The following is a 72,089-nucleotide window of genomic DNA, read 5'->3' as shown; positions in this document are numbered from 1 at the left end:
ACAATCAGACACGGTATCCCCAACCACACAGTCAACAAGAACAAGTATATCACAGAGGCCAACAAGCACACAGACACGGCGAAAGATACGAAGAGGTAGACACACAAAAAAGAAGGAATTATCACAATCCACCGAGGAAACATCAAACATAATTAATATCAGTTCGATTACACTCACAGAAACACAGATATGTCTTCTTAATAAAGGTTTCAAGTTTTCTCCGACCAGGGCCCTGGATAAATTTTCCACATACGTGGGAATTGAAAAGTTTATGCGTAGGCTCTGTTTGAAGAAATATTTTCTTAAAAATTCAGTCGCTGGGATAGTCCCGGATGTGCCATATGTTGGGGAATACTCTCATACTGACTGTAAAGTCAGATCCAAAAAATACCCTAGACAGGAAATGAGTGGAGAAATGATTACATTTAAAACGAATATAGAAAAAGAATTAAGAACACTAAAGGGTCGCACTCAGAATCCGAATTTAACAAAAAAGGAACGGGATGCGATCCAAGAATTCCAAAACACTGGGGAGATTACCATTAGACCTGCCGACAAGGGAGGAGCGGTGGTTATTTTAGATACGGAAGCATATAGAAAAGAGTGTCTAAGACAATTAGAGGATGGGACTACCTATCAGAAATTAAAAGGAGATCCAACAGAGGAATACTACAAAGAGTTAAAAAATCTGTGTGATAAGGGATTAAAGGCGGGATTCCTTCAGGACCATGAATTTAGATTTATTATGGAAACGCAAAAAAGGATTCCCGTTTTTATTGTCTCCCCAAAGTCCACAAAGATTTGAAATGTCCACCAGGGAGACCGATAGTTTCAGGAATTGATTCTATCTCGTCGAATCTGTCACGGTATATTGATCGCTGGCTCCAACCATTAGTTAAGACCAGGGCCTCCTACATTAAAGATACGACGGATATTGTCAAATTGCTAGAATCCTTAGAATGTAAGGAGGGGTGGCTACTTGGCACACTTGATGTCAGCTCTCTCTATACCGTGATCGAACACGAGATGGGAATTGATGCGCTGTTGAAGCAATTTCAGAAGGTGAGCACTCTCAAAAACAAACAGTTAATGTTCATTCTGGAGGGAGTAAGATATATTCTTTCACATAATTATTTCGCCTTTGAACAGGATTTTTTTCTTCAGCTTACAGGTACCGCCATGGGCACCAGATTCGCCCCCAGCTATGCCAATCTCTTCCTTGCCCAATGGGAATGTGAGACCATCAGGCATAGGCTGGGGGGGAGTCTGGTGCTGTGGCGTAGGTACATTGATGACGTGCTATTTATTTGGGAGGGCACGAGGGAAACCCTTGAAGAATTTTTGATAGAGATTAATATGAATGATAGAAACCTAGTGTTTACTCCAAAAATTAGCCATAAAGAGATTGAATTTCTGGATATCAAAGTGGCAATAGAAGGAACTACGATTAAATGCTGTACTTTCGTGAAAGAGGTAGCTAGGAATAGCTTCATTCGCTTTTCTAGCTGCCACTTACCAAAATGGCTACTTAACATACCAGTCAGCCAATTTAGACGATTGAAGCGAAACTGTACTGACCAGAAACAATTTGAGGAAGAAGCCACTACTCTCAGTCAGCAGTTTCTAGAGAGGGAATATCCAGATCAGACAGTAAAAAAAGCTCTAGAAAAAGTTAGAAATATGCACAGACAAGATTTTTTCGTCCCGAAAGGCGTGACCCCAACAGACGAGATTTTGAGGATGGCCTTGCCCTACAATTCCCAATACCGACAGGTAGAAAAAATAATTAGAAAATATTGGCATTTTCTCCTGGATGATAAGATCATAGGTCCATCTCTGACTAGAGACCCAAGGATCACATATACTAAAGCGGTCACATTAGCATCGAAGATAGCACCCACATTGAAAAGGAATAAAAAAAGGTGTTTCTGAAGGACAGAACTGGTTGACAATGGGCGGTTTCCATAGATGTGGGCGGTGTGGTAACTGCAAGATGACAAATTTTGCAAGGAAAACCACAAGTGTCACCTCGACTCAAAACTCTTTCAGGTTTGACATTAAAGAATGTCTGACCTGTGATTCGACGGATGTAATCTACCTTTTACAATGCAGTTGTCAGAAACAGTATATAGGAAGGACTAAGAGGACTTTAAAAAAGAGAGTGGCAGAACATCTGGCAAATATTAAAAAGGGCTATCTGCTACATTCCCTCTCAAAACATTTTAAAGATGTCCACGACTGTGACCCCTCGTCCCTGACATTCACTGCATTAGAACGAGTGAAAAAACCATGGAGAGGTGGCAACCATGTGGCCGCCATGTCCAGACAGGAATCTCGCCGTATTTTCGAATTTGAATCCCTTATTCCCAGGGGTCTGAATGCGGAATGGGAATTGTTTGGATTCCTCTGAGGGTCGGGGGGTGAGCTGGGTGGTGATGCAGATTCAGAGTTTGGCTGTTTCCCCAGCACTCTGTTCCTGCCTCCCTGCCCAGCTCCCCTCCCTTATCTACATACAAATGGACATTTCCACCCTCTTCTTGAACTAGACACTATGCCTCTTTGAAGGGATTTTCTTCAGGTCTTTATTATGAAGAAAGCGATGGTTTAATGCTTCGTATATTTTATAATATTGGTACAAATTTATGATGTAATAGTTTATAGATTATATAGAAGGTGATTTTAGAGCAATTTATAGTTTTTTTTTATAGAAAACGCATCAGAAACGCATTGAAGACGCATATGCGTTTTCTGTGCGTTTTATCTGTAAACGGTATGAGAGTCATTGGCAGTGTCATTTTTTATATATTTTTATTATAATTTGATATAGTATGTAAATATGGGAAGCTATTAAGTTTGTGGGATGAATCCATGTATACCTGCTGTCTGTCTTCTAACACTTGACTGCAGATGCTGTATGTTGAAAAACTGTGGGATAACACTACTTCACTAGTTGTTATCCGGATATAGATACCATGTTGTCCAGATATTTTATATTTATATTTTTAGGTCTATAGTATTAATAATATGAATGTTGCAGGATTTGATATGGAACACAATTAGGTTCCGTTGCCGTGTTTTCCGGATGTTTCAATTAAAGCAGGTTCACCTGAGCTGGACTTCTTGGAGGATATAAAAGGCTGCTCAGAGCTCACTGTCTCCACCACTGAGGAAGAGGTGTATACCTCGAAACGCGTTTGGGCAAGTCGAGACAGTGAGCCTTTTTTCCCCCAAATACTACGAGTGACCGTTGAGTGATTGCTCCGGTCGGGGTCATCTGTTTAACCAGGCTAACACAGAGCTGGTGAGCGTCATAGGAATACGCTACTACAATCCAAGCTGGTGAGTCACGTGAGACGTCGCGTCAGACTCTACACCACGTGGGACGCCGCGTTAGCTACATTCAGCCGCTACCTCGAGCCTCCAAGCGGAGTGGATACAGAGGGTAAGAGACTTCGGCTGCTACTGTGTTATTTACAAGAAGAGCACCCTTGCTCAGAACTTCACCTAAGTATCGCTGATCTCGGTGGTTACACATTGGACACTGATGAGAATTTGCACCTCTTTGTGCTATATTCAATAGATACATCTTGGAAACGGCCATTTGCCTTTACCATCTGTTGTGATTGAGTTGGCGTTTCATGGACTTTTGAATTAGCGCGATTCAATCAGGATCCTGCCTGTATGTTGATACAGATTTTATTTGATTATATTTTTAAGGGTGGTTTTTATGTATAATGATCTGATGTGACATTAAATTTGTACTGTTAACCATTGTCTCCTGTTCCCTTATACGGAGTGCCCCTCATTATTTTCCAATATACTTTTTCCTTCCGTGCGGTCTGGGTGGACGAGAGGTGAGCACCCTATCCATTCAGTACATAGGGTGAGCCGCTGATTTTGACATTTTACAGCATAGCATTTTGTTCATACAGCTGGGGTGGAGGTGTGTGGTTGAGCGGTGTTAGTGCACTCCCGCCTACCCCTCATTTACAGCATCTCTCGTGGGGCACAGTGCTTTTAATCCTTTAGGTAGCTCACAAAATATTGTTTCACCATTTTTTAAAGAGGAAAAAAGTAAAAGTTATGTTTTATTAGTCTGGGACAAGAGTGGTTAGTAGCCGTTTAGGCAATAGTGTTTCAGCTTACCCTGATGTACGGGAGTTTCAATCCCCTCCTCTTACATGCTATAAACATCCACGAAATATCAGAGACCATCTGATTGGAGCTGACATTGGCCACCTATCTAGGATCCCTAAACCAAAGATTCCTAGGGACTCCCAAAACCGGCATCTTCCCTGCGCAGTGTTCTAGCGTTATCAAAGGAGATGTTAATGCACAGGGGATATTTCACTTGTAATTTCTCTCATGTTGTATATCTGATTAAATGCCCCTGCGGACTGATCTACGTTGGCGAGACCACCCAGCACATTAGAGATAGACTCTCCAAACATAAATCTACAATCAGAACTGATCAATAACTCTTACCAATTCCGGCACATTTCAAGCAATTTAACCATCAAATCTCCACAATGCGTTTTCAAGTTCTGGAACAGATACTGATACCACAACGAGGAGGAAACCGGACCTTGTTACTGAAGCGACGGGAATCATATTGGATACACCGCTTAGATACTTTGTCTCCAAAGGGACTAAATAGAGAATGTGACTTTTACTATAATGTGTAAAATGGCATAATATGTTTCATAATTTCTGACATTCTATTTTTGTTCACAGATTCACTAAATTGGAAGACTTCCTTTCATCCATCTACTCATATACTCCTAGGGGTGAGATTGGTTCCCTTCTCTCCTCCCCCTTTTCCCCTCCCCTTTCCCCTCGACCCTTTTTCCCCCTACATTCCTCCCCTCCCCCTCTTCTTTCCCCCTTCTCACCCTAGTCAGTCAGCATAATTGTATAATTACATATTATTCATCGATATTGCTATTTAATTTATTTTATTTTATCCCACTGTCAATTTATTTTTCCTCTCATCTTCCATGTCTATCCCAATACATTTATATATGCATCTATACCATCACCTTCTCCCTTTCTTACATTTTCTTTTTATCTCCTTATATACCAAACACACGCTTCGCTATACAGGTCCCAATTTTATTTCAAGACATGGAGGCTCATATTGCTTAACTCTTTCTTTACTGAATCAACAGCAGCAAAGAAGATAATCAGAAAAAACATTCCACCAATGAGGATAGTAGTCCCTCCCCCTTAGTCCCCAATATAGGGACCTCCTTCATATCACAACTTCCTCTTTCTTTGCTGCTGTTGCTGTTGCTCAGTTAAGTATCTTGGGCTGCGGGTGGGGATTTGTCAGAATATATTGTATTGTTGCATATATATATACCTATTATTGTTAATTTTGTACTATTGTCCCTCCCAACAGGGATTGTACTTTTATTGGGATTTTTCCTTTCCCCTTAATGTTTTCCACCCCTTCTTTTTCCTTGCCTTCTGTGCCCCTACCTACCGGTATTATCCTGCACGCGTTACCTTACTACCTCTTTTCCTGGGGGGGGAGTCTTCTTGGCTTTCGCAAGGTGCCCGCCACTTATCTTGATCCCGCGCCCGTTCCCGCGGGATCGCAGGAGCTCTCACTCTGCGCTCCGGCCACCATCGGCGTCCGAGATCTCGCGAGATTTCGGACGCCATAGTGCCTGCAGCCAACGGCCACCTTGTACTTGCCGCGCTCCTTCCCACTGGTTTTTCTTAGGAATTCTTGCGACCACATCTATATTCTACCCACGCAGGTTCCCATAGAGGTTTTCCCTATACTGCAGCAGACTGGTTCATTAACCCCTCTTCTGCCTGAACCCCCTCTAGTGGGATATTAACCGCCAATATGTCTCAAAAATCAGCTACACCTGCATTACTCCAAGGTAGCCCCACTCAGGAGGCTAACCCCTCTTCCGCTGTGCCTCAAGCGATGCTCCCTTCCGCAGGAGCTATACCTCCTTTGGCGGATGCCCAGACTAGGGCTTTACAGCAGTCCATTTCGGACGCCATATTTTCTGCAATGGGCTCCGTTTCCTCAGCCCTAACCAGCTCCCTATCTCAGGTTCTCTGCGCCAAAACCTTGGCTATGACAATACCACGGTATCACTTCCCAATACCTCCAGAAACTCCTTGACTGATGGCCTAGTTCCATCCTCTGACAGCGCGCTCCGTTTGCGCAAAAGAGCCTGTCCGCGCCAGGCAGAACGTGCACGGAATTGGAAGTCGGCTAGATCCCAGCCGGAACCGGAATCTGACTCTCAGGAGTCTGAGGAGGAGGAGGTTACTTTGCAATCCCCAGTTAACTCAGACAGGGAAGAGCTGAATTTTGATGAGGACCAACCTGGACCGGACTCTGGGTCAGCCCAGTTATCCCGCCCGGCTGCGGCTAAGTCGTCTTCGACGACCGATGTGCAGTCATCCCTTACGGATCCATCCGGTACCCCTTTATTTGACCCGGACTCTCTCCATCACCCCAGGTCATCTGAGTGGCTGCCGGCCCCCCATGTCACAAGCTACCTAGAGTCCATGGCACGCAAGCCCCTTAGTAAGGAGGCCAGAAACAAACTACGGGCCGAATGCCCCCGTCCAGCAATACCGAACAAGGGGTGCGAAACACCTACGGTCAACCCCAAGGTCGTACAATTTTTGGCCAAATCAGGATTTAGCCCCCATAGGGGCCTGGACTAAGCCCTACGGGCCTGCCAGGGCAAATTATTGGAAATCATGGGTCTGCTTGCCAAGAATTTCGACATGGCGGAATCGGCAAAAGCCGAAGGCCGACTAGTGGACCCCGATGAGCTTAGAGGATGGGTTCAGAGAGCCATATGCATGGCTGGCAATGCCAACACCTCTATTGCCATTGAGCGCAGAAAGGCCATCCTAATCAAGATGGAACCTAAATTGGCCAACATGGCCCTCACTGAGTCTGGCAAAGATGCCCAGGGACTCCTCTTCGGTGAAAATTTGTAGGGACATTTACCGCCCTCGATAAGGCGCAAACATCAATGCGCAAAGTATTCAATAATCGGGTTTCCTCCAGGGCCAGCAGTACAAGGGGCCGTCTGGCCGGCCGCTCGTCTTTCCAGTCCCGAGGCTCGGGTCGAGGCCCCTTATCATCTTTCCGGTCCTTCAGTCAGGACCCGAGGCAACCCCCATCCTTCTTCCCGTAGAGAGGCTCCTTTGGAAGGGGTAGATCCTATAGAGGACAACCGAACCTACGACGCCCCTTTAGTAAGTCAACCAGTTTTTCTCCCTTCTTCGGATCAGGGCGTAGGGGGCAGACTCCGGTTCTTTTCGCATGTGTGGGCCACCATCACCTTGGACCCATGGATTTTATCCACGATCCCGGGTTTTCACATAGAACTGGTGTCAACCCCGTATTCCATTGTTCCTCCACCTCTCACATGGACGACACTGACTTCACAATCCCTCATAGAAGAGGAATTAAACGAGTTGCTCCTAAAGGAGGCTATAGAGCCAGCTTCCCAGGTCCCGCTGGGGCTGATCAGCAACATGTTCCTCGTAGAGAAAAAAGGAGGTCAATTCAAACCAGTGATAAATCTCAAGGCCTTAAATTCCTTTGTGAGATACCGTCACTTCAAAATGGAGGGCATCCACCTCCTCCGGGATATGCTCCTCACACACGACTGGCTAGTGAAACTAGACCTGAAGGACGCGTACCTCATAGTACCGATTGCCCCATCCTCAAGGGACCTATTACAGTTCCGTTGGCAGGACACCCTGTGGCGCTTCACGTGCCTCCCTTTTAGCCTGTCGTCCGACCCGTGGTGCCCCATTGAGAATCTATGGGATGTGCTGGAGAAGGCTTTGCGCAGCGGTCAGAATCTGCCATCATGAATGCAAGATCTTGGTGAAAAATTAATGCCACACAAGATGGAAATAAATCTTGTGACATTGCAGAAGCTTATTGAAACAATGCCACAGTGAATGCGTGCCGTAATCAAAGCTAAAGGCGGTCCAACAAAATATTAGAGTGTGTGACCTTTTTTTTTCGGACAGGCAGTGTATCATTTATACTAATACAAGATAAGTTAATGTATTTTTGTCTACACAATGGTTCTGATAAAAGGAACCTATCTGCTGGTTCCCATGCCCTAATGGCCAACAGGATTCTGTAAGGTCGGAATCACAAGGTGTATTTGTGGAATATAAGTGCACCAGCCTGGTCGCCTGCAGAACATCTTGAACTTAAAGGGAACCTGTCACCAGTTTTATGGTGTCCTAACTAAGGGCAACATAAATAAGTGACTGATTCACTTAGCAAAATGCTGGGTCACTTTCTTTAATTGGCCGAGTCAATCTGCCAACATCTTGTATTGTAAAGCTCCAGCTGATAATGATAAGTCATGAATATTCATGAGCTCCTGACTCTCCCCGCCCACCTGCTGCTGAATGACAGTTTGTTTCCATATGAACCAGCAGCAGGTGGGCAGGGGAGTGGCTATAGCTCTGAATTAAATATACGCTGGACTCACTGACATCCCGCTGGACTCAAATCAGCCCATTAGCATGTGGCATCTTTGTGTGTATATTATGAGGTAACCATCTGTCACACCAGTAAGTGAATACATCTAAGGTACTTTTTAGTAGTTAATGATTGTATATAATTAGTTAGATTATAATCAAATATCCACATGACCGGTTCCCTTTAAGCGGTCATAGAGATCTGAGAGATTTATGAAACCGTCTGCTGCCTAGAGCAACCAATCACAGAGCAGATTTCATTTTTAAAGAGCAGAAAACAAAATTTTATCTGCTATGTGATTGGTTGCTATAGGCAACAGACGGTTTCATAAATCTGAAATACAATTTTGTCAAACGCAGCAGCATCTCAAGGTTATACTTTCTATTATGGGGACCGTGTCAGTTTAGCATGATGGCCATTGTTAGGGCATCGTGAACTGATGGTTTCCTATTCAATTTTCATTAAAAAAATAAATAAAAAATTATAAGATCGACGTATTAACATTTGTGGTTAATTATTTAATGTGAATTATGTGACTGTACCTTTGCAGATATGCACGTGAAGTCTCTTTTGCATGTTTCCTATTAGAGCAAAGGTGCATAGACACCAACAGATTATGTGACCAATGTGTGTAAATGACAATTGATCTGTATGAAATCTGTCTTATCTGCCATAAAATTGATCGTAACAAAAGATTTGTGTATTTAAATGGAATCTCATCAAATGTCATAATCAGTAAGATTGGACAGATAATCTACTGGTTGTTGGATACCCCTTAATTATAAAAAATTTTAACATCACTCATTGTGTTCTTATTATAGATAAATAAAAACACGGAGTGGCAAAAGAAAAGTGCATCAAAGAAACTTTCAAATTATATTCAGAAGGAGCACGCCAAAGGAAATAATATCTACGTTGTTTCATTCCCAAAGTTGTCTGACCACCAATCACCTCACTTCTGGAGAGGTATAGTTAAATTCTTTTTCTTTTTAGGTGCTTAAATATAGGAATTTTCAACACAACATGCATTTCTGCTGCCTGGTAGTGTGGGCGTTGTAATGCCGCTACAAGAGTGTAAACTTTTCTAAGTTGTAAAGTAATTTTGACAGTGACAATCTGTGTAGAAGTATTTGTATAACGCTAAATATAGCTATCGTTCTCCCAGCATACAGCCTGTGTAAAAGAATAAGTATAGAGAAGTCTTTGTAAAAAGGCTTGAAAAAGTCACCTCTGGAGCATATATATTAATCTTTATTTCTATAGTGCCACCATTTGCAATTCAGAGGGTTCATGCACAAAACAAAAGACATCACAACGTAACTGGCTAATATACAACTTAAACACTAGGAGTCAGGGCCCTGCTCGCAAGAGCTTACAATCTATGAGGAAGTGGGGGCGACACATAAGGTAGTAATGTTGTGTTGGGAAAAAGTGCTGAAACACATTTCATACCTCACTACACACATTACATGAAATGTGTCACCAAAAATGTTATCTGCTAATTAAAACCATATAGTAACACATCTCCTTTTTTTTTCCAATCTGTTTTTATTTTCTGGTTGTAGAGTAATTCAGTTTTATTTCCTGAACATGATTATGGGGGCGGCCATCTTGCCTGAGCTGTCCATAGACACAGTGGTCAGGACAGGACCTCATTGACGTCTATGGGAGAGTTTTTCTAGGCTCTGTGACCTGTGCAGAGGTCATTGTACAGGGAGGGAATAGATAAGATCTGACAATCACCTATTGTGAATGGAGGATTCTGTCTTATCTGTACACAGAGGTGATACCGTTATAGGCAGGATTAGAATGGTATATATAGTGATCTGTACAAACCAAGAAGTGACGCCTATTATTAGAGATAGTGGCCCATGCAAAAACTGCAGTCATTTTTTGTTTTAGTTTAAATGTAAAAGTGACGTGTAAAATTAATAGATCATGAAAAATTATTTTAAAATGTGTTAAACATAAGGTCATATTCTGATGACACATTCCTTTTAAAGAAACAGCTGACTGCATTAATAAAATACCATTACCCAAAATAACAAAATACAAAAAAGCCACACACAAAAAAAATACCAGCCTTAGGGCTCATTCAGACAAACGTATGAGTGGTTCAGCATCATTTCAATGGGGCCGCAAAAGATGCACAAAACACTACGGCCGTATGAATGAGCACTTAATGTGTTTAGAATGGAGAGAGGGTAGAAGGCCACTGCCAGAACTCCATTGGGATCTCTGCAAGTAAAGCACGGTGCAGCAGAAATCAAACTTCCTGATTCCACTGACATTTAAGGTTCTTTCAGGCAAACGTGATTTACGTCGGTGTAAATATGAGATTTCTGTCTTTTATAGACATGTGTTGTGTTTTGTTTTTATACTATATATATATGACTGTTACTGTACATGCCTATTGTCTGTAAACGGTCTCATATTGATGCTAAAAAAGACAAAAAAAATATAATAAAGAATTATCTGATAAAAAATAAATATGAGATTTCACATGGACTGTAAAGGAACACATGAAAATGAATGGTTATATCCAGACATAACTTTTATTTATTAATTTTTTACTGACTATAGCTCCCTGCTGATAAAATCTCAGTGTGCACTGCTATTCTCATCGTCCATGATTATTTCCCCATTGTAGTCAGTGGGTGCTTGGAAAAAAAAATACTTTGCATGGACTAAAAACATATGCAAAACGGATCACTCACGCCGGTTAAAGATAAGTGGAATACGGTCCAAAACGGGTAGCTTAAGAATAATAATATTATAGTTATCATTCTCTATAGCTCATAGGTTGATGATTAACAATTAAAAATGTGGCTGTACAATAATGACAACCAATTTTTTCAAGTGTGTGTTTATGTATTTGTATTAATATATTTTGTCTTTTTATTCTTTTAGGTAGCAAATTTGCGTGAGAAAATTGATCCTCAAGTTCGAAATCAAATTGTAGAATTTTACCGCACTGGTATCCCAAAAAAAAGTGAGCTGAAAAGACTGGTGGAACACTCCGTAAAAAAAAGTATTGTTTATGAATGTTGATGTTCCAGAAGACACTAGAAGGAGATATTATCCCACTATAAAAGACATTGCCAATATAATTTCACGATCAAGGCATGATGGACACAGCTCATTATTTAACCATAGGAAACTACTGCACAGCTTATAGAGAAATGGCAACACGAAAACCCTTCTTATAGTATGTTTTGCAGGCCTCACAGTTTCTGAAGAGCCAAAAGCAGAGCAAAACTTTATATTTTCCTACCAGTCTGAATGGCAAAAAAAACTACTTGATCGGTATGGTAATGAAATTACATTACTGGATGCCACATACAGAACAATGAAATATGCACTACCACTGTATTTCCTTTGTGTGCGCACAAATGTGTGCTAAGCAGTGGTAGGGGCATTTGTGCTCCAGCAAGAACGAACTGAAGATTATGCACATGGGAAGGAATAATGCAAGTCACCCGTACATACTAAATGGTAAAACACTGGGTAACACTGACATGGAAAAGGATCTAGGAATTTTAATAAACAGCAAACTAAGCTGTAAAAAACTGTCAGGCAGCTGCTGCCAAGGCCAATAAGATAATGGGTTGCATCAAAAGGAGCATAGATGCCCGTGATAAGAACATAGTCCTACCACTTTACACATCACTGGTCAGACCAAACATGGAGGACTGTGTACAGTTCTGGGCTCCTGTGAACAACGCAGACAGCAGAGCTGGAGAGGGTTCAGAGGAGGGCAACTAAAGTAATAACTGGAATGGGGCAACTACAGTACCCTGAAAGATTATCAACATTAGGCCTCATGCATACGGATGTTGTTTGGGTCCGCATCTGAGCCGCCTTTCACTTCAATGGGGCCACAAAAGATACGGACAGCACTCTGTGTCCTGTCCGCATCCGTGGCTCCGTTCCGCGGCCCCGCAAAAAAAATATAACATGTCCTATTCTTGTCCGTGCTTTGCTGACAAGAATAGGCATTTATATTGCCGGACCCCGTTTCGCAAGTTGCGGAAGGCAACACGGGCGGCTTTCGTTTGATCCGCGGTTTGCGGACCGCAAAAAATGGCACGGTGGTGTGCATGAGGCCTTAGGGTTATTCACTTTAGAAAAAAGCCGACTGAGGGGAGATCTAATTACTATGTATAAATATATCAGGGGTCAGTACAGAGATCACTCCCATCATCTATTTATCCCCAGGACGGTGACTGTGACGAGGGGACATCCTCTGCGTCTGGAGGAAAGAAGGTTTGTACACAAACATAGAAGAGGATTCTTTACGGTAAGAGCAGTGAGACTATGGACTCTTTACGGTAAGAGCAGTGAGACTATGGACTCTTTACTGTAAGAGCAGTGAGACTATGGACTCTATACGGTAAGAGCAGTGAGACTATGGACTCTTTACGGTAAGAGCAGTGAGACTATGGACTCTATACTGTAAGAGCAGTGAGACTATGGACTCTTTACTATAAGAGCAGTGAGACTATGGACTCTATACGGTAAGAGCAGTGAGACTATGGACTCTATACGGTAAGAGCAGTGAGACTATGGACTCTATACTGTAAGAGCAGTGAGACTATGGAGCTCTGTACTGTAAGAGCAGTGAGACTATGGACTCTATACTGTAAGAGCAGTGAGACTATGGACTCTATACGGTAAGAGCAGTGAGACTATGGACTCTATACGGTAAGAGCAGTGAGACTATGGACTCTTTACTGTAAGAGCAGTGAGACTATGGACTCTTTACGGTTAGAGCAGTGAGACTATGGACTCTTTACTGTAAGAGCAGTGAGACTATGGAACTCTCTGCCTGAGGAGTGGTGATGGTGAGTACAATAACGGAGTTCAAGAGGGGCCTGGATGTATTTCTGGAGTGTAATAATATTACAGTATATAGGCTTCAAAATGTGTAAATAAAACAATTTACATATAAAACATTTCATAAAAATTGAATGAGTAAAATATACACTTAAAACGCCGCACTAATGAACTTTAGCTCTGTGATTCAATGTATAGAGTCTCTCAAGAGCTATTTCCTAATGGCCCTGATTCATGTCAAGGGACTATAACTGTTTGCAGGTAGGTACAGATTCAATATCAATGTTCCAAAGATGGCAATGATAGTAAGAACACTGGATTTCACAGTTTTGTTGAAATGTACTTTACCACTCCTGCAGTAGATCCACATAAACGTCCGATTTTCAACAGAATATATTGCTGTAAGCTGTAAGGACCTGTAGATAGGCTCTGCGTATGAAGTTCCCCACGCCGTTAGTAGCGGTGCAGCTTGGTGTTGCCGCTCTGACCTTCCAGGACCTAGGTGGCGTCCCACGTGGTTTACTGGGCGGTCACGTGATCTGTATTTCCAGGCGGGGTTTTCAAACTTCTTTAACTCGAATTCATGTAGATATGCATTTGAAGAGTCTTTTCTTAGTCGTCCCTCACTGTCATTCACCAGACGCGTTTCGGGGTAAAAGGGACCCCTTCCTCAGTGGTTTGACAGTGGAGGTGTAGTGTCCAGTTTTTTATAGTGTCCATAATTGACAAGTGTAGGTTGGAACATGGGCTGGGCCATTGATTGAACCAGTGAGGGACATCTTTAAAACCAGGAGCGGATCTTTTCTTAAAGCAGGTTTACATTCATCGTATTCCAATATAGGATCAGGTCTACATTCATTATGTTCTAATACAAAGTCCTTAATATTGGTAAAATTTATCAATCAATTGTATATTTAATGCGGTATAACATTTTTAATACATACATAAAACTTAATAGATGTAAAATACATAAAATCCGGAAAAAACGCATGTGCGGTTTTCATGCGTTTTTGATGCGTTTTTTGCGGAATAAGGTAAAAATGGATCACAATTAAACAATGGATACATTGATGAGTATAAAAAATAATAATAATGATAAAATACAATTAATAAAATGTTGTACATATATATACTTTCATATACTGAAGGAGTGACTGTCATAAACGTTATGCATATTACATCTTAATACTAGAAGAAGTATAGTTGTAGGGTGTCAGATTTCCTCCGTTTTAATAACTGGTTTGAATATGCGGATATGCAGATATAGATGTAGATGTAGAGGAGGACGCTTGAGCTGGCGGGAGAGAGAGATCTGGGTGTTGATAAACAACCTGACACAGATGTCACTGTCCCACCAGATCATGCGCCCCACTTATAAGAATGCAAATAATTCCAGATCTGCATTCAAACCTTTAGGTAATAGGGTATTGAACTCAAAAATCCTCTTAGACTCCATCCTGGACATCTGGAGGATGTGATTGCCTCCTCTCCATGCATATTTAACTTTTTCTAATGCCATATATTTTAAACTGGATGGGTCACTATCATGACAATCTTTATAATGTTTCGATAATGAGTGCAATTCGTACCCCTTCTTGATGTTCGCGACGTGTTCTGATACCCTCTTTTTTAATGTGCGTTTTGTCCTGCCAATATATTGTTTATGGCACGGACATTCTATTAAATAGATAACGCTGTTTGAATCACATGTCAATCCTTCCTTAATATCCATAGAAAATGTATTCTGCGTTGACTGGGCTTTGGTAGTTTTTTTAGGGAAATTTGTAATTTTACAGTTGGAGCATCGTCCACATCTATGAAAACCACTAAATGACAACCAATTTTGTTTTTCTCCTATATTGCAGTTTTTCTTTTTTACTGATGGGGCAACTTTGAGGCCCAGGTTGGGAACCCTGGTATATGTTATTTGCGGTGTAGTATTTAGTAGGGGGCCAACTATCTTATCCCCAAGCAGATGGTGCCAGTGTTTTTTTATGACTCTCTCCATGCCTTTGTATTGTGCATTGAAGGGTAAGATGATTCTCAATATGTCATCTGTTGTTTCCATCTGCCTGGGGACAAAAAAGTCTTCCCTTTTCATTGTTCTAACCTCCTCCAAAGATCCCTCCAATAAATGGATAGGGTATTGTTTCTCCATAAATTGTTGTTTCAGATTCTCTGCTTCCATCTCAAATTGTAATTCCTGAGTGCAGTTACGCTTTATCCTTCTAAATTGACTTTTCGGTACATTCGTCAACCATCTAGGTAGATGGCAGCTTGTGTACAATATGTAACTATTTTTAGTAACTGACTTTTGATATGTGTTACATATAAGTTTGTTAGCTTGTACTGTAATATTTAAATCTAGGAATTGTTTGACTATTTGTCGTACTTATAGTGGAAGTGAACTTGAGATTCCAATCATTTTCATTTATTTCTTCCAGAAATGACGATAATGTTGTAGTTGTATCCTGCCATATAAATATTATGTCGTCTATGTACCTCCGCCATAGTACCAGACCCGCCCCTAGTCTCGGTCCAATGGTGATGTCCTCCCACTGGGCCATAAATAAGTTTGCATAACTAGGGGCGAATCTGGTACCCATGGCGGTTCCTTTTCTTTGTACATAGAATTCTTCCTTGAAAGAAAAATAATTGTGTGTCAAAGGACTTTGTATTAGAACATAATGAATGTAGACCTGATCCTATATTGGAATACGATGAATGTAAACCTGCTTTAAGAAAAGATCCGCTCCTGGTTTTAAAGATGTCCCTCACTGGTTCAATCAATGGCCCAGCCCATGTTCCAATCTACACTTGTCAATTATGGACACTATAAAAAACTGGACACTACACCTCCACTGTCAAACCACTGAGGAAGGGGTCCCTTTTACCCCGAAACGCGTCCGGTGAATGACAGTGAGGGACGACTAAGAAAAGACTCTTCAAACGCATATCTACATGAATTCGAGTTAAAGAAGTTTGAAAACCCCGCCTGGAAATACAGATCACGTGACCGCCCAGTAAACCACGTGGGACGCCACCTAGGTCCTGGAAGGTCAGAGCGGCAACACCAAGCTGCACCGCTACTAACGGCGTGGGGAACTTCATATGCAGAGCCTATCTACAGGTCCTTACAGCTTACAGCAATATATTCTGTTGAAAATCGGACGTTTATGTGGATCTACTGCAGGAGTGGTAAAGTACATTTCAACAAAACTGTGAAATCCAGTGTTCTTACTATCATTGCCATCTTTGGAACATTGATATTGAATCTGTACCTACCTGCAAACAGTTATAGTCCCTTGACATGAATCAGGGCCATTAGGAAATAGCTCTTGAGAGACTCTATACATTGAATCACAGAGCTAAAGTTCATTAGTGCGGCGTTTTAAGTGTATATTTTACTCATTCAATTTTTATGAAATGTTTTATATGTAAATTGTTTTATTTACACATTTTGAAGCCTATATACAATATATAAAGAATTTATATGGATACCAATCACCGTGTGTTTGCCTTATATTGAGTGACCCCCATTACAATTTTTTATCCACATTTTTCTCCAGCATTTGGGAGTGCTGTGGGGTTGTGCACCATTCCAGAAGTGGAACAGTGAGAGAGCCACCATTTCTTTTCTAATAATATTACAGGCTATAGCTACTAGAGAGGGGTCGTTGATCCAGGGATTTATTCTGATGCCTGATTGGAGTCGGGAAGGAATTTTTTCCCCATAAAGTAGGGAAAATTGGCTTCTACCTCACAGGGTTTTTTTGCCTTCCTCTGGATCAACTTGCAGGATGACAGGCCGAACTGGATGGACAAATGTTTTTTTTTCGGCTTTATATACTGTGTTACTATGAGTCTATGAATACTTTGGCTATACCAGATATGTGCTACATTGGTCTATTTTTATATATTTTTATTACACTGTATTTGCGTTATGTCAATCATGTAAATGATCCTGTCCTATATTTTGTCTATCCAATCATGACATTAAGATATTATATCGAGTTTTTGCAACCAATTGTATCCCTTTATTTTTACTTCTATTTTTCCCATCTATTCATGTTTAGTTTTCAGTAAAATATTTATCTTTTTCCTTCTCCGTTTTTCATGTGTTTACACTGTATTATATTGTATATTTTGTAGGCCGTGAACAAGGTCTGGGATGGACCGAAACGTTGGTCTTATGTACTGGATGTCCTAAAAACTACTGGTGGATTAAATAACTACGATATTTTCTACATCTGAGTGCGGTGGATCTTTACTCTGCAACTTTAGAATTATTATTCCATCACTGAACACCAGAACATATTATACGGTGGAGTGCCAACCACTTAGACAATTTAATATGCTGTGCCCAACTGCTGCCCTCTGAGACTCACCACTCTACTTAAATAGGCATAAACTACTGGGTAGAGAAATTCTATAAATGTAGACATAAGCTGCTGTATGGGCACACAGCAGGGCTCAGAAAGGTAGCAGCGTTGTTGGCTTTTGGAGGGTGGATTCGCTGGAATGGTTTTTGGGCACTATATGACATTTGCAGAGCCCCTTACAGTGAAAATGCTGAATAAATGACCCCATTTTGGAAACTACACCCCTTGTGTTATATACCAAGGGGTGGAGTGAGCATTTTGACAGCACGAGTATATTGCAGAAATTATTAAGTAAAGGGTCATGGAAAATTGCAAGTTCTCCACAGATATGGCATGTCATTGCCCAATATGCTATGACTAGCTTGTGCCATCTAAGACACACGATGCCCCCTAAATTGTTAGGCGGGTTTTACTGGGCCACGGAAATGCCATAAACATGGACGTAAACTGCTTTTTGGGTGCGGTGCTGCGTTCAGAAGGGAAAGACCACTTTCGGCTTTTGCAGTACAACCTTTATCTTAAACCATGTTTTTTATTTTTCAGTTAATAAAATTATGAGTGCCTATTTTTTTGCAGGATTAGTTGCCATCGCTTGTACTACATTTTTGAGAACATACAACTTGTTGATCACTTTTTATTTTGCTTTTAAGATGCTAAATATCCATAAGGCAGTAATTCCGCCATTAGTGTTCGGCTTGTGTTTGTAATATGTAGAAAAAACGACACGTTAACTTCATTCTGCTGATCAAGATGAGGGTTTTTTTTTTAGTTCTGACACTTTCACAATGCAGAAAAAAAAATTGTGTCATCTCCATTTTCTAAAAGGCATATTTTGTTTATTTTTCTGGCAATGGTCTAGTGCAGGGATGCTCAACCTGCGGCCCTCCAGCCTTTTTGTAGGCTGATAGCTGTAGGCTGTCCAGGAATGATGGGAGTTGTAGTTTTGCAACAGCTGGAGGGCCGCAGGTTGAGCATGCCTGGTCTAGTGTGAGGGCTTGTTTGTTTTTGCAGGATGAGCTAATGTTATCACTGGTATTATTTGGGGGAACATAAGACTTTTTTTATCACTTGATGTTTTTTGGGAAGAAAGGTGACCAAAAATGGCTGTTCTGGCAGTTTTTTTTTATTGTGTTCACCTGACGGGGTAGAACATGTCATATTTTTATACAGCAGATTGTTATGGATGCTACCAAACATCTTTTTTTTTTCAGTTTTACACTATAAAAGCATTTTCAAATTATGTTTTTGAGTCATTTGTTGAGTCTTTTTCCAGAGATGGTCTTGTGCGAGCGCTCAATTTCAGCAGGGTGAAGTAACATTTTCATTGGTACCATTTTGGGGTACATATGACTATTTGAGCGCTTCCATCATGAATGTGGGAGGTAAAGTGACCAAAAATATAGTTGTTCTAGCTTTTTTTTTTTCCAGCAGTTATCTGATGGGGTAGATCATGTGTGCGATATATTTTTATAGAACCAGGCAATACAGAAGTTTTGATACTCAATATGCTAATTTTTTTTTACAAATTTACTTTATATAAAACACTTTTTTTTACATCCCGCTAGGGGACTAACTTTGAAGGTTCTCATTGCTTCAGGCTGCCATAGCAAACATCTGCACCACCAATCGCATGGGAGCCGATTGATTGCGAGTGGGAGCTTCACATCTAGGCCCCTGTCCTGACACTGAGCACAGCTCCTCTGCAGGTCAGGTCGATTGATTGCGAGTGGGAGCTTCACATCTAGGCCCCTGTCCTGACACTGAGCACAGCTCCTCTGCAGGTCAGGTCGATTGATTGCGAGTGGGAGCTTCACATCTAGGCCCCTGTCCTGACACTGAGCACAGCTCCGCTGCAGGTCAGGTCGATTGATTGCGAGTGGGAGCTTCACATCTAGGCCCCTGTCCTGACACTGAGCACAGCTCCGCTGCAGGTCAGGTCGATTGATTGCGAGGTTCACATCTAGGCCCCTGTCCTGACACTGAGCACAGCTCCGCTGCAGGTCAGGTCGATTGATTGCGAGTGGGAGCTTCACATCTAGGCCCCTGTCCTGACACTGAGCACAGCTCCGCTGCAGGTCAGGTCGATTGATTGCGAGCTTCACATCTAGGCCCCTGTCCTGACACTGAGCACAGCTCCGCTGCAGGTCAGGTCGATTGATTGCGAGTGGGAGCTTCACATCTAGGCCCCTGTCCTGACACTGAGCACAGCTCCGCTGCAGGTCAGGTCGATTTTAGCAGAATGCAGGAACTCACTTTCCTCTGCACTAATATCTATATATTTGAGAAAAATTGTGGGTGCACGTTCTTAAGGGAATAGACTTCTTACCCCAATAAAAGTCCAGAAAATGAACGGCACTCCTTTGAATAGTAGAAAAAATAACTCCTTTATTAACCCGGGTGAATGAAGGAGTTATTTTTTCTACTATTCAAAGGAATGCCGTTCATTTTCTGGACTATATATATATATATATATACCGTATATACACACACACTATTCACGTTTGGAAGGGGTTAAAATATGTGTATGTCTATATATGCTTTTTTGTTTTTTCGTATGCTTTGGCTGGGTGTTTTGTAAAACTACTCTACACTTTGCTAGGCTACAGTCATACTGTTCTGTGAATGTAGCCTGAATGTGAATAATACATTTTAGGAGACCATTTAGGACGCGATGTCCATATGCCAAATTAAAAAGCGCCACTTTTAAGCCTGCTAAATTTTGGCCGCCTTTCGCAGGCCATGCGCCAAATCTGCATTATAATTTACGCCACTTTCTGCCATGAATTATAGTTTCTGCTCTTTGTTTGTGATAAGCAGGAGGACGGCAGCTCGTGTACAGCCGTTTCCACGCAGCCTCACGCTAGCTTCGCACTTTTAGCGGTCTGCGTACCAATACTCTTTACTTGCTCATTTATGTTATAAGTTAGTTATCCTTTTATTTGGATTTTCGGTGCAGTCCTGGACCCTGCAGCCATCTTACTAAACTACCACAAAGGGAAAATAGTAGCCGAGCGCCTGTTGCCACACACTGTCTGGCCGCCATTCTACTAAACACGAAGCTGTGTGTAAACCCATCTCCTGAACTAACTGCAGGGCTAAACCTTATTTACCCCATCAAGCTCCCTCATAAAAAACCGCTGTGTACGCTAAAATGTGCTCTGTGCTACATAACTATCATCTCAGCTGAGCAATGGCGCCGACATAAGCCATATAGACGCTTCTGTGCCACACACACGCAGCTCATAAAATGGCGATGAACCAGCGAAACGCTTCTTTTATACCCCAGGGAACACAGCTGACGTCAGCGCATAGAATCCTAGCGACACCTACTGGTGGGATGATTGAACTGACTCTGTGTCTCCTGCTGACTGGGACGTAGATGCCTTTTCTTACTGGGCTAGAGGACCTTCCATGACGTCATGACCATGTGATCAGATTCGGGGCGTGGCAGGGCTAGATGTCCTGGGGATGAAACTGAGGCTTCTATGCGCATGCGTGTCCCTGGCTTAGCAGGAAGGGATTAACCAGTGCAGCCAAGTTGGCTGGTGTTATTATGAGAGATGAGTTTTGCCATTTGGTCCAGCAGCTGCTATTGTAGTTAGAAATAATGGTGCAGTGTCTTAAACACTAACTGGTAGGGGGGTCAAAGTGTAGAACTGATGTTTTGATGCAGCCATTTGGCTCAGTTTATATTGGTGTAGTCCGTACACAGAGTTAGGGCTCATGCACACGACCGTATGTCTCGGAGGGCGCCTTCGCACGCGGCAGAATTTTCAGCGCCTGAAAATCCGTCCTTTCATTTGAATGGGGCAGCAAGCACGTGGATTTCTGCTCCGTTCAGGTGAATGGAACGTGTGACGGCAGCCTCAATCCCTCGGGAAAGCAGCTTTTTTGCCTTTATGAGGCTTTTGTTTTGTTTTTTGTAAGCCATAACTTAAAGTTTGTTATTTTTTTTTTCATAGATTTATTTTTTAACCCCTTAAGGACCCGCGCCGTACATGTACCGCGCAGCTGGCCGTGACTTAAGGACCAGCGCCATACATGTACGGCGCACTGATTGGGCAGGTGCCGGTGTAACGTTACATTACCCTACTTTGTGAGATTTCCCTACCTCCTTACTTCCGGTCGCACCGCTAATGACGTGAGGAGGCGTTCCTGAGTTTTGACGATCTGCGCATGCGCAAACGGACAGTTTAGGGAAAAATCTAACAGCGGAGTTCAGCTGCAGTGTCCCACTGCGCATGCGCCGGAGAGCCTCAGTAGGGAAATATTACGGCCCAGTGCGCAAACGCGGCTAACTCCAGAACATCCATCCGATCTCCGCTCCTGCGCAGTGTGGGGGTAGGGAGATCTCAAGGCCATATTTTCTGTTAAATGAATATTTATTTAACATAAAAAAGTCATAAGCACCCCAAAATAGTGCCAATCTGTCACCTCATCCCGCAAAAAATGAGACCCTACCTAAGACAGTCGCCCCCCCAAAAAAACTACTAAGCGATCAAAAAGTGATATGCACCCTAAAATTGTGGCAATAAAACCGTCATATCATGCCGCAAAAAATGAGCCCCAACACAAGACAGTCGCCCAAAAAATAAAAAATAACTATGGCTCTCAAAATATGGAGACACTAAAACATGATTTTTTTTTTAAATGCTTTATTATGTAAAACTGAAGCAAAGAACCCAAAACAATATTGTCATATTTGGTATTGTCGCGTCCGTAACAACCTGCTCTATAAAAATACCACATGCTCTAACCTGTCAGATGAACATTGTAAATAGCAAAAAATAAAAACGGTACCAAAACAGCTATTTCTTGTTACCTTGCCTCACAAAAAGTGTAATAAAAAGCAACCAAAAATCATTTGTACCCTAAAATAATACCAAGAAAACTGCCACCTTATCCCATAGTTTCCAAAATGGGGTCTTTTTTGGTGTTTCTACTCTAGGGGTGTCAAGGGGGCTTCAAATGTGACATGGCAGCTTAAAATTATCCCAGTGAAATCTGCTTTCCAAAAACCATATGGCGTTCCTTTCCTTCTGCACCCTGCCGTGTGCCCGTACCGCAGTTTACGACCACATACGGGGTGTTTCTGTAAACTACAGAATCAGGGTAATAAATATTGAGTTTTGTTTAGCTGTTAACTCTTGCTTTGTTAGCGGAAAAAAAAAATTCTTGTGGTACACCTAAAGGGTTAACAGCGTTTGTAAAATCAGTTTTGAATACCTTGAGGGGTGTAGTTTTTAAAATGGGGTCATTTTTGGGTGGTTTCTATTATGTAAGCCTCACAAAGTGACTTCGGACCTGAACTGGTCCTTAAAAAGTGGGTTTTGGAAATTTTCTGAACAATTTCAAGATTTGCTTTTAAACTTATAAGCCTTCTAACGTCCCCAAAAAATAAAATGACATTCACAAAATGATCGAAACATGAAGTAGACATTTGGGGAATGTAAAGTAATAACTATTTTTGGAGGTATTACTATCTATTATAAAAGTAGAGAAATTGAAATTTGGAAATTTGGAAATTTTTCAAAATTTTGGGGAAATTTGGTATTTTTTTATAATTAAAAATGAAATTTTTTTGACTCAATTGTACCACTGTCATGAAGTACAATATGTGGCGATAAAACAATCTCAGAATGGCCTGGATAAGTAAAAGTGTTTTAAAGTTATTACCACATAAAGTGACACTGGCCAGATTTGCTAAAAATGTCCTGGGCAGAAAGGTGAAAAATGGCCCGGGGTCCTGAAAGGGTATAAGAGGCTCTGTCACCAGGATCAACCCTTTTAAACCAGGCATATAGTCTGGTAGGGTTGATCCAGCTAACTAACTAATTTTATTTATTTATTTTTGTAGGTGCAGGAGTTTTTTAAATGTACAGGAGATGGACTTACGCACTTTGAGCAGGACTCGAGCGATGCCCCTGGTGCTCAATACAGACAACTCAATAGTTAAAAACACAACCCCCTTCCCTTAGGCCTCTTTCAGACGGGGGCGTTGCGGGAAAATGTGCGGGTGCGTTGCGGTAACACCCCCGATTTTTCCGCGCGAGTGCAAAACATTGTAATGCGTTTTGCAGTTGCATGAGAAAAATCGCGCGTGTTTGGTACCCAAACCCGAACTTCTTCACAGAAGTTCGGGCTTGGGATCGGTGTTCTGTAGATTTTATTATTTTCCCTTATAACATGGTTATAGGGGAAATAATAGCTTCTGAATACAGAATCCTTAGTACAATAGCGCTGGAGGGGTTAAAAAAAATAAAAAAATAATTTAACTCACCTTAGTCCAGTTGATCGCGCAGCCGGCTTCTCGTCTGTCTCCTTTGCTGAACAGGACCTGTGGTGACGTCACTCCGGTCATCACATGATCCATCACCATGGTAAAAGATCATGTGACGGACCATGTGATGACCGAAGTGACATCACCACAGGTCCTGTTCCTGCACACAGCAAAGAAGAAGACAGAAGAGAAGCCGGGCTGCGCAAGCAAGTGGATTAAGGTGAGTTAAATTATGTTTTTTATTCATTTTTTAACCCCTCCAGCGCTATTGTACTATGAATTCTGTATTCAGAATGCTATTATTTTCCCTGATAACCATGTTAAAAGGGAAAATAATAATGATCGGGTCTCCATCCCAATCGTCTCCTAGCAACCGTGCGTGAAAATCGCACTCGCTTGCGGATGCTTGCGATTTTCACGCAACCCCATTCATTTCTATAGGGCCTGCGTTACGTGAAAAACGCGCAAAATAGAGCATGCTGCGATTTTCACGCAACGCACAAGTGATGCGTGAAAATCACCGCTCATGTGCACAGCCCCATAGAAATGAATGGGTCCGGATTCAGTGCGGGGGCAATGCGTTCACCTCACGCATCGCATCCGCGCGGAATACTCGCCCGTGTGAAAGGGGCCTCAGATTGACAGCAGTAGACATTAGTCTAGGGCTGATTTGGCGTACCTGCGCACTGAACCGCTAGCACGGCGTGTGCGCACCACGCGTTCTGCTGCTTGCCGAGCAGCGAAGATGATTAGTGCGCATGCACCATTGACATCACTGAACCCGGAGGAGGAGGTGACAGCAGGCGACTGTTTTCAGCAGGATGAGCTGTAGTTTTCATCGGTGTACACATGGGTTTTTGATCAGTGTTTATTACATTTTTGGGAGACGGTTAATAAATTCTGGCATTTCTTTTAACAGCGCACCATGTGAGACAAATAACGTGGGTGTTATAGTTTGCACTGATATCAATTATGTGTAGATTTTTTTTTTTTTTAAAGTAATACAGAGGTTTGTAATGGGAACAAAGGGTGTTTTTTTTTACTTTGATTGTTTACTGCTTTTTTAACCCCTTACTGGCCCCGCGATTTTTCATTTTTTACTCTCTATCTTCTTCTAGCCATAACTTTTTATTTTGCCGTTGAGCTATATTAGGCCCCTTTCACACGAGCGAGTTTTCCGCGCGGGTGCAATGCGTGACGAGACCGCATTGTACCCGCACTGAATCCGGACCCATTCATTTCAGTGGGGCTGTGCACATGAGCGTTGTTTTTCACGCATCACTTGTGCGTTGCGTGAAAATCGCAGCAGGTTCTATATTCTGCGTATTTCACGCAACGCTGGCCCCATACATTATCCTCCCTAGCATAGCGCTTGCTGGGTGCCATTCGTGCTGAGATCCTGGCGTGGTGTCTCCTGGACAAGGCGGATGCCTCCGGTTTTGTGTGGCCCTCGTGGTGAGTTACGCCCAATGTTTTCTGGAGCCCTCTGTGATGGAGTGGACCCTCTGGCTCTGATCCTGTGTGGCGTCTTGGATGTGCGGCGCCTGTGGTGAGCGACACCGGAAAGGTAGACGGGTGAACTGCTGGTCAATGAAGCGTACCTGTGATCTTTTTCGGAGGGACGCCTGGGTGAAGAAAATCCTCATCGTTAACATAACTGGTGTAGCGCATGGCGTGGAAGAAGCGCCGTAATATGCGTGCTTTATGAATGCAACTATCTGAGGATTGGAGCGGGGTGAGATGCTGGGGTTGTGAAGCGGGCCGGGCCTGCTATATTCTTTGGATAAAAGCTGTGAAAACCTACTAAACTTCCCAGGAACTCACTAATAATTTAACCCCTTAACGACCCTGGGATTTTCCATTTTTGCGTTTTCGTTTTTCACTCCCCGCCTTCCCATAGTCCTAACTTTTTCATTTTTCAATTCACATAGCCTTATGAGGGCTTATTTTTTGCGGGACAAGTTGTACTTTATAATGGCACCATTAACGGTTGCATACCATGTAGTAGGGAGCGGGGAAAAAATTCCAAATGGGGTAAAATTGAGAAAAAACGCAATTCTTAATTTTTGTTTGTTTTTTACACTGTACACTGTCACACCTGTGACAGGTGTTAGAAGGTCTGACAGACTGGCTGCACATGAGTGATCTGACAGCCTCTTTTGGTTTCCCTTTGTGTGTTGCTGGTATGTCCACACCTGTTCAGGTTTGGATCATGTGACCTTTACATCTCCCTATTTAGTCTGACTTTACCCATCACTCCTTGCTCTCGATAGCTTCATTTGATTTTGGAAGAGCTGGAGTGTGGTTCTTGTTGAAGTTGATAAAGATGCCCCTAACTTAGGGCCAATCACGTTTGCTCTACTGCTCCAAATTAGTAGTAACCCAAGGGTTTTATGTGCACGGAAGAAAATAACTGACACACACACAGGGGTCAAAGCAAATTCTCCTTTATTACAGGACGTACAGCAGTTCATAAAGTGATCAGAGAGGCATTCCCCCTGAGGCATGTGGCATTGTTACATTGGCTAACATATCAAAATAAGAAAAGAGATAACACTTAGCATCTGCCCATTGTGCATTATTTAACTAACTGTGGTATGTTAACTATGTTAATATCTAGCTATAGGCGCCATCTTGTAATGGAGTTCTCTAACAGCAGAAAAAGCATATATGACGTAGCAAGGAGGCATGTTCTCTTGGGTAGGATGGAACCTAAAGTATGTGGGAGCTTTCTTAGCTGAATCAAAGAATGTAGTCCACATCTCTACCAAAGTCATGTTCCTCCATCATCCTCAGAAGTTAAGTGTTTAGCTTGTTGAGTTTTGTATTCCCCCCCCCCGGTTGTTTACTAGGCCTCAGCAAGACGCTGATTCCTTCACCAGAGAAGGAACTGTCATCACCTGCCCTGTCATTATCTTTAGGGCATCCGAAGGTCACCAGGGTTTTCTAGGTTCCTGTGTATGGGCATCTCTACCATCGACAGGTGCCCATACAGATAGGAGTTAGGGCCAGGAGCAGGGTTTGATAGGTAGTGACCCTTTTTTTCCCCTAGCGGTGAGGCCTAGTGTCTTTCCCATCTCTTCTTGTTGTCTTTTGGTGTTCTCCCCTACTACATCCGTGACATTATCTAGAGTCCAATACCGCCATTTTTTGTTCTGATCTGTGCAGCTATGGATACTATGTCTGCAGCAGTCTCCCCCCTATCAATAGCTCTGTTACATTGGAATTATTAGTAAAGTTATATCTGTTTTGGAGCAGTGTTACTTTTCGCTTTATGAGTTTAATCTGTTTAGAGCTGTGTTTGTGGTAGCGTTTTTTGGTGCTGTGAGAGTTAGTGAGCTGGTTGCTCCCAATGTTTGTTCTTGTTATTGTCGGATATTCAGTTATCGTCTCATTGTCTTATAGTATCTATTAGAAAGTCTAAAACTGATCAGTTAAGGAAAGGGACAGTTATTACATTGAGTCAGCTTTTGGGCTCCCGGATTTGTCCGTTTTTTGCAGTAAAAAAGATAAGGCCTAGAGGGCCCGGTTCCTTTTTGATATTCTAATGGCTCTTCGCTTTCTAAATTTCAGTTTAATGCCGTTTTAAAAAAATGTTTATCATTGCTGGGTTTCGGGGGTGAGCCTTATTCATCTCATTCCTTTCGTATTAGAGCGGCTACTGAAGCATCTAGGATGGGTTTGGATAATGCCGTGATTAAGAAAATTGGAAGATGGGATTCTGTCAGATACAAGTCTTTATACTAATTTAGTTTTACTGTAATTTAACTTTCTTTTAGGCTCTGAGCAGATCAATGTTTGTATTTTCGGGCATTCCTTTGTTTTTTAGGCAGAGAAGAGGGCTTCAGTCCGTAACTATGCTCATCAATTGTTTTTTGATATTCCATTGGTTACTATTTATTGGTTAGGATTTAGGGGGTTGCGATGGAAACAAGTGGTTTCGATCATTAAAGGTGAGTTGCATGCTCGGCCTCCGCCTCAGGTGATTATTTTTCATGCTGAATGTAATGATTTGGGAAAAAGAAAACTTTAGATTTATTAGCGGATAAGAAAAAAGACCTGGCATATACTAGTCAATTGTTGCCAGGAGTTTTACTGTTTGTTTCCGAAATCATTCCGCGTTTTGTGTGGAATAATCCCCAGCTTAGTTTTTTTAGAGAGGATCCAGAAAAGGATCAATAGGGGATTGAACATTTTTTACCGTCCTTGAACGGCTGGTCGTTTCGACATTTCGAATTAGATGGCTCAGTGGTGGGACTTCATCGTGATGATTTGGTCCATTTATCTGACATTGGTTTAGATATTTTTAATATGGGACTGCATTCAATGATTGAAAGGGCCGCGGTTTTGTTGAAGGGGGGGGGGGCAAGTGTGGCTAATGCCACACTTGGCTGGTGGGTTTAGTCGCTCAGTCTTACTGGGTGGACTCTTGATGAGTATTTCACTAATGGACTTTAGTTAATATATGTGGGAATTTTAATGGATTAAATTCTTAATATTTATGGTTACCCCCCTCCCCCATTTTAACCACTTCAGCCCCCCTAGCTTAAACACCCTTAGGCTACTTTCACACTAGCGTTCGATCAGATCCGTTCTGAACGGATCCGATCATAATAATGCAGACGGAGGCTCCGTTCAGAACGGATCCGTCTGCATTATTTTAGCATATAACAGCTAAGTGTGAAAATAGCCTCGTGCGGATCCGTCCAGACTTTCAATGTAAAGTCAATGGGGGACGGATCCGCCTGAAGATTGAGCCATATTGTGGCATCTTCAAACGGATCCGTCCCCATTGACTTACATTGTAAGTCTGGACGGATCCGCACGGATCCGCACGGCTCCGCCGTGCGGAGGCGAGCAGAGCGGAGGCTGAACGCCGCCAGACTGATGCAGTCTGAGCGGATCCGCTCCATTCAGACTGCATCAGGGCTGGACGGAGGCGTTCGGGTCCGCTCGTGAGCCCCTTCAAACGGAGCTCACGAGCGGACCAACGAACGCTAGTGTGAAAGTAGCCTTAAATTAAATTCTTAATATTTATGGTTACCCCCCTCCCCCATTTTAACCACTTCAGCCCCGCTAGGTGAAACTCCCTTCATGACCAGAGCACTTTTTACACTTTGGCACTGCACTACTTTCACCGTTTATTGCTCGGCCATGCAACTTACCACCCAAATGAATTTTACCTCCTTTTCTTCTCACTAATAGAGCTTTCATTTGGTGGTATTTCATTGCTGCTGACATTTTTACTTTTTTTGTTATTAATCGAAATTTACCGAACTTTATGCAAAAAAATGACATTTTTCACTTTCAGTTGTAAAATTTTTCAAAAAAAAACTACATTTCTATATAAATTTTTCTTTAAATGTATTGTTCTACATGTCTTTGATAAAAAAAAATGTTTGGGTAAAAAAGAAAAATGGTTTGGGTAAAAGTTATAGCGTTTACAAACTATGGTACAAAAATGTGAATTTCTGCTTTTTGAAGCAGCTCTGACTTTCTGAGCACCTGTCATGTTTCCTGAGGTTCTACAATGCCCAGACAGTAGAAAAACCCCACAAATGACCCCATTTCGGAAAGTAGACACCCTAAGGTATTCGCTGATGGGCATAGTGAGTTCATAGAACTTTTTATTTTTTGTCACAAGTTAGTGGAAAATGATGGGGTTTTTTTTTCCCCCCTTACAAAGTCTCATATTCCACTAACTTGCGACAAAAAATAAAAACTTCCACGAACTCACTATGCCCATCATGAAATACCTTGGGGTGTCTTCTTTCCAAAATGGGGTCACTTGTGGGGTAGTTATACTGCCCTGGCATTTTAGGGGTCCTAATGCGTGAGAAGTAGTTTGAAATCAAAATGTGTAAAAAATGCCCTGTGAAATCCTAAAGGTGCTCTTTGGAATGTGGGCCCCTTTGCCCACCTAGGCTGCAAAAAAGTGTCACACATGTGGTATCGCCGTACTCAGGAGAAGTTGGGCAATGTGTTTTGGGGTGTCTTTTTACACATGCCCATGCTGGGTGAGAGAAATATCTCTGTCAAATGACAACTTTGTATAAAAAAAAATGGGTAAAGTTGTCTTTTAGAGAGATATTTCTCTCACCCAGCATGGGTATATGTAAAAAGACACCCCAAAACACATTGCCCAACTTCTCCTGAGTACGGCGATACCACATGTGTGACACTTTTTTGCAGCCTAGGTGGGCAAAGGGGCCCACATTCCAAAGAGCACCTTTAGGATTTCACAGGACATTTTTTACACATTTTGATTTCAAACTACTTCTCACGCATTAGGGCCCCTAAAAATCCAGGGCAGTATAAATACCCCACAAGTGACCCTATTTTGGAAAGAAGACACCCCAAGGTATTTCGTGATGGGCATAGTGAGTTCATGGAAGTTTTTATTTTTTGTCACAAGTTAGTGGAATATGAGACTTTGTAAGAAAAAAAAAAATCATCATTTTCTGCTAAGGGCTCTTTCACACTTGCGTTCTTTTCTTCCGGCATAGAGTTCCGTCGTCGGGGCTCTATGCCGGAAGAATCCTGATCAGTTTTATCCTAATGCATTCTGAATGTAGTGAAATCCGTTCAGGATGCATCAGGATGTCTTCTGTTCCGGAACGGAACGTTTTTTGGCTGGAGAAAATACTGCAGCATGCTGCGCTTTTTGCTCCGGCCAAAAATCCTGAAGACTTGCCGCAAGGCCGGATCCGGAATTAATGCCCATTGAAAGGCATTGATCCGGATCCAACCTTAAGCTAAACGTCGTTTCGGCGCATTGCCGGATCCGACGTTTAGCTTTTTCTGAATGGTTACCATGGCTGCCGGGACGCTAACGTTCTGGCAGCCATGGTAAAGTGTAGTGGGGAGCGGGGGAGCAGCATACTTACCGTCCGTGCGGCTCCCGGGGCGCTCCAGAGTGACGTCAGGGCGCCCCAAGCGCATGGATCACGTGATCGCATGGCACGTCATCCATGTGCATGGGGCGCTCGGACGTCATTCTGGAGCGCCCCGGGAGCCTCACGGACTGTAAGTATACCGCTCCCCCTATGGCAACCAGGACTTTAATAGCGTCCTGGGTGCCATAGTAACACTGAAAGCATTTTGAAGACGGATCCGTCTTCAAATGCTTTCAGTACACTTGCGTTTTTCCGGATCCGGCGTGTAATTCCGGCAAGTGGAGTACACGCCGGATCCGGACAACGCAAGTGTGAAAGAGGCCTAACTTGTGACAAAAAATAAAAAACTCACGGAATACCTTGGGGTCACTTGTGGGGTAGTTATACTGCCCTGGCATTTTAGGGGCCCTAATGCGTGAGAATGTGTTAGAAATGCCCTGTGAAATCCTAAAGGTGCTCTTTAGAATTTGTGCCCCTTGCCCACCTAGGCTGCAAAAAAGTGTCACACATCTGGTATCACCGTACTCAGGAGAAGTTGGGCAATGTGTTTTGGGGTGTATTTTTTACATATACCCATGCTGGGTGAGAGAAATATCTCTCTAAAAGTCAACTTTTCTCATTTTTTTATACAAAGTTGTCATTATAGAGAGATATTTCTCTCACCCAGCATGGGTATATGTAAAAAGACACCCCAAACACATTGCCCAACTTCTCCTGAGTACGGCGATAATGTGTTTGGGGTGTCTTTTTACATATACCCATGCTGGGTGAGAGAAATATCTCTCTATAATGACAACTTTGTATAAAAAAATGAGAAAAGTTGACTTTTAGAGAGATATTTCTCTCACCCAGCATGGGTATATGTAAAAAATACACCCCAAAACACATTGCCCAACTTCTCCTGAGTACGGTGATACCAGATGTGTGACACTTTTTTGCAGCCAAGATGCGCAAAGAGGCCCAAATTCCTTTTAGGAGGGCATTTTTAGACATTTGGATCCCAGACTTCTTCTCACGCTTTAGGGCCCCTAAAATGCCAGGGCAGTATAAATACCCCACATGTGACCCCATTTTGGAAAGAAGACACCCCAAGGTATTCAATGAGGGGCATGGCGAGTTCATAGAAGGTTTTCTTTTGGCACAAGTTAGCGGAAATAGATTTTTTAGTTTTTTCTCACAAAGTCTCCCTTTCCGCTAACTTGGGATAAAAAGTTACATTTTTCATGGACTCAATATGCCCCTCAGCGAATACCTTGGGGTGTCTTCTTTCCGAAATGGGGTCACATGTGGGGTATTTATACTGCCCTGGCATTTTAGGGGCCCTAAAGCGTAAGAAGAAGTCTGGAATATAAATGTCTAAAAAAATGTACGCATTTGGATTCGGTGAGGGGTATGGCGAGTTCATGTGAGATTTAATTTTTTGTCACAAGTTAGTGGAATATGAGACTTTGTAAGAAAAAAAATATCAATTTCCGCTAACTTGTGCCAAAAAAATGTCTGAATGGAGCCTTACAGGGGGGTGATCAGGGAGTCTATATGGGGTGATCACCCTCCTGTCATTGATCACTCCCCTGTAAGGCTCCATTCAAACGTCCGTATGTGTTTTGCGGATCCGATTCATGGATCCGTGGATCCGCAAAACACATATGGACGTCTGAATGGAGCCTTACAGGGGGTGATCAGGGAGTCTATATGGGGTGATCACCCCCCTGTCATTGATCACCCCCCTGTAAGGCTCCATTCAGACGTCCGTATGTGTTTTGCGGATCCGATCCATGGATCCGTAAAACACATACGGGCGTCTGAATGGAGCCTTACAGGGGGGTGATCAATGACAGGGGGGTGATCAGGGAGTCTATATGGGGTGATCACCCCCCTGTCATGCTCCATTCAGACGTCCGTATGTGTTTTGCGGATCCGCGGATCCATGGATCCGCAAAACACGGACACCGCGGATCCGCAAAACACATACGGACATCTGAATGGAGCCTTCCAGGGGGGTAATCAATGACAGGGGGGTGATCAGGGAGTCTATATGGGGTGATCAGGGGGTTAATAAGGAGTTAATAAGTGACCGGGGGGGGGGTGTAGTGTAGTGGTGCTACTTATTACAGAGCTGCCTGTGTCCTCTGGTGGTCGATCCAAGTAAAAGGGACCACCAGAGGACCAGGTAGCAGGTATATTAAACGCTGTTATCAAACCAGCGTCTAATATACCTTTTAGGGGTTAAAAAAAAAAATCGCATCTACAGCCTGCCAGCGAACGATCGCCGCTGGCAGGCTGTAGATCCATTCGCTTACCGGCCTATCCTGTGAACGTGCGCTCCTGTGTGCGCGCATTCACAGGAAATCTCGCACCTGTAGTGGTTAATAAAGACCACGGCCATTTTTATCCATATTTGTAGTTTGTCTTTATTTATTCATAATTATAAGGTTTAAAGTTGTCGAGTATGGCACCATGACAGGAGCAGGGCCAATAATTTGGGCATTTGCCCCTCATGGTGTCATTGGGACACGGTATTGTGTTTGTGGCTCTTTTCTCCCCCCCCTCCTTTTTATTTCTCCTCAGATAATTCTGAATGTTAGCCGGCAACAGGACCGAGAGGTGATTGGCCTAAGGTGTTGCTGGCCAGTTGCTGGGCAAAGGGCTATTTTTAACTGAACTGTGGATTGGCCAAGGGCAAGTTTCGTCGGGAATTTTGAGTATTTATAGTGGCCACTCACCCTTTGGAGCGCTGTCATCGGCTGAAGAAAGAAGAGAGAAGAACGTGTCCCGCCCGGCCTAGGATTTTAGTAGAGGTCTTTGCAAAAAAGGGGGTGGTGGGGGTTAGTCGCTCAGTCTTACTGGGTGGACTCTTGATGAATATTTCATTAATGGACTCTAGTTAATATATGTGGGAATTTAAAAAAAAATCATGGAATTGTTAATATTTATGGTTACCCCCCCCCCCCCCCCACCCCATTTTAATAAAGACCGCGGCCATTTTAATCCAGATTTGCATTTTGTCTTTATTTATTCATAATTATAAGGTTTAAAGTTGTTGAGTATGGCACCATGACAGGGGCAGGGCCAATAATTTGGGCATTTGCCCCTCAGTGTCATTGAGACACGGTATTGTGTTTGCGGCTTTTTTTTCTTCTCAGGTAATTCTGAATGTTAGCCGGCAACAGGACCGAGAGGTGATTGGCCTAAGGTGTTGCTGGGCAAAGTACACAGCTCAACAGACAGTATCACACAGGAGAGGATTAGATACACAGCTCAGCAGACAGTATCACACAGGATAGGATTAGATACACAGCTCAGCAGACAGTATCACACAGGAGAGGATTAGATACACAGCTCAGCAGACAGTATCAAACAGGAGAGGATTAGATACACAGCTCAGCAGACAGTAGTAGCGCTATATAGTGACTTATAGGCGGAGATTATAACGGGACGTGGATGCATCGGCCTCAGCTTATTATTCTAACAGAGGCTTTAGGCCACAAACCAAAGAGAACATGTAGGGGTTCAGAGAAGGAAGCAGTGAAGGTGTGTAAGTGTCTGATGGGGTCACACAGATGATAGAAGGACAGACGCCCGGCCTCATAGTCTAAGAAGACACCAAGTCTAGGACATGTTGTATCTACACTGAGGGGGGATGTGACTGAGTTGTGATACGCTTCACATCCTGCACTAGACATAACCAGACACCAAGATTTATCATTATCTCCAATACTAGACTGAAGTCCTTCCCTTTCTATACTGGGATAGGACAGTCCAATGCCACATGGTTGTTTCTGGTCCCACTCTACCTCCCAGTAATGTCTTCCTGAGGAGAGGCCACATCTGCTTAACACCTGGGCATCAAACTGGAACCTTTCTGGTGATTCTGGTCTGATATATTTATTTACTGATCTTGTTGCTGTTTTCAGATCTTCTGATATCTTCACATGTATATTAGCAGTGTCCTCATCCAGCAATATGTCTGGAACATGGAGCCCGAGCTCTGATGTGACATTGGTGACAATATCCCTCATAGATCGGTGTAAGGTCAGTGAGATCAGAACCTCATCCAGATCATCCTCAGACCTGCCCTCTCCACCATCTCCCTCTGTGTCCTCATCATCTCCATGACCACATACTATAATGTCACTTTCTTGTAGGAGTCTTATTGGGTCGGTGACATGACACATCTCCTCCACGTGACGCATCTTCCTGGGCAGCTCGTCTTCCTCTATTTCCAGCTTCTTGATCAGATCAGATATCTGGGACACAATCTTCTCCTCCTGCCTGGAGATCTCGCTCAGCGCTTTCTTTTCTGCCATTTCTAGTTGTTTCTTAATGTCCATAAATAACCTCCTGACCTTCTTCCTCTTAACAGAGGCTTTCTCCTGGATATTCCTCTGACGATCCTGCAGATTTTGAAGTTTTGTTTGAATTTCTGCTTTTTGTGGGTTTAGTTTCTCCAGATATTTCCTCAGTTTCTCTTTCTCCTTCTCAGAGGCCACATCCAGTAGCTCCACGTAATGTCCCTTGTGGTCTCCGGCCCCCCAGCAGGACACACAGATACAGGCAGCGTCTATAGGACAATAGTATTTCAGCACCTCCTTGTGTGTGGAGCATTTTCTGTCCTTCAAGGTAACAATGGGTTCAACTAAAGTATGTTCTGATGACTTACTGTGTCTACTCAAGTGCTTTTCACAGAACGAGGCCTCACACTGCAGACATGTCCTCACAGACGGTACAGGAGAATCACAGTAAGTACAGAAGATCCTGGTCTCCTCCATATCAGGCTGAGCAGATAAGAAACGCTCCACCATGTTCCCCAGCTTGCTGTTCTTCTCCAGGGCTGGACGCTCTGGATATTCTGCTCTGCAGTCAGGACAGGAATACACTCCAGCTCCCTCCTGTGCATCCAGCGCACTCACAATACACGAGCGGCAGAAGTTGTGTCCACATCTCAGGGATACGGGATCTGTATAGAGGCTCCGGCAGATGGAGCAGACCAGCTCGGCCCTCAGATCAGCAGACGACAACCCAGATCCTCTCATTTGCATAGTCAACGACAGATCCATGTTGTCCAAGGAAATCAGAACCTAAAATAGAGACAGTCAGGTAAATTCATCAAATATGCCTTTAAATCAAATTCTTGTTTGTCTTTCTTTAACACAGGATATTTTGCTTCTATGCCCACAGCCTGGGATCCCTGAAAAGCTTGTAGACTTAGTCTCTGCCCTGTAGACAAGGGATGCAATTGGAGTTGTGGTGCATGTAAAATTGAGATAGAGGCTCCGGTATCAATCAATATTTTCTGCTGTGGACCTCTTTCCACGGCAGCAAATATAATAGGTCTATTGTATCCATCTGTCTTGAACTCCACAACAGGAGGGATGGAGGCAACACTTTCCTAGGCTGAGCTTGTTTGAGGAGAGCCATTAATGAGACCTTGAGAGCAATTGGTGACATTAGATTTAACAGTTTGCCCGGCTGTTTGAATTGCTTTCAACTTCTCAATCTCTCTTAAGGCACTTGACAATTGAAGCTGTAACTCTTTGAGTTATTAGCTGGTGGTACAGGAGCTTTTGCTTGCCTCTACCTACAATTCCTTGAGATATGACCCACCTGACTACATACAAAACATGCGAAGGATCCTTTAAAATATTGCGAGGACTTCCTAACATTATTGAGGCCCTTCAACCGCAGCTACTCTTCCTCTAAGAGTCTTTTCTTGCTCCTTTATCATTTCTTTAGTCCTCCTAAAGCAAGTAGTCCTCCTACTTCCCTTTCTGTTCTAATTTGAGCCATTTTAAAATCACTGTCATAACGATCTACAGTATCTTCATCCACATTATCCCAATCCTCACCTTTACAACAGGGTACATTGAAAGCGACCACACCACTCTGTCTGCCCAACTGCTCCTTAAGGCTCTCTATTCGTGATAAACACTGTGAAGGATCAGCCTCCGATTGATTACAAGTAGCCAACACTCTAATAGCCGCCTCTGAATCTCTCAATCTTTCCCTTAGGCTCCGTACAGACGTCCGTACTTTGGGTCCCGTTCATTTTCAATGGGGACGGAAAAGATGCGAACAGATTCCTGTCCGCGGCTCCGCAAAGAATAGAACATGTCCTATTCTTGTCCGCAGCATTTCTATTGCGGTGCGGGCCCGGTGTTTTGCGGATCCGGAAAACACTGCGGACGTGTGAATGGACCCTTAGCCTCTCATTTTCTATTCACGATTCATTATTCTCCTCTAAGGCCCCGGATAAGATGTGGATTTTTCCGCGCGAGTGCAAAACATTGTAATGCGTTTTGCTCACGCGCGAGAAAAATCGGCATGTTTGGTACCCAGACCCGAACCCGGACTTCTTCACAGAAGTTTGGGTTAGCTGTTGTGTAGATTTTATTTTTTTCCCTTATAACATGGTTATAAGGGAAAATAATAGCATTCTTAATACAGAATGCTTAGTACAATAGGGCTGGAGGGGTTAAAAAAAATTAAAAATTATTTAACTCACCTTAATCCACTTGTTCGCGCAGCCCGGCTTCTCTTCTGTCTTCTTCTTTGAGGAATAGGACCTTTGATGACGTCCCTGTGCTCATCACATGATCTTTTAGCATGGTGATGGATCATGTGACGGACCATGTGATGAGCATAGTGACGTCACCACAGGTCCTTTTCCTGTGCACAGCAAAGATGAAGACAGAAGAGAAGCCGGGCTGTGCGGACAAGTGGATTAGGTGCGTTAAAATTAAATATATATTTTTTTTTAACCCCTCCAGCCCTATTGTACTATGTATTCTGTATTAAGAATGCTATTATTTTCCCTTATAACCATGATACTCAATGTAACCCGTTCCAAAACTTATAACACAACTGAGTAACAGAGTTATCAGCAGTAATGCAGCATAAATGATTCAGATTATAAATATACACAATTATTAATATACTCTCCAGCCACACCTTTTCCCCTCCTACAGGCTCACCAAATTATGTAAGAAATATGATTATCGACAATATTAATAATAAATAAGATGATAATATTGAGCAATATAAATATTTCAATGTAAGTTCTAGGGGACGGTAAGCAAAGAAAGCACACCTTTCTCCTGGTGCATATTGTGAGGGAACACACAGAAATCAAAACCAAAAATATAGTATGAAACATGGGCAAAATTTGGCTTAGGGGACAGATCATAGAGAGCCGTCCTGTGGGAAGGTGGCCTGTGAGCTCAAACGGGGGGACCTTATTCTGGTAGCTATAACTCAATGATTCTACATTACTGATGGTTATTATGCTTTGTTATTAGGCCGTGTAATATTGTTGTGGTTAACAGGTTTTGTTTTTGGGGTTTATGTCTAGGATTCTTTTGGCCAGGAATTTGTGAAATAGTTTTGTGATTTAATTGTGTTTCTGTCCCACATATATAGGCTGGGTTATGGTTTGTTAAATATCTGCATCATGTATTTACACTGGGGGAACAGGAGGGATTATAGTGGCTGCACATGGCGGTGGGAAAATGTGTGTGTGTGTGGGGGGGGGGAGAACATGGGGGTGAGTGTGTGTGTGTGGGGGAGAGCATGGGGGGGAGTGTGTATGTGTGGGGGGCTAAATATAGGAGGGACCCATGCCGCTGATCCGGCGGGCACAGCTCCTGCACCTGCCTGGTCAGCGCACCATATATGTATGGCAGATGGCGGGAAGAGGTTAAAAAATAAAACCAAAGCATAAAACAAAAAAATATATAGAACTAACTTTGCCCCAAAGCCCAAAAACCATCAATGTGTCATTGGCCGGCCATGTTTCTGGAGTGCTAGGTCATCCCTATGTCGGCTCCCTTGATAGTTTTGCAGGGAATATTTCCCGCCATTTTTAGTGTTGCCATCTCTGGGCAGATTGCCTGGGATGGCAACAAGGATTTGATTGGGGTTGCCACCGCTTGGACAATTTTGCCCTGGTGCGGCAACCTTTATTCTATTGGTTAATAGTTTGGCCAATGACAGTGCTGGATATTCTTATTTCTTTTGCCTTGGTGACAAGGCTGTGATTGGTTATGGCTTAGGGGCTTGAGGGAATAAATATGCGGGTGCAGCAGAAGCCGGGACGTTACCTTATCTGAGAATAAAAGAAGATGGTCGCTGCCGTCCTGATGGAGGTCCTAATCGCGGAACTGAGGAGAAGAGCGGGCGTTGCGGAAGGCGAATGGTTGGAGTCCTGTCTGCGGGAGCTGTCCAGCGCTGCCTGTAACGGAGAATGTAGATATGAGGACTGCGGCATCTCCATTAGGTGAGCGCCGCAGAAGAGACGTCGCCGGGTCTTCTCTCCTTCCCCCTAGTCATCGGCGTTCAGTGGAGCGCGTAGGACTTCATCTTCCAGGCTCCCAGATGTGAGGGGACGTCGGGAAGCGGCTTGCCTGGTGCGGGGGCAGGATGTAATGTCTGACTTAGGCCTCTTTCACACTTGCGTTGTCCGGATCCGGCGTCTACTCCACTTGCCGGAATTACACGCCGGATCCGGAAAAACGCAAGTGTACTGAAAGCATTTGAAGACGGATCCGTCTTCAAAATGCTTTCAGTGTTACTATGGCACCCAGGACGCTATTAAAGTCCTGGTTGCCATAGTAGGAGCGGGGAGCGGTATACTTACCATCCGCGCGGCTCCCGGGGCGCTCCAGAGTGACGTCAGAGCGCCCCATGCGCATGGATGAAGTGCCATGCGATCACGTCATCCATGCGCGTGGGGCGCCCTGACGTCACTCTGGAGCGCCCGGGAAGCCGCACGGACGGTAAGTATACTGCTCCCCCGCTCCCCGCTACACTTTACCATGGCTGCCAGGACTTTAGCGTCCCGGCAGCCATGGTAACCATTCAGAAAAAGCTAAACGTCGGCAATGCGCCGAAACAACGTTTAGCTTAAGGCCGGATCCGGATCAATGCCTTTCAATGGGCATTAATTCCGGATCCGGCCTTGCGGCAAGTCTTCAGGATTTTTGGCCGGAGCAAAAAGCGCAGCATGCTGCGGTATTTTCTCCAGCCAAAAAACGTTCCGGTCCGGAACAGAAGACATCCTGATGCATCCTGAACGGATTTCACTCCATTCAGAATGCATTAGGATAAAACTGATCAGGATTCTTCCGGCATAAAGCCCCGACGACGGAACTCTATGCCGGAAGACAAGAACGCAGGTGTGAAAGAGCCCTTACCGGCTGCTGGTGATGGCCTCCAGTCCTCTTCAGCTCCTCTTCTCTGTCACAGGATCCAGACGCTGCTAGACTTCCTGTGCTGGCATCGTCGTCACAGGCTGTGTCTCTAGCGCCCTCTGGTGGTCGGGAGGAGCAACAGCGTCTGGAGGAAGATTAACTGTCAGTGGATCATGGTGCAGCGGACGGGTCTTATTTTTAACTCTTTAGCTGCTGTCACTTGTCCTCAGGACCGGTAATTTCTTCAGGAGGAGCCTCTGAATGCGGAGCAGTGGTCAGGTCCGGTGAGAGATCTTCTGCGGGGAAATAATGATGCTATGCATGTTGTTCCTATGTCTCTAGCCCCTGCGCCGGTCTCTGCTGCGCATGCTGCTCATGTTATTGCGGATGTCGGCTCAAGAAATCCTTCCTCAAGTCAGTCTGCAGCTGCTGCGGTGGTGGACCCTCTATCAACGGGATCACCGGCTGGTTCATCTACTGAGGTGGCATCCAAGTCGCCAGGAGGGTCGGCGCCATCGCAGCAGGGTGAGTTGCCAGCTGCTTCTTCGCTTTTACCTTTGCTGTCGCAGGTTTTAAATGCTTTGAAAGGTATGCCTGCGGTTCATCCGTCTGTATCTGCCTCTCACCGGTACTGCTGGTTCTGCTTTGTTTCCGCTGCCGATTAATGTATCTGCGGCATGGCGTCCAGCGGGTCCGGATGGACAGGGATTGGGCGGTTCAGGGACGGACGAGCCTATTTCCGTTCCACTTCTTAGGGCTAAGAGTGTCTCAGAGACTTGTTACAAGGAAGCAGTGACATGCACTTTGTCACCGCTAGGTTTCCATTTAGCTACATCGGTAAAATAAAAAATGTATAATAATGAATTCATCGATATATTTTGCCCCTTTTGCCGGCTTCAAAGGATTTTGTTTTGAAGCTGGAAAAAGAAGAAGAAAAGTCGGGTTTGGATGACCGCAAGCGGCCTGTTGTGCGGTCATTCAAAAACTGGCTACAAGCATTTTGTATATTTTCTAGTGTATTAGGTGAATCTTCTTCAGGCTTTTTTCAGCATCTAAATTGGAAGCTTACAAAAAAAATTCCGGTTTAGGATGGTATTATTATGATGAAGGTTTCCGTCAAAAACGTACAATGTATCCGTCTGTGCGCTGGGGCGTTAAGGATATGGGCCTTGATGTTGCCGCATCGTCCCTCCCGAGCACATAGACCGACCACTAGTCAAAGTGTAGGCCTACTGAGAAAGGACACTTGTTTTGCATTTAATGATGCGCAGTGTCGATGGCCTGCTACATTGCTACATATAAATACAAACATGAATGTTCCTTTTGCGGAGGGGGGCACCCAATGTCCCGCTGTTTTCAAAAAGCTAACATCGCTGGGCCCCCCTCCTAAAAGGCAATGTTGGGGAAAAAAGCTTGGGGTCCAGTAAGGTTGTCGATCATGCCGCCTTGGCTAAGGCGCTATCCAAATCAGCAGATGGTGAGTTGTTAATTAATGGTTTTGTAATACCGGGGTTTTCAGGTTCAGGTTGTTCTGTAGTTAAGAATCTGTCGTCTGTGTATGAGTTTCCTAATGTTTCTGTAGATAAAGTTATTAATGAGTTGTCTTTAGGTAGAGTAGCTGGCCCTTTTGTTTACCCCCCTTTTGAGCATTTTCGTATATACCCTTTAGGCTGGGTTCACACCTGAGCATATTCGATAAGCGCTTTTTACAGGCGTTTTTATCGGGCGTTTTTGAGGTGTATTTTGGGGCGTTTTTGTATTTTGGAAACGCGCGTAGTACGCGCTTTTGTGTGATCCTGTACTTCTTGGGGCGTAGGGCGTTTTACAGTGTGATCGTACGCGCTGTAAAACGCTCAGGTGAAAACCATGCCCATAGGGAAACATTGGTTTTTGCCTGTTGAGCGTTTTACAGCGCGTAGTAACGCGCTGTAAAACGCTCAGGTGAGAACCATGCCCATAGGGAAACATTGGTTTTTGCCTGTTGAGCGTTTTACAGCGCGTAGTAACGCGCTGTAAAACGCTCAGGTGAGAACCATGCCCATAGGGAAACATTGGTTTTTGCCTGTTGAGCGTTTCACAGCGCGCTGTAAAACGCTCAGGTGTGAACCTAGCCTTAGGGGTTGTTACTAAGAAGGAGCCCAATTCTTCCAGACTTGTTCACCACCTGTCGTTTTCTTTTGGTTCGTCTTTGAATGACAAGATCGATAAGAGTTTGGTGTCAGTGTCCTATGCTTCCTTTGATTATGCAATTAGCTTACGGTAATTAAGGATTTGGGGTTAGGTTCTTTATTGGCTAAGGCGGACATAAAGTCTGCTTTTCGTTTGTTGCCGGTTCATCCTACTGGTTTTAATTCACTAGGTTTTTGTCTTTTTGGTTATTTTAGTGTTTACCCATGGGCTGCTCATTGTCATGTTTTTATTTTGAAGCATTTTCATGTTTTTTGGAATGGGTTGTGGCGGTTCGTATGGGTTCATTAACGCATTATCTGGATGATTTTTTGTTTATTGGTCCAGCTTCATCTCCAGCTTGTGCACGACTCCTTGATTGTTTTATGAATGTCTGTGCTGAGTTTGGGATTCCTCTGACTTTAGATTGGACAGTTTTTCCGTGTACGTGTTTAGAGTACTCAGGAATAGTAATTGGTACGGTTGCTGGTGGATTCAGACTACCCTCTGAGAAAATAGTAAAAGCTGTTTCTGCGATCTCTGTGTTATTTCGTAGGTCAAGAGCGACAGAGCGATTTTTTCAGGGTTTTAATGGTCGTTTGATTTGGCAGACTGATTCTGTTGGTGTTGATGATCTGCAGCTTTTGACGGATGCTTCAGGGTAAGTCGGATTTGGTGCCTTCTTTCAGGCTCAATGGTGCAATTGTGGTTTGACAGAGGAATAGTTAAAAATTTGGTATTGCTGGAAACTGTTCCCGGTTGTTGTTTCTATTACACTCTGGGGATCCCAGCTTAAAAATAGGAAGTTAATTCTTAACACAGGTAATAAAGGTGTTGTTTTTGCTGTGAATTGTCTGTCGTCTAAGTGTAGTGCGGTGATAAATTTGTTACGACATTTCGTTTTGCTATGCTTGGGTTGGGATATCTTGCTTAGGGCAGTGCATATTCCAGGGAGAACCAACGAGGTCGCTAATGCGTTATCCCGTTTTCAGTTTTGCAGATTTCGTCAGTTGGTTCCTTACGCAGAGCGGGAGGGGGAGCAGTCCCCATTTCATCTTTGGAATGTGATATGGTCATGATTCTGCGACTATTACAGCAGTCATTTGCCCCATCAACATGGTCACGTTATGTAAGCGCTTGGTCTGAATGGTCTAGTTTTATGTCTAATTTATCAGTCTCCTTAGATATTCTCAGAGCAGTCTGCTGTTACTTTTTGCTTATCACTGTTTCAGAAGCATTTAGCTTATTTGACTGTATGTCGGACTCTAGCAGGGGTTTCATTTTCAAGAAATTTTCATTATTAAGCATCTGTTAAAAGGGTATAAGAAGAAGGGTAATTGGGTTGTGGACGGCGTTGTCCTATTACTCCTGATTGTTGTCCTTGGTGGTAGCAAATAGTTCCATTTGTTCCTCGGACTATGAAGCATGTTTGTTTTCCACGGCTTATGTTTTTACGTTCTTTGGTGCATTGCAGATTAGTGAGTTCCTTCCAAGGTCTCGGTTTCAGTTGACGGTTTACTTAGGGTGCTTTCACACTAGCGTTATTCTTTTCCGGTGTTTAGTTCCGTCCTAGGAGCTCAATACCGGAAAAAAACTGATCAGTTTTATCCTAATGCATTCTGAATGGAGAGCGATCCGTTCAGGATGCATCAGTTCAGTCCATCTTACGTTTTTTGGCTGGAGAAAATACCGCAGCATGCTGCATTTTTTTTCTCCGGCCAAAAACACTGAACACTTGCCGGAATGCCGGATCCATCATTAATTTACATTGAAGTGTATTAGTGCCAGATGCAGCATTAAGTGTTCCGGCAAAACGGATCCAGCTTTACGGTCTGCGCATCCGGATCCGTCTGACAAATGCCATGAGTTTACGTCAGGATTGCTGGATCCGGCAGGCAGTTCCGGTGACGAATCCTCTACCTTAGTTCATCGTTTCTTTGTTTTTCAGACTGCGTTAAGTTGTTTATTGATCATTCTAAGACAGATCAGGAAGGTAGAGGCTGCTGGATTCGTATTGGTTGCATCCCTTCAAGTTCAGTCTGTCCGGTTCGTTTTTGTTAACATTATTTGTCTATCCGCCACCATGGTTCTGTTAATTTTTTGGTTCATATGGATGGTTCCCCATTGACACAGTTTCAGTTTCGTGTTGTTTTTTTGCGTGGTATTTCGGTTTTAGGTTTGAGTGATCGCAACTTTTCTTCCCATTCTTTTCGTATTGGTGCTGCAACTGAGCCTTTTCGACTTGGTCTCGATGAGTCCTCAATTCAAGGGATTGGTCATTGGTCGTCTAGCTGTTATGCTTCTTATATCCGTCCGGATTGAATTGATTCATTGTACGATTTATTCCAGGTAAGATGCTGTGGATCATTGGTCACTCCTTTATCCACTGGGTGAGGCTGAGAGCCAGTGGACGACCATATGGACTTAATGTATCTATGTCTTCAGCAGCAGTACAGATTTATTGGAATGGGGTAAGAGGTATGAGATGGCTAGACCTCTGGAATGAAGTGCTTATAATGTCAGCCAATTATCCAGATCCGGATTTAATTATTAAACATCTTGGGGGTAATGATATTGGAAAGTTGGGTATTATGGAGTTAGTTTTCCAGATGTAATACGGGTTTAATGTCGGTTTGAGCTTGAGCTTATGGCTGAGCTCGTGTATTGTTTTGTATCAGAGTTTAAATAAATATCTTTAAATTGAGTTTACGAATGTTATTTATTAATTAATAAAGGCCGTGGCCAATATATGAAAAAAATATTTCCAAACAAAAGTGATTGGTTTCAGTGCTTTTATTTATATTCTTAATGATATTGTAAGTAGGAGTATAACCTTTTATCCCATTCTCCCAAAAAGGGGGCGGGGGCGCATTATGCTTTGTGTCTATTTACATTGCCATAGACAGTATCACAAAGCAAAGCTCCATGCACTGCTCAACTACACAGACATACAGCTCTGCTGCATACACTGCTCAACTACACAGACATACAGCTCTGCTGCATACACTGCTCAACTACACAGACATACAACTCTGCTCCATACACTGCTCAACTACACAGACATCCAGCTCTGCTACATACACTGCTCACCTACATAGACATACAGCTTTGCTGCATACACTGCTCAACTACACAGACATACGGCTCTGCTCCATACAGGGAGTGCAGAATTATTAGGCAAATGAGTATTTTGACCACATCATCCTCTTTATGCATGTTGTCTTACTCCAAGCTGTATAGGCTCGAAAGCCTACTACCAATTAAGCATATTAGGTGATGTGCATCTCTGTAATGAGAAGGGGTGTGGTCTAATGACATCAACACCCTATATCAGGTGTGCATAATTATTAGGCAACTTCCTTTCCTTTGGCAAAATGGGTCAAAAGAAGGACTTGACAGGCTCAGAAAAGTCAAAAATAGTGAGATATCTTGCAGAGGGATGCAGCACTCTTAAAATTGCAAAGCTTCTGAAGCGTGATCATCGAACAATCAAGCGTTTCATTCAAAATAGTCAACAGGGTCGCAAGAAGCGTGTGGAAAAACCAAGGTGCAAAATAACTGCCCATAAACTGAGAAAAGTCAAGCGTGCAGCTGCCAAGATGCCACTTGCCACCAGTTTGGCCATATTTCAGAGCTGCAACATCACTGGAGTGCCCAAAAGCACAAGGTGTGCAATACTCAGAGACATGGCCAAGGTAAGAAAGGCTGAAAGACGACCACCACTGAACAAGACACACAAGCTGAAACGTCAAGACTGGGCCAAGAAATATCTCAAGACTGATTCTTCTAAGGTTTTATGGACTGATGAAATGAGAGTGAGTCTTGATGGGCCAGATGGCTGGATTGGTAAAGGGCAGAGAGCTCCAGTCCGACTCAGACGCCAGCAAGGTGGAGGTGGAGTACTGGTTTGGGCTGGTATCATCAAAGATGAGCTTGTGGGGCCTTTTCGGGTTGAGGATGGAGTCAAGCTCAACTCCCAGTCCTACTGCCAGTTTCTGGAAGACACCTTCTTCAAGCAGTGGTACAGGAAGAAGTCTTCAAGAAAAACATGATTTTCATGCAGGACAATGCTCCATCACACGCGTCCAAGTACTCCACAGCGTGGCTGGCAAGAAAGGGTATAAAAGAAGAAAATCTAATGACATGGCCTCCTTGTTCACCTGATCTGAACCCCATTGAGAACCTGTGGTCCATCATCAAATGTGAGATTTACAAGGAGGGAAAACAGTCCACCTCTCTGAACAGTGTCTGGGAGGCTGTGGTTGCTGCTGCACGCAATGTTGATGGTGAACAGATCAAAACACTGACAGAATCCATGGATGGCGGCTTTTGAGTGTCCTTGCAAAGAAAGGTGGCTATATTGGTCACTGATTTGTTTTTGTTTTGTTTTTGAATGTCAGAAATGTATATTTGTGAATGTTGAGATGTTATATTGGTTTCACTGGTAAAAATAATTGAAATGGGTATATATTTGTTTTTTGTTAAGTTGCCTAATAATTATGCACAGTAATAGTCACCTGCACACACAGATATCCCCCTAAAATAGCTAAAACTAAAAACTACTTCCAAAAATATTCAGCTTTGATATTAATGAGTTTTTTGGGTTCATTGAGAACATGGTTGTTGTTCAATAATAAAATTAATCCTCAAAAATACAACTTGCCTAATAATTCTGCACTCCCTGTACACTGCTCAACTACACAGACATACAGCCCTGCTACATACACTGCTCAACTACACAGACATACAGCTCTGCTACATACACTGCTCACCTACACAGACATACAGCCCTGCTACATACACTGCTCAACTACACAGACATACAGCTCTGCTACATACACTGCTCAACTACACAGATATACAGCTCTGCTGCATACACTGCTCAACTACACAGACATACAGCTCTGCTGCATACACTGCTCAGTTACACTGAGAGGCGCCAGGAACCTCGTGACTCCAGGACGTGAGGCGGTCGCTGCGCGGCTGCTCTACAATAGTTAAGCGACACAGAGAGGGAAGCATTAGAAAGCCGCACCCCGAGCCACATACACCGCCATATAATGCTGCTAACAACAGAACAGAATGTGCATGAAAACCGTACGGTATTAATCACTAGACATGGCGAAGTGCGGCCGACAGTAACGTAGTGCGGGCGCCGTCCGACAGGCTGCGCCGCAGGGAAGGCGACCATTACAAGGAATAGTTAAAAAAGTGCTGAGTCCAGGCAGCGAGCACAACAATGGGAGCTCTATAGGCGGCACAATACGGAGCGCGCGGTATGTTCTCACACTAACAATGTATAGAGTTGGGACCAAGACACCTCGTCGTGTAGACGTTGCCTTAAACTGAGCGCGTGCGACCAGCTCAGCGCGACCGGCCAAAGATAAGGAAGAGAACAGCAGGTGGCGCTGTACAGATCCAGTGTATTGCAGAACTCATTACCTGCGGCTATAACAGACATGATGGCGGAGGAGACCACAGACACCCAGATGACAGGACCGACAACTCTGATGGACAGAAGTAGTCAGACATTTATTCCATAAAAAGGGAAAAAACACAACAAATGCCGCGTATAGTGCGGAAAGAAGCGTCACATTGTCACATCTCTACAGAAATAGGAAAAGCAGATTAATAATTATATGTTCCCCAAATGTGTCCCCGAAACATAAAGAAGCCCCTACAGCGACATCAGTGGAGGACGGGGAAGGGTTAATGATGCCCCCATGAGGTACGTGCACTCGGCGGTGTATCTCCGCTCCAGGATCCACACCTGTTACCTGCAGATCCTGACACGGATTTCCCCAGATCTCCCCTCTGCATTGTAAAGGGAGAAATCCGCACGGACAATCCACCGGCCGCAGATCTCCGCATCCGCTCCGCAGGTCATTCCTGACGCAGGAAACTTCCGCTCCGTGTAGATGAGATACTGAGAATCCCATCTGCTTAGGCGGTATTATTTCACTCTGGAAAACCAGCAGGTAATACGCAGTGTGCGCTTGTACCCGAAGGCCATCTGCGCACGTTGCGGAATACGCTCAGTCTTTCCACGCGAATTCCCATGTGGAAAAACCGTAACGAATTACAGCACCAGCAAAGTGTATGAGATTCCCCCGATCACGTACACTTCGCCGATTATTTCCGTGTGGATTCCCAGATCTGCGGCCCGTCAGTTATGTTTGTGGTTTTAGCTGCGGATTTCACCCTTTTCAGTGGAAAACCGCATCTTATCCGCACCAAAAACCGTAATCACACATTGCAGGTATTGGTGCGGATACGCTGCAGATCTGATGTGCGTTCACCCGAACTCGTGTGCAGACGACGTAACTTTTCATTTGTCTCAAGCATCGATTCTGGATCTGATCTCCAAGGAATATAAAATAATCGTACAGTAACCCCCCCATAGAGCCGCCATATACATTGTGTGATCGGAGGCTCCGCCCATACAGCGCTATATAGTGACTTATAGGCGGAGATTATAACGGGACGTGGACGCATCGGCCTCAGCTTATTATTCTAACAGAGGCTTCATCCTCCACACAGAAGGCAACATGTAGGAGTTCAGAGAAGGAGGCGGTGAAGGTGTGTAAGTGTCTGATGGGGTCACACAGCTGATAGAAGGACAGACGCCCGGCCTCATAGTCTAAGAAGACCCCAAGTCTAGGACATGTTGTATCTACACTGAGGAGGGATCCGACTGAGTGGTGACGCACTCCACATCCTGCACCAGACATATACAGACACCAAGATTTATCATTATACATATTACAAGACTGCCATCCTTCCCTTTTTATGCTGGGATAGGACATTCCGATGTCACATTTTCCTTTCTGGTCCCACTCTACCTCCCAGTAATGTCTTCCTGAAGAGAAGCCACATCTACTTAACACCTTGGCATAATAGAAAAACATTCGTGGTTTTGATTTTGTTCTTGTTGCTGTTTTCAGATCTTCTGATATCTTCAAATATCTATTAGCAGTGTCCTCATCCAGTAATATGTCTGGAACATGGAGCCCGAGCTCTGATGTGACATTGGTGACAATATCCCTCATAGATCGGTGTAAGGTCAGTGAGATCAGAACCTCATCCAGACCATCCTCAGACCTGCCCTCTCCACCATCTCCCCCTGTGTCCTCATCATCTCCATGACCACATACTGTAATGTCACTTTCTCGTAGGAGTCTTATTGGGTCGGTGACATGACACATCTCCTCCACGTGACGCATCTTCCTGGACAGCTCGTCCTCCTCTATTTCCAGCTTCTTGATCAGATCAGATATCTGGGACACAATCTTCTCCTCCTGCCTGGAGATCTCGCTCAGCGCTTTCTTTTCTGCTATTTCCAGTTGTTCCTTAATGTCCATAAATAACTTCCTGACGTTCTTCCTCTTATCAGAGGCTTTCTCCCGGATATTCCTCTGACGATCCTGCAGATTCAGAAGTTTAGCCTTAATGTTTGCTTTTTGTGGGTTTAGTTCCTTCAGATATTTCCTCAGTTTCTCTTTCTCCTTCTCAGAGGCCACGTCCAGTAGCTCCACATCATGTCCCTTGTGGTCTCCGGCCACACAGCAGGACGCACAGATAAAGGCTGCGTCTATAGGACAATAGTATTTCAGCGCCTCCTTGTGTTTGGAGCATTTACTTTCCTTCGGGGTAGCAGTGGGTTCAACCAAAGTATGTTCTGATGACTTACTGTGTCTACTCAAGTGCTTTTCACAGAACGAGGCCTCACACTGCAGACATGTCCTCACAGCCGGGACAGGAGAATCACAGTAAGTACAGAAGATCCCGGTCTCCTCCATATCAGGCTGAGTAGATAAGAAACGCTCCACTATGTTCCCCAGCTTCCTGTTCTTCTCCAGGGCCGGACGCCCCGGATATTCTGCTCTGCAGTCAGGACAGGAATACACTCCAGCTGCCTCCTGTGCATCCAGCGCACTCACAATACACGAGCGGCAGAAGTAGTGTCCACATCTCAGGGATACAGGATCTGTATAGAGGCTCAGGCAGATGGAGCAGTCCAGCTCGGCCCTCAGATCAGCAGACGCCATTGTGGTACAGAGGAGCAGGAGCAGGAACTGAAAGTGAAAAAGTCTCTTCCCCTAAGAGGGCGGAGAGCTCCTGTAGAAGAATTAACCCCTGCAGCTCAGAGATGGTGTTTACTGCTGATTCATACTGAGGAAGAAAATGATGAGTGATCACTGACGGGATCTGGTGCGGATCCTGGTGGAGTAGTTGTAGTGCGGTCACAGATTTCCCCGGACTCCTGTCTTTGGTGGAATTCAGTGGCTACTCTGTAAACTCTCTCATATTTTTCTAAACATCTTAGACCAGGAATCAAAAACCTTTGGCACTCTAGCTGCTGTGGAACTACAACTCCCAGCACGCTCCTTTCTCTTTTGTGGGAGTTAAGAGAACAGCCAAGCAAGTGTGCATGATGGGAGATGTAGTTTCACCACACCTGCAGTGCCGGAGGTTGCTGATTCCCGTCTTAGACCCTCTTGTCTACATTTATACCTCGCTCCGGTTGATTTACCTTAGACCAGGGGTGCACAACCTTTTTTGGTCTGAGGGCCGCACCGTCACATCGCTCTATTTCAAGGGGCCGCAAATAAAAAAAAATGTTGATTGGCGCTCATTTGCATCAGCCTAATACACAGGCCAATGTAAAGTGACTGAGGAGGAATGATCGCTATGACAGTCATTCCTCCTTCATTTAGTTACATTGATTATCAGTAGCACATCCCTGATTACACAGAGAGATTATACCGCCAGTTATCAGGAATGAGCGCTCCTATGGAGACTTGTTCCCAGTAATTGACCTATATATCTCGCAGTGTAATAGGTAAAGATGAGCGAATTTCTCAAAAATTTGACTTGGCCGGTTCGGCAAATTTTCCGAAAAGATTCTATTCTAATTTTTTCATGCCGAATCGCGTTAAAAAACGTCTATTTCCTGGCTACAGAGAGTCTTTATAGTGGTGTAGAATGCAAAAACTGACCAAATAACTCAAGTACGAACTCAGCCGTACAGGTCGATGTTAGCGCCAAGAAGAAGCGCACTCCTTTTACACCATCGTCAGCTGATTCCACATAGATGTCTACAGAACCTGTTCTATTAAACTCTTATAAAAGTAGAGCCCCCGACAGAGTGGAGAGGGGGTCAGCAGTAAGTTTGTGTTGACGTCACTGATTATTTTGCCCTTCCTCTGATCCGTCACAACAATAACCCAAAAAAACGGATACTGTCTGTGGAGCATACGCCTTCACCCGGTCAGCATTTGGTCAGTAATCCATCAGTTTTGCTAAAGCCAGAAAAATCAGGAGTGGATCCAAAACGGAGATGAGACGTGAATGGAATATTTGCATGTCTTCTGTGTTTTGTACCCACTCCTGCTTTTGGCTACCAAATCATAAGCCAATTCTGATGGGACCAAACAGGCCTTACAGCTGCTACACAGACAGGATACGTTGTGCGTCTCATTTGTCCTTCCTTCTGACAGATTAGAAGAAAGAACTTCTAAATAAGTGTAGGAGCACCGCGCCCCTCCACTGAACTACTGCACACTGTATTGGGAGACCGCTACTCGATACCAAATATAAGGCAGGATTTACCTTATTATCTTTATTGGTCCTCCTCGCAGCTGCTTGTTAGTCCATGTGTGGAGTCGTTTATCTTTTATTCCGCCAATTGTAGGCAAAGTTTTTCAAAGCTCGCCCCAGCCGGTGGCGTAGCTTCTACTTTAGTTTTTCGCTCACGTTCACAGAATGGAGCGGGTGACGTCACCAGAGCTACACCAAAAGGAATCCCTGACGAAGAGCACTGTAGAGCGAAAAACGAAAGTAGAAGCTACACCACCGGCCGGGGCGAGCTTTGAAAAACTTTGCCTACAATCGGCGGAATAAAAGGTAAACGACTCCACACATGGACTAACAAGCAGCTGCGAGGAGGACCAATAAAGATAATAAGGTAAATCCTGCCTTATATTTGGTATCGAGTAGCGGTCTCCCAATACAGTGTGCAGTAGTTCAGTGGAGGTGCGCGGTGCTTCTACACCTATTTAGAAGTTGTTTTTTAGACAGTAACCACAGCGGAGGTACGGGGCTGTTTCTTGAGCACTGCTGCAGAGTTGTAATGAGATAGCGCCGATGGATCGTGGTGTTGCCACATAGTAGATTAGAAGAAAGGTCAAATAAATAATGATGTGAGTGAGGCCGAAAGGCAAAATAGTGTCCCAATCATAAAGTGGGGAAGGTAGGAACAGTATGAAAAGTCCACAGAGTGGCCCCATGACATAATGGTGAGGTGGAAGCAGCATCAGGAGGCCACAGAGTGGCCTTATGACATAGTGGTGAGGTGGAAGAAGAATGAGTAGACCACAGAGTGGCCCCATGACATAATGGTGAGGTGGAAGCAGCATCAGGAGGCCACAGAGTGGCCTTATGACATAGTGGTGAGGTGGAAGCAGAATGAGTAGACCACAGAGTGGCGCAATGACAAAGACTGGAGGTGACGGCAGCATCAGGAGGCCACAGAGCGGCACAATGACAGAGTGTGGAGGTGGCTGCAGCAGCAGCATCAGGAGGAGGCCACAGAGCAGCACAATGACAGTGTGGAGGTGGCAGCAGCATCAGAAGGCCACAGAGTGCCAAGGTGACAGTGTGGAGGTGGCAGCAGCATCAGGAGACCACAGAGTGGCAAGATGACATAGTGTGGAGATGGCAGCAGCATGTGGAGACCACAGAGTGGCCCAGTGACAGAGGGGGAGGTGGGTGGCACTAACAGTACCTGCTGACGAAAGAGCACTTGGCATCAGATGTGGATGGCACTGTTATGGGGGCATATGTGGATGGCACTGCTTCATTCATAAAGTGGGCGGAGCAGACGCGTGACGTAGTGCGGTACGCTGCTGCCTGGCCTCCTGACTCCTACGAAGTTAGTAGTAAGTAGTACAAGCGCTGGATTTCAAATGATTTGAATAGTTTAACAATACCTACAAGTTAGATATGATTATACTACAGTGAGCGGGGCCCGGTGTAGAAGAATACAGTGACTGCACCGGGCCCCGCTGCCATTACAGAACCAGATGCCGGCCCCCAGTCCCTCCTCCCTCTCAGCCGATACACCCGACGGCCGCAGCATTCGCCCCATAAGATGCACTGCTATTTCCCCCCCCATTTTTCAAAAATACGGTATATATACAGGTCCTTCTCAAAAAATTAGCATATTGTGATAAAGTTCATTATTTTCTGTAATGTACTGATAAACATTAGACTTTCATATATTTTAGATTCATTACACACCAACTGAAGTAGTTCAAGCCTTTTATTGTTTTAATATTGATTATTTTGGCATACAGCTCATGAAAACCCAAAATTCCTATCTCAAAAAATTAGCATATCATGAAAAGGTTCTCTAAACGAGCTATTAACCTAATCATCTGAATCAACTAATTAACTCTAAACACCTGCAAAAGATTCCTGAGGCTTTTAAAAACTCCCAGCCTGGTTCATTACTCAAAACCGCAATCATGGGTAAGACTGCCGACCTGACTGCTGTCCAGAAGGCCATCATTGACACCCTCAAGCAAGAGGGTAAGACACAGAAAGAAATTTCTGAACGAATAGGCTGTTCCCAGGGTGCTGTATCAAGGCACCTCAGTGGGAAGTCTGTGGGAAGGAAAAAGTGTGGCAGAAAACGCTGCACAACGAGAAGAGGTGACCGGACCCTGAGGAAGATTGTGGAGAAGGACCGATTCCAGACCTTGGGGGACCTGCGGAAGCAGTGGACTGAGTCTGGAGTAGAAACATCCAGAGCCACCGTGTACAGGCGTGTGCAGGAAATGGGCTACAGGTGCCGCATTCCCCAGGTCAAGCCACTTTTGAACCAGAAACAGCGGCAGAAGCGCCTGACCTGGGCTACAGAGAAGCAGCACTGGACTGTTGCATGTCATTCGGAAATCAAGGTGCCAGAGTCTGGAGGAAGACTGGGGAGAGGGAAATGCCAAAATGCCTGAAGTCCAGTGTCAAGTACCCACAGTCAGTGATGGTCTGGGGTGCCATGTCAGCTGCTGGTGTTGGTCCACTGTGTTTTATCAAGGGCAGGGTCAATGCAGCTAGCTATCAGGAGATTTTGGAGCACTTCATGCTTCCATCTGCTGAAAAGCTTTATGGAGATGAAGATTTCATTTTTCAGCACGACCTGGCACCTGCTCACAGTGCCAAAACCACTGGTAAATGGTTTACTGACCATGGTATTACTGGGCTCAATTGGCCTGCCAACTCTCCTGACCTGAACCCCATAGAGAATCTGTGGGATATTGGGAAGAGAAAGTTGAGAGACGCAAGACCCAACACTCTGGATGAGCTTAAGGCCGCTATCGAAGCATCCTGGGCCTCCATAACACCTCAGCAGTGCCACAGGCTGATTGCTTCCATGCCACGCCGCATTGAAGCAGTCATTTCTGCAAAAGGATTCCCGACCAAGTATTGAGTGCATAACTGAACATAATTATTTGAAGGTTGACTTTTTTTGTATTAAAAACACTTTTCTTTTATTGGTCGGATGAAATATGCTAATTTTTTGAGACAGGAAATTTGGGTTTTCATGAGCTGTATGCCAAAATCATCAATATTAAAACAATAAAAGGCTTGAACTACTTCAGTTGGTGTGTAATGAATCTAAAATATATGAAAGTCTAATGTTTATCAGTACATTACAGAAAATAATGAACTTTATCACAATATGCTAATTTTTTGAGAAGGACCTGTATATATATTTTTGTGCCACTAATACACACCAAAAGCGGGATGGAAGGTGCAGTCTGGCTCAAAGTCTGGTCGCTTGCTTGTCCCAGCGTGGTCTTTCTTTCCCTCTCTAGTTGGATTACAGCAGATACAGGTCTTCACCAAGTTCAGCTCTGGCAGGAAAGATCCAGCTTGTCACTGGTCTGTGAATGACACGATCTCACTCCTCTGAAACACACTTTGCAGTCTCTGTATTCCGCTCCACAGCTGTCAGGAAGAAATCACTTCTTATAGTCTCTTGCTGTTATATCCCCCAGCATACAGTCTCTCTCCCTCTCCAGACAGACTCTGCAACTTCTAGCACACCCCGGGAAAAACTTTATTATCCTCTTTCAGCTTGTCCTTACCCTTATTTCAAGCCAAAGCAGCCTCTTGTAGCTGGAGGATGGTTTCACAGCCTGTGTGCAGCATTATCACCAGAGATGTCAGTGCAATGTAATTTGGTGAATATAAGGCTGACTCTTACAGGACCATGACACAGGCGTTGCGGGGTTGGCATACAGAAGGCGTCCACTCGCAAGGCAGCGGACGATTTTGTACCAGTTGCGCTGCAGCCCGGTTTCTTTGCATCCTTTATTCTGCACTTCCCTTTAGTGGCCCTCCTCTTATCGGTAAGCTTCAGTCTCGCCTTTTTCGGTGCCCTTCGCATAGGTGAACTACTACCTCCTTCGTGGCATAAGCCAGGCAAACTCCTGAGGTCCAACAAACATGCGGTCCCACAGTGTATGTCGCTATGCTCCTCAGATCTCATCAGCGTTCCTGAAAGCAATTGCAGCGACCAGGGGCAACACATGAGGCATGGTGGGCCGATAGGGGTCGTATTAGTTTTTTTTACTCACGGTTAGAAGAGCCTCCCTGGGCCGGCGTGCAGTGATGGGAAGGATGGCACCAGTTCATTTGGGGCACACTGTTTGTCCAGGGATTCCCTCCAGATGGTGTTCGAGGTGCCCTGAGGGGTAAGGGTTTTTTGTTAAGGTGCCTTGGTGGCGGGGTCCCTGGTGTTCGTGACGCCAGCACCGTTAGGTGCAAAAGAATAAATTGAGTCCAGACCTTGTATATAGTTGAACAGCAGCTTTACTTTGCATAAACGTTTCTCAAACAGTTCACAGACTTTATCTTGGTTCCAGCAGGCGTTTAGCAGCATTAACTCTGGCAGGCAAACAATCTGAGCTCTGCTGCATGTGTTGCTCTCTGGCTCTACTGTACTAGCAGGCTTACTGTATATCTTTACTTTTTCTTTGCTGCAACTTCTCTCTTTAGTCTGTCTCGTGATTGATACTTGACCAGGGAAACTTTCTTCCTGGTTCCTGAGGCTTTTCAGGGTTGGCCTCCTTGTCCAGCATAGCTAAAGGTGCTCTGCTGCCCTAAACAGTGCCCGTCCAGCAGGGGCGTGGGCCTGCTGCACAACCTCCCTTAGAGAGGGGTAGGCTCACACACTGACTCCTAACTAACTAGTCTCCTCCCTAAGGCCTCTTTCACACTTGCGTTGTCCGGATCCGGCGTGTACTCCACTTGCCGGAATTACACGCCGGATCCGGAAAAACGCAAGTGTACTGAAAGCATTTGAAGACGGATCCGTCTTCAAAATGCTTTCAGTGTTGCTATGGCAGCCAGGACTCTATTAAAGTCCTGGTTGCCATAGTAGGAGCGGGGGAGCAGTATACTTACAGTCCGCGCGGCTCCCGGGGCGCTCCAGAGTGACGTCAGAGCGCCCCATGCGCATGGATGACGTGCCATGCGATCACGTCATCCATGTGCGTGGGGCGCCCTGACGTCACTCTGGAGCGCCCCGGGAGCCGCACGGACGGTAAGTATGCTGCTACCCCGCTCCCCGCTACACTTTACCATGGCTGCCAGGACTTTAGCGTCCCGGCAGCCATAGTAACCATTCAGAAAAAGCTAAACGTCGGATCCGGCAATGCGCCGAAACGACATTTAGCTTAAAGGGGTTATCCCATCTTAGACAATGGGGGCATATCGCAAGGATATGCCCCCATTGTCTGATAGGTGCAGGTCCCACCACTGGGACCCGCACCTATAAGGAGAACGGAGCAGCCCTCCGTTCATTTCTATGGAGCCGCTGAAAATAGCCGAGCGCTGGCTCGGCTATTTCCGTCGGCCCCATAGAAATGAATGAGAGCGTTGGCCGCGCATGTGCGGTGCGCTCCCATTCACTTCAATGGGAGAGGCGTGGAGCTGTGCCTGGTGGTGGTCGGACCCTGGGAAACCCGGGGTCCTCCAGCCACAACTCTCCCCGGCTCCGTTCTCGTTGTAGGTGCGGATCCCAGAGGTGGGACCCGCACCTATCAGACAATGGGGGCATATCCTTGCGATATGCCCCCATTGTCTAAGATGGGATAACCCCTTTAAGGCCGGATCCGGATCAATGCTTTTTAATGGGCATTCATTCTGGATCCGGCCTTGCGGCAAGTCTTCAGGATTTTTGGCCGGAGCAAAAAGCGCAGCATGCTGCGGTATTTACTCCGGCCCAAAAACGTTCCGTTCCGGAACTGAAGACATCCTGATGCATCCTGAACGGATTTCTCTCCATTCAGAATGCATTAGGATAAAACTGATCAGGATTCTTCCGGCATAGAGCCCCGACGACGGAACTCTATGCCGGAAGAAAAGAACGCAGGTGTGAAAGAGCCCTTAGAAAGAGAATCAGAATGGAAAGAAGGTTCCACTCCCTCTAAATGTACCACTGCCATGCTTTGCTGCCACCTCTGCTGAACCAGGTACATTACAAGTTAACATAACAGTTACAAGGAATAGATATACACATTATATTGGTACTGAAATAAATATATTAGATGATATGACATTAACCATTGGAGACAGTAGCAAGGTGCAGAAGTGGTAACACCACTCTGGGGTGTTACACAATCCTCGTTCCTCTGGACAGGATCAGGGTTCACTTAGCTGCCGCTCTGGTCACTGAGGTATGCTCTCATAACTGGATGCCGTCGGAACCTCTGCTGACACAGTTCCTTAGTCTCACCTCCCTCTAAGATGGCTGCTTCCTTTTCCTTCCTCTCCAGGCTCTGTGTAACTCCACCTCTCGTGAATATGGAAATATAAGCAGTCTGTAGCTGTGTTTAGGAAACAGTGGCATCTTGTGGCCAAACAGTAGAATGTCAGTCCAGATCATTAAAGGGAACCTGTCATGTGGATATTTGATTATAATCTAACTAATTATACACAATCATTAACTACTAAAAAGTACCTGAGATGTATTCACTTACTGGTGTGACAGATGGTTACCTCATAATATACACACAAAGATGCCGCATGCTAATGAGCTGATTTGAGTCCAGCATGATGCCATTGAGTCCAGCGTATATTTAATTCAGAGCTATAGCCACTCCCCTGCCCACCTGCTGCTGATTCCTATGGAAACAAACTGTCATTCAGCAGCAGGTGGGCGGAGAGAGTCAGGAGCTCATGATTATTCATGACTCATCATTATCAGCTGGAGCTTTTCAATACAAGATGTTGGCAGATTGACTGGGTCAATTAGCATTTTACTAAGAGAATCAGTCACTTATTTATGTTGAAGTTAAACAATAGGTGCGGGAACCGCGCTATATGGCGGTGATCTATGTCAGTCGTTCAAGTGGAATCCTATAAGGATGGGGTACTGAAGTCTCATCAAGCTTTCAAAAGAAACAGTCACCTATACGTATCTCTCATACAAGGAAACTGTTATACACCTCCTGCTGGTCCTCAGATCCCGTAGTGAGCCACCAACCGCTGATCCCAACACCGGGTCATGATACCTTCACAAAGAAACAAGAAGGATGGTGCAATACCCTCGATATCCAAAAGGTAAAAGGATTTTATTGTACTCACAAAGTTAAGATGGTTAGCATGCACATAAAATTGCCCGACCCGGGTTTCGCAGTTAGCTTCTTCAGGGGCAGCCTCACAATATAAAGCTCTTTGCTGTAGGATTTATCCTTTTTAAACTACAACTGTTTGAAGATGGCAGCCGCCAGTGAAGTGACTGCTGGGACTGAGGTCTGAGGGGCTCTTGTTTCTATAGGAACAGAGGTGGGCGGGGATGTCATGTGACTACTCCTCTGAAGATGGTTGCTGCAGTGCATGCTGGGATACTTACTTTCACTTTACGGCTGCTCCGCCCACACAGCCGGTCTGAGGACGCTCCTGAGGGGAAACGGGTCATGGTGAACAGATTAGAAGAATTACATATAGCCAGCACATTTAGCATGATATAAATGCTTCTCTGCAAGTGTAGTATCTGTTCTTATCAGTCCAGTCGAGCCTGGCTCCTGGACTGAACTCTGCCCATGGAGGAAGGCCGCGACAGGCTGAGCCGTGGGATTAGAGGAGAGCAGAGAACCACACAGTGGCCACGAAGGGTGTACAGCACTAGGGCAGAAGCGTCCTGTGCGAGGTGGCCCGGGTTGCTGGATCGATGCCATTAGGTCGAGTTGTGTTGAAAGCCCAAAGTGCAAGTGAAAGTGCAAGTGCCCCAGGACTGGTGACCCTGGGGTGCCAGAACTCACTGGGGGTGGAATCCTACTGAGAGATGGCACATTAGCACAGCACTTTCTTTCTCACAATCTTAGCACACACCTCTACTTGCTCGGCTTCGGCCTTGAAGATACGAGGAATTTTTATAATTCCGGTCGAATGTCCGGGCCGTAATGGCAATCATTCACTTATTTATTTTTTATGTCACTGTGTGCACTTTTACACGCTGTGTGTTCACTAGGATTTTCAAGGGTTGCGGCGCCCTAACGGGTACCCCCTCCTTGAGGTCTGGGGGGGGGTGTGTGGCCATATTGGTTCCTCACCCCCCTGCCAAACCCGGGGAGAGTCCAGACCTTGTTGAAGCTCCTGGCTGACGCCTTGAGTGGCAGCCTATGCGAAAGCCGGGAGCATAGATGGGCGTACCCTTGGCTTTGGCTTCAAAGCCACTTGTCCCAGTCGCTTGCCCCGGAGGGATTGGGAATGATTTGTGGGGGGCTCTTCTCTTCAGAGAGGGCCTGCGATAGACCGCGACCTAGTGCACGATTTTTGTGTGGCACGCTGCACGATTTTGTTGCACGAGGTGAGAGCACGACTTTGGGCTTTCGAAAAAAAAATGATATGAATACTTCATAGTTTGGGCTATTGTCTGGGGCACTTTTGATTTTTGATACTTAGGGTGGCCAACCCCTTTAAAAGTTTTGAAATAAGTTTTAATGTATTGTGACATTCGATATCCGGAGCCCCACAGCAGCATAGGGGAAATGGAGGTTTGTGACATTCGGGATCCGAAGCCCCACAGCAGCATAGGGGAAATGGAGGTTTGTGACATTCGGGATCCGGAGCCCCACAGCAGCATAGTAGAAATGGAGGTTTGTGATATTCGGGATCCGGAGCCCCACAGCAGCATAGGGGAAATGGAGGTTTGTGACATTCGGGATCCGGAGCCCCACAGCAGCATAGGGGAAATGGAGGTTTGTGACATTCGGGATCCGGAGCCCCACAGCAGCATAGTAGAAATGGAGGTTTGTGATATTCGGGATCCGGAGCCCCACAGCAGCATAGGGGAAATGGAGGTTTGTGACATTCGGGATCCGGAGCCCCACAGCAGCATAGGGGAAATGGAGGTTTGTGACATTCGATATCCGGAGCCCCACAGCAGCATAGGGGAAATGGAGGTTTGTGACATTCGGGATCCGGAGCCCCACAGCAGCATAGGATGATACTTAGGGTGGCCAACCCCTTTAAAAGTTTTGAAATAAGTTTTGAAATAAGTTTTAATGTATTGTGACATTCGATATCCGGAGCCCCACAGCAGCATAGGGGAAATGGAGGTTTGTGACATTCGGGATCCGAAGCCCCACAGCAGGATGATACTTAGGGTGGCCAACCCCTTTAAAAGTTTTGAAATAAGTTTTAATGTAAGTTTTAATGTATTGTGACATTCGATATCCGGAGCCCCACAGCAGCATAGGGGAAATGGAGGTTTGTGACATTCGGGATCCGAAGCCCCACAGCAGCATAGGGGAAATGGAGGTTTGTGACATTCGGGATCCGGAGCCCCACAGCAGCATAGGATGATACTTAGGGTGGCCAACCCCTTTAAAAGTTCGAAGCCCCACAGCAGCATAGGGGAAATGGAGGTTTGTGACATTCGGGATCCGGAGCCCCACAGCAGCATAGGATGATACTTAGGGTGGCCAACCCCTTTAAAAGTTTTGAAATAAGTTTTGAAATAAGTTTTAATGTATTGTGACATTCGATATCCGGAGCCCCACAGCAGCATAGGGGAAATGGAGGTTTGTGACATTCGGGATCCGAAGCCCCACAGCAGCATAGGGGAAATGGAGGTTTGTGACATTCGGGATCCGGAGCCCCACAGCAGCATAGGATGATACTTAGGGTGGCCAACCCCTTTAAAAGTTTTGAAATAAGTTTTAATGTATTGTGACATTCGATATCCGGAGCCCCACAGCAGCATAGGGGAAATGGAGGTTTGTGACATTCGGGATCCGAAGCCCCACAGCAGCATAGGGGAAATGGAGGTTTGTGACATTCGGGATCCGGAGCCCCACAGCAGCATAGTAGAAATGGAGGTTTGTGATATTCGGGATCCGGAGCCCCACAGCAGCATAGGGGAAATGGAGGTTTGTGACATTCGGGATCCGGAGCCCCACAGCAGCATAGGGGAAATGGAGGTTTGTGACATTCGGGATCCGGAGCCCCACAGCAGCATAGGGGAAATGGAGGTTTGTGACATCAGGATCCGGAGCCCCACAGCAACATAGTAGAAATGGAGGTTTGTGACATTCGGGATCCGGAGCCCCACAGCAACATAGTAGAAATGGAGGTTTGTGACATTCGGGATCCGGAGCTCCACAGCAGCATAGTGGAAATGGAGGTTGACAGTGACTGTGCCCAGGAGGTACATAGTGATGTGGTGTCACACGCTTAGAGCCGCATAAACGGGGCATGAGCGTTGCCAGGAAGCAGTGGTTGTGAATATTGATTATCATCAGACAGAACGCACACCTTCACCTCCATTCTACGTCAAGATGCTGAGACCCCCCAAATGCATGTGGTCATACCTTCATCTGCTAGGCTTGATAATGCTGCTAATGTTTTTATAAATGTATGTTTTAATGTAACTGTGAAGCACTTTGGGCAACAACATTGCAATTAAATGTGCTGTATAAATAAATGCATTTCTCACTCTACCAAGCTCTTTTTAAATTTAATCAATTGGTTAGTGTAATGTTTACTATCTTTACTCACTCCAAACACTCCACACAGTTACTGTGCCCACTGCATAAAGTTACTCCGCCCACTGCATAAAGTTACTCTGCCCAGTCCAACCTTTCCACAGTTACTCCAGCCACTCCACCCAGTTACTCCGCCCACTGCATAAAGTTACTCTGCCCACTCCACCCAGTTACTCCGCCCACTACATAAAGTTACTCTGCCCACTCCACCCAGTTACTCCGCCCACTCCAGTTGTAGACTACTGCTGGAGGCAAGAACACTTCACATAACTTCCCCAGAAATTGTAGCTTTTCTAGTTTAATGTAATCTACACAAACAGTGTCCAGACCAGGAGAGCAGTTTCCCCATCTCACAGTGCGGCGCTGCGGGCCGCGGGTTGTGCACCTCTGCTTTAGATCAACTATTTGCCCCAAAATGTTGTCACAGTTTGATACATTTCAGGCCACTCCCCCTCCTCTAAGCCACACCCATTATCTAATGAGGCCACAATGTGTCTAAAACAGATAATAAATCCTGCACGCAGCATGTACAAGTGTTATTTTGGGCACATTATCGTCCTGACTTATTGAAGGGCCTCTTTAGGTCCATGTCTCAGCTCCATTCCTCGGGAGCGATCGGCAGCAAATAGCTCATAATAATAATAATAATCTTTATTTAAATAGCGCCAACATATTCCGCAGCGCTTTACAATCAGGGGCTCATGTGCAAATAGTCACAAATTACAGAGCAACAGACAAGGCAGTAATTGCAACAAGAGGAATGAGGACCCTGCTCGCAAGAGCTTACAATCTATACGGAGATAAGGGAGACACAAGAGCTTACAATCTATGAGGAGATAGGGGAGACACAAGAGCTTACAATCTATGAGGAGATAGAGGAGACACAAGAGCTTACAATCTATGAGGAGATAGGGCAGACACAAGAGCTTACCATCTGTGAGGAGATGGGGGTGACACAAGAGCTTACAATCTATGAGGAGATGGGGGAGACACAAGAGCTTACAATCTATGAGGAGATAAGGGAGACACAAGAGCTTACCATCTGTGAGGAGATGGGGGTGACACAAGAGCTTACAATCTATGAGGAGATAAGGGAGACACAAGAGCTTACCATCTGTGAGGAGATGGGGGTGACACAAGAGGTAAAAATACATGTTTTGTACCATCTTTGGAAAATAGTGGAGCAGATTTAAAGCCGCCTGAGCCATCGCCGGCTGGTATCTGTAGTGCTTCTGGGTGCAGTAGAGAGTTTAAACAACAAATGCCGCGTATAGTGCGGAAAGAAGCGTCACATTGTCACATCTCTACAGAAATAGGAAAAGCTGATTAATAATTATATGTTCCCCAAATGTGTCCCAGAAACATAAAGAAGCCCCTACAGCGACATCAGTGCAGGACGGGGAAGGGTTAATGATGCCCCCATGAGGTACGTGCACTCGGCGGTGTATCTCCGCTCCAGGATCCACACCTGTTACCTGCAGATCCTGACACGGATTTCCCCAGATCTCCCCCTCTGCATTGTAAAGGGAGAAATCCGCACGGACGATCCACTGGCCGCAGATCTCCGGATCTGCTCCGCAGGTCACTCCTGACGCAGGAAACTTCCGCTCCGTGTAGATGAGATACTGGGAATCCCATCTGCTTAGGCGGTATTATTTCACTCTGGAAAACCAGCAGGTAATACGCACCGTGCGCTTGTACCCGAAGGCCATCTGCGCACGTTGCGGAATACGCTCAGTCTTTCCACGCGAATTCCCATGTGGAAAAACCGTAAGGAATTACAGCACCAGCAAAGTGTATGAGATTACCCCGATCACGTACACTTCGCCGATTATTTACGTGCGGATTCCCAGATGTGCGGCCCGTCAGTTATGTTTGTGGTTTTAGCTGCGGATTTCACCCTTTTCAGTGGAAAACCGCATCTTATCCGCACCAAAAACCGTAATCACACATTGCAGGTATTGGTGCGGATACGCTGCGGGTCTGATGTGCGTTCACCCGAACTCGTGTGCAGACGACGTAACTTTTCCCTTTGTCTCAAGCATCGATTCTGGATCTGATCTCCAAGGAATATTAAATAATATAAGCTCTTTTATCTGCATTGAATTGAATACAAAAAGGAAAAAGGTATGCAATATATAGATATATATTTATTAATAATAATAATAATTCAGTGCAAAATAATCAATATAATATAAAAATTGGTGACAATCAAATAATCAATTATAAAATCGGTAACAATAATATTATAATAATCAAAGATATGCAATCAGGACAAAATAACCCAAAGAATATGACTCTAATCAATAATATAATTAGATTTCTTAATAATAACCCAATGAGACCATTCCTTAACTGTACACTTGATTTCTCCCAGCCACGGATGTATCAGATGTCCATCATATTTCCTTACATACACACATATATATATATATATATATATATATATATATATATATATATATATTCAACTATATGTGACTAGAATAAAAACAGTTCTTTGGAGATGATACGGTAATATGATTTATCTCCCCATACTGGAAAAGGTACAATTGATACTGCAGGTACAATAATCCAATTCAGTATGTTTCCTACACAAAAAATATAAAAAATATAGTTGATACAATATATATATATATATATATATGAAATTAATGTATAGAAAAGTATACTATACCAGATAATCTGACTGGATGAGATCAGAGTCAAAGTTCAGGAATATAGACTGGTCTGGTCCTATTTGTCCCTGTATTGTTGTGGCCTCCTTGGATAGATTGAAAAATGGAATGATGGGTGGATCTGAATGGATCAAGAGGTGGCTCTCCAGAAATGAGTGGATTCCCCTGGATGGCTGGATAGGTGGTGGTCGTCAGAATGAGGCTGAGGATGCTGCCTTTTTATCCCATGTAGAAGTGGGATTGGTCAAGTTGATCAGTAACTAATGACATCAGCGATTTTATTCCACCCACCTATTTCGCAACACCTGTCTTAATTTCCTCTACCATTAGATGGCACTAGAGATCCGTGTAAAAAGGTTTTGCAATTACAGCTATTTTCCATTTTGTCTTTTAATTTGAAGTAAGGATAATCTTTAACTGAGATTTTCGACAGAACTTCTAAAACAATATATTGCAAACATGAATGTGTATTAAGGATTTAGTCCTCTATTCCCACAGACATCTTAAGTATACACTCCCAGACTATGTCCACAATCCCCTTTTCAAGAGATTTTCTGAAAAACCTACTAATTAACTACCCCCGTCTCTGACATAACACTCTGAGACTACATTGCAAGTTTGACCTCAAGCCTAACATCACACAAATATAACGTAATTACCACACCTCTAGTCATTTAAAAACACACGATTCCAGGATATATCATATAAAAACCAAAATCCATTTACATGAGGATTAATATTACAATGAATAATAAAATGATATTCTTTTTACTACTGGGAATAACCAAAACTCATCACATTCCCTCCATATGGTTACCTATCTACAGACAGCATTTTATGATACGTCTCTGTCTAAACCTCTTTCACAAAAGAGCAGACTATGCAAAAACTCTTAATTTCTTAGTTAGCAATTCTTGAGAAATTCACCTCACTTTAACATCAGACAAGATGGCTTCTCATACAGTACATATACCACCCCATATTGTAATCTGTATAAGCCTTCATAATATGCATTCTTTTATGTTCAATAGTTCTGAAAGGACGCGTCGGCCTCAGCTTATTATTCTAACAGAGTCTCCAGACCACAACCAGAAGACAACATGTAGGGGTTCAGAGAAGGAGGCAGTGAAGGTGTGTAAGTGTCTGATGGGGTCACACAGCTGATAGAAGGACAGACGCCCGGCCTCATAGTCTAAGAAGACGCCAAGTCTAGGACATGTTCTATCTACACTGAGGGGGGATCTGCCTGATTTGTGATACATTCCACATACTGCACCAAACATAACCAGACTCCAAGATTTATCATTATATATAATACAAGACTCCTGTCCTTTCCTTTCTATACTGGGATAAGACAGTCCAATCTCACACCCTCCTATCTGGTCCCACTCTACCTCCCAGTAATGTCTTCCTGAGGAGAGGCCACATCTGCTCAACACCTGGGGATAATTCAGGAACCTTCCTGGTGATTCTGATCTGTTCTGTTCTTCTTCTGTTCTTGTTGCTGTTTTCAGATCTTCTGATAGCTTCACATGTCTATGAGCAGTGTCCTTATCCAGCAATATGTCTGGAACATGGAGCCCGAGCTCTGATGTGACATTGGTGACAATATCCCTCATAGATCGGTGTAAGGTCAGTGAGATCAGAACCTCATCCAGATCATCCTCAGACCTGCCCTCTCCACCATCTCCCCCTGTGTCCTCATCATCTCCATGACCACATACTGTAATGTCACTTTCTTGTAGGAGTCTTATTGGGTCGGTGACATGACACATCTCCTCCACGTGACGCATCTTCCTGGACAGCTCGTCCTCCTCTATTTCCAGCTTCTTGATCAGATCAGATATCTGGGACACAATCTTCTCCTCCTGCCTGGAGATCTCGCTCAGCGCTTTTTTTTCTGCCATTTTCAGTTGTTCCTTAATGTCCATAAATAACTTCCTGATGTTCTTCCTCTTATCAGAGGCCTTCTTCTGAATATTCCTCTTACGATCTTGCAGATTCTGAAGTTTCATCTGAATTTTTGCTTTTTGTGGGTTTAGTTCCTCCAGATATTTCCTCAGTTTCTTCTTCTTCTTCTCAGATGCCTCATCTAGAAGTTCCACCTGGTGTCCCCTGTGCTCACCGACCAGACAGCAAAACGCACACACACAAGCTGCGTCCTGCGGGCAGTATAACTCCAGAACCTTCTTGTGGAGGGAACATTTTATGCTGCCAAAGGATCTGGTGGGTTCTGATAATATATGATCCACCATCTTGTTGTGGGCTGTCAGGTGGTCATCACATAGAGACATCTCACACTGCAGACATGTCCTCACAGCCGGGACAGGAGACTTAGTACAGTAAGTACAGAAGATCCCGGTCTCCTCCATGTCAGGCTGAGCAGATAAGAGACGCTCCACTATGTTCCCCAGCTTCCTGTTCTTCTCCAGGGCTGGACGCTTCAGATATTCTGCTCTGCAGTCAGGACAGGAATACACTCCAGCTGCCTCCTGTGCATCCAGCACTGTCACAATACACGAGCGGCAGAAGTTGTGTCCACATCTCAGGGATACAGGATCTGTATAGAGGCTCAGGCAGATGGAGCAGTCCAGCTCCGCTCTCAGATCAGCAAACGCCATTGTAGTACTGAGGAGCAGGAACCGAAAGGGGAAAAGTCTCTTCACATGAGAGGGCAGAGAGCTCCTGTAGAAGAATGTAGCCCTGCAGCTCAGAGATTGTGTTTACTGCTGATTCATACAGAGGAACACAATGATGAGTGATCACTGACGGGATCTGGTGCGGATCCTGGTGGAGTAGTTGTAGCGCAGTTACAGATTTCCCCGGACTCCTGTCTTTGGTGGAATTCAGTGGCTACTCTGTAAACTCTTCCATATCTTTCTAAACATCTTAGACCAAGAATCAGCAACCCTCGGCACTCTAGCTGCTGTGGAACTACATCTCCCAGCATGCACCTTTCTCTTCTGTGAGAGTTAAGAGAACAGCCAAGCAAGTGTGCATGATGGGAGATGTAGTTTCACCACACCTGCAGTGCTGAAGGTTGCTGATTCCTGTCTTAGACCCTCTTGTCTACATTTATAACTCGCTTCGGTTGATTTACTTTAGACCAGGGGTGCACAACATTTTTTGGTCTGAGGGCTGCACTGTCACAAGGGGCCGCAAATACAAAAACTGAAGAGTTATACTTACCTGCTCCCAGCGCTGTTCTCACCTGGCACCGCACGGCCATGGTCACATGTGCATCTCCAGCCAATCACTGGCTTCAGCAGTGATGTGGTCACAAGCAGCGTGTCACTGCTGAAGCCAGTCATTGGCTGGAGCGATGTATGTGACCAAGGCCATGCACTGCCAGGTGTAAAAGTGCAGGAACCGGATCCAGTGGCGGATCCAGGGGGGGAGGGCAACGGGGCAATTGCCGCCCCCCCCCCACCCCCTGAGCTGCTCAGAAGTGGCGGGGCACATGCAGCGTCCCACTAAGTGTGTGTGGGCACTGCTTAAAAGTACTTTTGATCATAATAATTGCATTGTACTGTAATGTATAACGTTGCATTTTTGTAACTGCAAAATTCCTGTTAACAGGCCTATTAGGTGCAATTTATACATCCCACCACTAGATGGGGATAAAGTGCAGGTCCTATATATATTCAGGTCAGGCCTAGTGAGACAGTGAACAGAGGAGTTTCTAGTTCAGTTCAGGTCAGTGGTTAGAGCAGATCAGTTCAATTGAGATCCCAGGTCAGTGTGAAGTTCAGAGAGTGAAAAGGTGCAGATCCAGCACTTCAGCTCTAAAAGAAAAGTTCTAGTCCAGAGAGGGACAAGAGAAGAGAACAAATTTAACTTCGTCCAAAGGATAAAAGCCGTAACCCAGGCAGAAAGGACCTTTGGGATATTTTAGGTGAAGGATACCCTCCGGCAACCTCATCAAGATTCCACTGAAATTAAGGTAACCCACTGCTCCAAAACCAACCAAGCACCTGACAAGCCTTAAACAGTGGATTTGCAGTATCGTCTCTGTACCATCCAGAGACTGCATAATTGTAGCACAGCAACTGAAAAAATCTCTAAAGTAAAAGTTGTGAGTTGCATCTTACCACTGTCTACCTCATTATTACTACCTATGGTTGTACCACCATTAACGGTACTGGCGTCACGACAAAATACATCAAAGGACTCAGCCGCAACAAGCCCCCTAACATCAAGGGCACCTCAACCACCATCTTGGCTGATGCTTCCTACCACAGAGCGTGCCCCGGAGGATTTCGTGCTGTCCACCTCAACACTGTGCTGCCGGCCCAGGGAGGCTATCTGCTAACCGTGAGTAACTGATGACCTGTGTGTTATATCATTTGACCCCTCATCGGTCTACCGTGAACCTCACATGTTGCCCCTGCGACTGGCTGGCTGTACACAGGGAGATGAGCGCTTCCATTGTGGAAGCGCTAATCTCCATAGTCATCTGTATCGCCGTCCTCAGGACAACAATACAGAAGCCTGTGCTGCGGCAGGGGAGGGAGAGGCGTGTCCCTTTCCCTTCCTCTGATAGGCTGCAGGCAGTGTGCCGGCAGCCTATCAGAGGCCGGCGGAGGCGGCGCGATGACGTCATTGCGCTGCCTGAGCCGTACAGCGCGGGACACTGGCCGGAAGAGGCCTGCATCGCATCGCTGCCAAGGAGGTAAGCATAAGGCACCTTTCACACGAGCGAGTATTCCGCGCAGATGAGATGCGTGAGTTGAACACATTGCACCTGCACTGAATCCCGACCCATTCATTTCTATGGGGTTGTGCACACGAGCAGTTATTTTCACGCATCACTTGTGCTCCTCTTTGTGCGTTTTTCACGTAACGCAGGCCCCATAGAAATGAATGGGGTTGCGTGAAAATCGCAAGCATCCGCAAGCAAGTGCGGATGCGGTGTGATTTTCACGTACGGTTTCTAGGAGAAGATCGGGATGGAGACCCGATCATTATTATTTTCCCTTATAACATGGTTATAAGAGAAAATAATAGCAATCTGAATACAGAATGCATAGTACAATAGCGCTGGAGGGGTTAAAAAATAATAATCATTTAACTCACCTTAATCCACTTGCTCGCGCAGCCGGCATCTCTTCTGTCTTCATCTTTGCTGTGTGCAGGAAAAGGACCTGTGGTGACGTCACTCCGGTCATCACATGATCCATCACCATGGTAAAAGATCATGTGACGGACCATGTGATGACTGGAGTGACGTCACCACCGGTCCTTTTCCTGCACACAGCAAAGAAGAAGACAGAAGAGAAGCCGGCTGCGCAATCAAGTGGATTGGGGTGAGCTAAAAAAAAAAATTTTAACCCCTCCAGCGCTATTGTACTATGCATTCTGTATTCAGAATGCTATTATTTTCCCTTATAACCAGTTTATAAGGGAAAATAATACAATCTACTGAACACCGATCCCAAGCCCGAACTTCTGTGAAGAAATTCGGGTTTGGGTACCAAACATGCCGATTTTTCTCACGCGCGTGGAAAACGCATTACAATGTTTTGCACTCACGCCGAAAAATCGCGCACGTTCCCGCAACGCACCCGCACCTTTTCCTGCAACGCCCGTCTGAAAGAGGCCTTAGTGTTTTTATATTTTTATTTTTAGATATACAATACTTTTACTAGCACATAATGGGGGTGCTGTCATTACTAGCATATAATGTGGGGGCTGTCATTACTGGAACATAATGGGGGGCTGTCATTACTGGCACATAATGGAGGGGTTGTCATTACTAGCACATAATGGGGGTGCTGTCATTACTAGCACATAATGTGGGGGCTGTCATTACTAGCACATAATGGGGGGGCTGTCATTACTGGCACATAATGGGGGCTGTCATTACTGGCACATAATGGAGGGGCTGTCATTGCTGGCACATAATGGGGGGGCTGTCATTACTGGCACATAATGGGGGGGCTGTCATTATTGGCACATAATGGGGGGGCTGTCATTACTAGCACATAATGTGGGGGCTGTCATTACTAGCACATAATGGGGGGGCTGTCATTACTGGCACATAATGGGGGGGGGGCGGTCATTACTGGCACATAATGGGGTGTTTACTGGCACATAATGGGGGGCTGTCATTACTGGCACATAATGGGGTGTTTACTGGCACATAATGGGGGGCTGTTATTACTGGCACATAATGGGGGCTATTTAAGTCTGCACCAGGCGGCCCATTATCAGTCTTTACTGTTTCAGGTTTACCATAGGCAGATCTTCTCCAATGTTGGTATAACGGCTCTTGTAGAGGTTGATGAAACAGGTTCAAGGACTGGAAACCTAGAAAAATTATCCATGAAAACAAGTGAATAGGAACGATCTAACAAAGTACAGAAATCAACACTAACAGCAGTCAATGGACGTTCTGGCAATGGAGACATACACTCACCTAAAGAATTATTAGCAACATCTGGTCTATTTCTCATTAATGCGATTATCTAGTCAACCAATCACATGGCAGTTGCTTCAATGCATGTAGGGTTGTGGTCCTGGTCAAGACAATCTCCTGAACTCCAAACTGAATGTCAGAATGGGAAAGAAAGGTGATTTAAGCAATTTTGAGCGTGGCATGGTTGTTGGTGCCAGACGGGCCAGTCTGAGTATTTCACAATCTGCTCAGTTACTGGGATTTTCACGCACAACCATTTCTAGGGTTTACAAAGAATGGTGTGAAAAGGGAAAAACATCCAGTATGCGGCAGTCCTGTGGGCGAAAATGCCTTGTGGATGCTGGAGGTCAGAGGAGAATGGGCCGACTGATTCAAGCTGATAGAAGAGCAACGTTGACTGAAATAACCACTCGTTACAACCGAGGTCTGCAGCAAAGCATTTGTGAAGCCACAACACGCACAACCTTGAGGCGGATGGGCTACAACAGCAGAAGACCCCACCGGGTACCACTCATCTCCACTACAAATAGGAAAAAGAGGCTACAATTTGCACGCGCTCACCAAAATTGGACTGTTAAAGACTGGAAAAATGTTGCCTGGTCTGATGAGTCTCGATTTTTGTTGAGACATTCAAATGGTAGAGTCCGAATTTGGCGTAAACAGAATGAGAACATGTATCCATCATGCCTTG

General features: G+C 44.6%; 3 protein-coding genes across 3 annotated transcripts; all 3 read right to left on the bottom strand.

Moving 5' to 3' along the window:
* Positions 1 to 33,881: 33,881 nt before the first annotated feature.
* Positions 33,882 to 40,700, bottom strand: LOC122944764 (E3 ubiquitin/ISG15 ligase TRIM25-like). Its single transcript, XM_044303369.1, has 3 exons — positions 40,080 to 40,700; positions 38,988 to 39,118; positions 33,882 to 35,969 (listed from the first exon to the last, which is right to left on the bottom strand). Exon 3 carries the CDS (start codon positions 35,946 to 35,948, stop codon positions 34,344 to 34,346), a length of 1,605 nt encoding a protein of 534 aa, XP_044159304.1. The 5' UTR covers positions 35,949 to 35,969; positions 38,988 to 39,118; positions 40,080 to 40,700; the 3' UTR covers positions 33,882 to 34,343.
* Positions 40,701 to 48,742: 8,042 nt separating this feature from the next.
* On the bottom strand, positions 48,743 to 50,290 carry LOC122945540 (E3 ubiquitin/ISG15 ligase TRIM25-like). Its single transcript, XM_044304604.1, has one exon. The coding sequence runs from the start codon at positions 50,288 to 50,290 to the stop codon at positions 48,743 to 48,745; it is 1,548 nt and encodes a 515-aa protein (XP_044160539.1).
* A 15,202-nt stretch (positions 50,291 to 65,492) lies between these two features.
* On the bottom strand, positions 65,493 to 67,604 carry LOC122945863 (E3 ubiquitin-protein ligase TRIM39-like). Its single transcript, XM_044305117.1, has one exon. It carries the CDS (start codon positions 67,599 to 67,601, stop codon positions 66,033 to 66,035), a length of 1,569 nt encoding a protein of 522 aa, XP_044161052.1. The 5' UTR covers positions 67,602 to 67,604; the 3' UTR covers positions 65,493 to 66,032.
* Between the last annotated feature and the right edge of the window lie 4,485 nt (positions 67,605 to 72,089).

This window comes from Bufo gargarizans, chromosome 8, assembly GCF_014858855.1.
Source record: "Bufo gargarizans isolate SCDJY-AF-19 chromosome 8, ASM1485885v1, whole genome shotgun sequence".
Classification (NCBI taxonomy): Eukaryota; Metazoa; Chordata; class Amphibia; order Anura; family Bufonidae; genus Bufo; species Bufo gargarizans.
The sequence above is the reverse complement of the archived record's forward strand: the minus strand, read 5'-3'. Positions and strand labels throughout refer to the sequence as shown.

What these genes read in the sequence shown, in the direction of transcription:
- LOC122945863 (XM_044305117.1), bottom strand. Translation starts at nt 67,601, where the DNA reads ATGGCGTTTGCTGATCTGAGAGCGGAGCTGGACTGCTCCATCTGCCTG.
- LOC122944764 (XM_044303369.1), bottom strand. Translation starts at nt 35,948, where the DNA reads ATGGATCTGTCGTTGACTATGCAAATGAGAGGATCTGGGTTGTCGTCT.
- LOC122945540 (XM_044304604.1), bottom strand. Translation starts at nt 50,290, where the DNA reads ATGGCGTCTGCTGATCTGAGGGCCGAGCTGGACTGCTCCATCTGCCTG.